This window comes from Glycine max, chromosome 16 (assembly GCF_000004515.6).
Source record: "Glycine max cultivar Williams 82 chromosome 16, Glycine_max_v4.0, whole genome shotgun sequence".
NCBI classification, from domain to species: domain Eukaryota; kingdom Viridiplantae; phylum Streptophyta; class Magnoliopsida; order Fabales; family Fabaceae; genus Glycine; species Glycine max.
Genome location: NC_038252.2, coordinates 5669995 through 5742083, shown reverse-complemented (window position 1 = coordinate 5742083; position 72089 = coordinate 5669995). Strand labels below are relative to the sequence as shown.

General features: G+C 31.2%; 6 protein-coding genes and 1 pseudogene across 10 annotated transcripts; 2 read left to right on the top strand and 5 right to left on the bottom strand.

Moving 5' to 3' along the window:
• The first annotated feature begins 1986 nt into the window (after positions 1–1986).
• On the top strand, positions 1987–8016 carry LOC100819570 (pentatricopeptide repeat-containing protein At4g19440, chloroplastic). The gene is made up of 3 exons (XM_003548481.4): positions 1987–4940; positions 7046–7240; positions 7587–8016. Exon 1 carries the CDS (start codon positions 2205–2207, stop codon positions 4725–4727), a length of 2523 nt encoding a protein of 840 aa, XP_003548529.2. The 5' UTR covers positions 1987–2204; the 3' UTR covers positions 4728–4940; positions 7046–7240; positions 7587–8016.
• Positions 8017–22477: 14461 nt separating this feature from the next.
• LOC100781073 (uncharacterized) lies at positions 22478–26106 on the top strand. The gene is made up of 3 exons (NM_001252790.2): positions 22478–22908; positions 25005–25085; positions 25492–26106. The coding sequence occupies exons 1-3, from the start codon at positions 22671–22673 to the stop codon at positions 25920–25922; spliced, it is 750 nt and encodes a 249-aa protein (NP_001239719.1). The 5' UTR covers positions 22478–22670; the 3' UTR covers positions 25923–26106.
• Positions 26107–30912: 4806 nt separating this feature from the next.
• On the bottom strand, positions 30913–33604 carry LOC100819027 (pentatricopeptide repeat-containing protein At3g04130, mitochondrial). The gene is made up of 2 exons (XM_003548480.5): positions 33358–33604; positions 30913–33189 (listed from the first exon to the last, which is right to left on the bottom strand). The coding sequence occupies exons 1-2, from the start codon at positions 33368–33370 to the stop codon at positions 31787–31789; spliced, it is 1416 nt and encodes a 471-aa protein (XP_003548528.2). The 5' UTR covers positions 33371–33604; the 3' UTR covers positions 30913–31786.
• A 5045-nt stretch (positions 33605–38649) lies between these two features.
• Positions 38650–44162, bottom strand: LOC100780528 (DNA replication complex GINS protein PSF2). Of its 5 annotated transcripts, XM_006598974.4 has the most exons (9): positions 43746–44147; positions 42901–42967; positions 41456–41577; positions 41297–41371; positions 41095–41209; positions 40694–40793; positions 40489–40612; positions 39486–39638; positions 38650–38951 (listed from the first exon to the last, which is right to left on the bottom strand). In XM_006598974.4, the coding sequence occupies exons 3-9, from the start codon at positions 41501–41503 to the stop codon at positions 38934–38936; spliced, it is 633 nt and encodes a 210-aa protein (XP_006599037.1). In that variant the 5' UTR covers positions 41504–41577; positions 42901–42967; positions 43746–44147; the 3' UTR covers positions 38650–38933. The 5 variants fall into 5 exon arrangements, with proteins under 5 accessions (XP_006599037.1, XP_003547654.1, XP_014624501.1 ...); XM_003547606.5 differs by lacking the exon at positions 42901–42967 and having other exon boundaries at positions 43746–44162; XM_014769015.3 differs by lacking the exon at positions 42901–42967 and having other exon boundaries at positions 43757–44161.
• A 1067-nt stretch (positions 44163–45229) lies between these two features.
• LOC100780005 (uridine kinase-like protein 1, chloroplastic) lies at positions 45230–51865 on the bottom strand. Its single transcript, XM_003547605.4, has 14 exons — positions 51455–51865; positions 51268–51359; positions 51110–51179; positions 50908–51026; positions 50730–50826; positions 49446–49525; positions 49047–49241; positions 47349–47432; positions 47202–47262; positions 46953–47013; positions 46627–46720; positions 46457–46529; positions 45839–45921; positions 45230–45735 (listed from the first exon to the last, which is right to left on the bottom strand). The coding sequence occupies exons 1-14, from the start codon at positions 51621–51623 to the stop codon at positions 45589–45591; spliced, it is 1425 nt and encodes a 474-aa protein (XP_003547653.1). The 5' UTR covers positions 51624–51865; the 3' UTR covers positions 45230–45588.
• Positions 51866–60072: 8207 nt separating this feature from the next.
• LOC100817957 (blue copper protein-like) lies at positions 60073–63713 on the bottom strand (annotated as a pseudogene).
• A 15-nt stretch (positions 63714–63728) lies between these two features.
• LOC100779460 (triacylglycerol lipase 2) lies at positions 63729–70495 on the bottom strand. The gene is made up of 9 exons (XM_003547604.5): positions 69906–70495; positions 69531–69647; positions 66619–66759; positions 66071–66181; positions 65571–65714; positions 65176–65216; positions 64966–65045; positions 64435–64530; positions 63729–64324 (listed from the first exon to the last, which is right to left on the bottom strand). The coding sequence occupies exons 1-9, from the start codon at positions 70083–70085 to the stop codon at positions 64002–64004; spliced, it is 1233 nt and encodes a 410-aa protein (XP_003547652.1). The 5' UTR covers positions 70086–70495; the 3' UTR covers positions 63729–64001.
• Positions 70496–72089: the final 1594 nt, after the last annotated feature.

The following is a 72089-nucleotide window of genomic DNA, read 5'->3' as shown; positions in this document are numbered from 1 at the left end:
AAGATCTCAAAATACTTTGTATATCCTAATAGAAAAAACTAAGTGCTTCATTTGAGACATTAAGAACTAGTTAGTGAGTAAACCAACAATAATAAATCTTCTAATTTGTATAGAGCTAATAGTGACTTGGTTGAACAAAAAATACTAGGTGTAATTTAATCTCAGGGATAAGCTTAGTTTGTAAAAGCCAGAAGTGACAATAAACAATACTTGTAACTTAGGTAAAAGTTAGTGGAACTTGATATTTTGTCAAGAACTAGACATAGTCTTAGTGGTAGAGACAAACCAATACAAAAGTCTTTGTGTCTTATATCTTTATATCTATTGATTTAGTTGACCAAGGATTTGAATTTGATTTTGTTTTGAAAAGGTGTTTTTACAAAATTTGTTGATATCGTCTAACCGTACCTCTTTGCAAAAATTAGGTTATCTACTTTCAAAACTATATCGGTCGACAGCTTCAATTTTCAAAAAGGTTTAGGAAAATTTCTAAAATCATAATCCAACCCTCTTTCTTGTGATTTTTTTCTTTTACACTAACACTTTATATGCTAGTTCTCATGTTGGATAATAAGGACTAAAGAAGGATTAGGACAACAAACCACTCATCTTACATTTTACATTGACTCCTTTTTTTTTGTTTTTTTTATCAACCAATAAAAGATTTCATTAAAATAAAACTAGTGGAAGATGTACCCATCTAGCAATAATAAGAGTCAAACAAGCCAACACTATACTTTCTAGCATTGAAGCATCTAAGCAGAAATTAATTATGCACTTTACATATTCAAAACCCAGATGAAACATAAGAAAAACTCCTTACTTGCTTACTTATATTGAGTTCATTCCTAGAAGAATGGTTGTCCCTCACACAGATAACTTACACATACACATAATGGTTGTTTTGCATAAATATACCTCACACAAATAACTTACCCATACACAAAATGGTTTTCCGCATAAATACAAATGAACCTCATTGTTGTAATGGTCACGATAAAAAAAAGATAGTTGAACACCCATGTGAAAACTTTAATAACACAATCTATTCACACAAATATTCATTTTGTAATATACACACAATGAAGAAATAAGGGGTATGCCATGTTTTGCAAAGATTGACACTAGAGAGCCATTTTTTTCTATTATGGGTTTCAACAAGTTTGTTTATTTATTATGCAACCAACCTATTAAAGAGACACGATTTTAGGACGAACATACAAAGGGGTACTAGACTATTTAACGTGCCCAAATTGAAACAGAGCTTTGACAAAACAATGATAATGTTGTTTCTCTTCAATACCATCATACACACTCAAGTTCATAACTTGTTGTTCGCAATTGCGTCTCCTTGGCCATTATCTCTTTTTTGAAGCTTGTCATCGATTTCCACCAAATCATAGAAGCAAGTGAAGGCTAGTAGAAAACAAGGAAATTATCATATTAGAGTTGTAGAAATCTCCATGAAGCATCATTGCGACGATTCCCTCCCCCATTTCTTTCTCTCTCTCACATGGCCATGGGGATTGCTACTCGACATGGATAGAGTTACCCTCTAGCTCTTATAGAAAGACCATTGCTCCCAATTCTTTGATGGATCAAAAGTTTGCAAATTGATCCAAAACATGGATTAAATTACAAAACCTCTTTTTCTATTTATAAGACCTAAATTTGAAATGATGTTTGCTTCTTTTTTATATATAAGATTTCATCTATAATATTTCTTACATTAATTATTTTTAGACTAAAAATACCCCATTAAATAAAGAAAAAAATGTATTGACAAATCATTAGAAGAAAATGAAGTATTAATGACAACGATAATTTTGAAAAAAATTATAAATTTAAGACAAATTTATTATTATAAACTAAATTAACAATTTTTTTTATAAATTAAATAATTGAGAACAAGTAAGAAGTAAACAATCTTGACACTTGAATATATCCAACGATATAAAGATGTGCTTGACTTGCGTACGCAATTCAAACCAACTTCACCTTAGAATCCGTCTCTTCTGGTATTGGGCCGGGTAGGACTACTAGGATAGTACTCTCCTCCTTCGTCTCCATCGCAGCACCTCAATACCAATTCCAAACCCCAGGGAAATTAAAAAATAACCCTCACTTTCTCAATTCTCATCCATGGCTTCCCAAATGCACTAAAATAAAAAACACACCAATCCCATCTCATTCCCCACAAATCCATGCACTCCGCAATGGACTTCGCAAGGCTCAACACTCCCAAACCTCCGCCCATCTTCACGCGCCCCCTCACCTGGGTCACCTCCACCGCCCTCCGCCTCCACCGCCGCCAACTATCTCCACCTCCCCCGCCGCCGCTACCTCCCCCCTCTCCGCCGCCACCTCCTCCTCACCCCTCACTCTCCTCTATACCTTCTATTCTCACCAGTAAAACTCTTGACTCTTCCAAATGTAAATCCATTCTCCCCCACTTAACCCCCCACCACTTCGATCGCTTGTTCCTCTCTCTCCACCGCACCGTCAACCCCAAAACCACGCACGAGTTCTTCCGTTTCGCCACTCGCCACTGCAACTTCCGCTTCACCGTCCGCTCCTACTGCCTCCTCCTCCGTTCCCTCCTCGCCGACAGTTTCGTGCCGCGGGCCAGGTTCCTCCTCGCCCGCCTAATCGACGGCCACGTTCCGACGTGGTCGTCGAAGACGACGACGTCGTTCCACGACCGCCTCCGCGAAATAGCCTCCTCAATGCTGGAGCTAAATCAGGGTTCCGACGAACAACGACTCGGCGAATTGGATTTGCTGCTCCACATTCTCTGCTCTCAGTTCAAGTGCTTAGGTTCTCGTTGCGCTTTTGACATCTTCGTTATGTTCTCCAAGAGAGGTGTTTTCCCGTGTTTGAAGACCTGCAATTTGTTGTTGAGTTCTCTGGTGAAGGCCAATGAGCTCCACAAGAGCTACGAGGTGTTTGATCTCGCCTGCCAAGGCGTGGCGCCCGACGTTTTCACGTTCACCACCGCGATTAACGCGTTCTGCAAGGGAGGGAGGGTTGGGGATGCTGTGGATTTGTTCTGCAAGATGGAGGGGCTCGGGGTTTTTCCGAATGTGGTCACTTACAACAATGTGATTGATGGCTTGTTCAAGAGTGGGAGGTTTGAGGAGGCGTTGAGGTTTAAGGATAGGATGGTTAGGAGCAAGGTGAATCCGAGTGTTGTGACTTATGGTGTGCTGATCAGTGGTTTGATGAAGTTGGAGATGTTTGAGGAGGCGAACGAGGTGTTGGTGGAGATGTATAGCATGGGGTTTGCTCCCAATGAAGTAGTTTTTAACGCGCTGATCGATGGATACTGCAGGAAGGGGGATATGGGTGAGGCGTTGAGGGTTAGGGATGAGATGGCAATGAAGGGAATGAAGCCTAATTTTGTTACTTTTAATACTCTTTTGCAGGGTTTTTGCAGGAGCAATCAAATGGAGCAGGCTGAGCAGGTATTGGTGTATATATTGTCGAGTGGGTTGTCTGTGAACATGGATGTGTGTTCCTATGTGATTCATCGGTTAATGGAGAGGTCTGGGTTTGTTTCAGCTTTAAAAATTGTTACCAAGTTGTTGTCGGGGAACATCAGGGTTAGTGATAGCTTGTTAACCCCATTGGTTGTTGGACTTTGTAAATGTGAAGGACATTCAGAGGCAATTGAGCTTTGGTTTAAGCTGGCTGCAGTTAAAGGGCTTGCAGCCAATACGGTGACCTCAAATGCACTTCTCCATGGACTTTGTGAACGAGGGAACATGGAGGAGGTTTTCGAAGTACTCAAGCAAATGCTTGAGAAAGGTTTATTGCTGGATAGGATCTCTTACAACACACTTATTTTTGGCTGTTGTAAATGGGGTAAAATTGAGGAAGCTTTCAAACTCAAGGAAGAGATGGTTCAGCAAGAATTCCAACCAGATACGTATACCTACAATTTTCTCATGAAAGGATTGGCTGATATGGGTAAAATAGATGATGTTCATAGGCTTTTGCATGAAGCCAAAGAATATGGCTTTGTTCCAAATGTCTATACATATGCACTTTTATTAGAAGGATATTGTAAGGCTGATCGCATTGAAGATGCCGTGAAATTCTTTAAGAATTTAGATTATGAGAAAGTAGAGCTAAGTTCTGTTGTATATAACATACTTATTGCAGCCTACTGTAGAATTGGGAATGTGACGGAAGCCTTCAAACTGCGTGATGCTATGAAAAGTAGGGGCATTCTACCTACCTGTGCTACATATTCTTCTCTAATACATGGAATGTGCTGTATTGGCCGTGTTGATGAAGCAAAGGAAATTTTTGAAGAAATGAGAAATGAAGGCTTGCTTCCAAATGTATTTTGTTATACTGCTCTAATTGGTGGTCACTGTAAGTTAGGTCAGATGGACATAGTGGGGAGTATCTTACTGGAAATGTCTTCAAACGGCATACGACCTAATAAAATTACCTACACTATTATGATTGATGGGTATTGTAAATTGGGAAATATGAAAGAAGCTAGGGAGCTTTTAAATGAGATGATAAGAAATGGAATAGCTCCAGATACCGTCACTTATAATGCATTGCAAAAAGGATATTGCAAGGAAAGGGAGCTAACAGTTACTTTACAAAGTGATCATAAATCTAACATAGGACTACCCTTAGAAGAAGAAATTACTTATAACACATTGATTCACAAGTTGCATCCACATACAGCAATTAGCAATAGAGAATGATGAGGAAACTTCTCAAACTTTGGATGCTTACTTGATACCAGGGTTTATATGGTTGAGCCTGCTATTGTTTAGCTTGATTCCAAAAACCTTGTTATCTGGAAGATGAAGCTTTCATCACAGCTTGATCTCCAGATGTGTGGATGAATAGCATCAACTAAAGCAGCATACTGTTGACTTGGCTTCCTAGTTAAAAATGAGCATTGGTTTTCAGAGGTTAGTCATTACAATATTTTTTTTAGTTTTTTTTCTTTACATTGTATTTGTTGATTTTTTATATTTGGTTTGTTTGATTTTTGAAAAAAAATTTATTGATAATGGCATTATAGGAAAGATGGTTGTTTTATGCATTTGCTCCATTGGCAAATATTTTTATTTGGTGTTTTTGGTGCAGAATGAATAGGATTTGTGTTACTGTAGGGCTGATTATGTTATTTTTTATTGTTTTAGGGTAATTTTGGGGTTAGTATCCTATTTTTATCACATTATTTATTTTAGGAAATTAGTGTTTATTTAGGATTGGACTGGGGTTTTGACAACCCTTGGATTATAAATACTTAATTAGATGCCCAATTTTCTTCATGTTTTCAATGTTGATTAGTTAGAGCAATTAACGTGTGCTTTTCTGTTAAACACTTAAACCCAAGCATTCTTGGTTCCATGTCATCCTCTCTTAATGTTAAAGGTTTTAATTATGTTTGCCATCATGTTCTCTGGATGTTTGATCCGTATAGGAAGCACGAACACCAATACTCCTCGGACATGCGGTGGACACCGTGTTAGACACGTTTTTGCTGTGTCCAATTTTTTTTGGGGCTTGGACATGCCACAGCCACTTCTCCAAACAGGTGGACACACAGTGGACACTTCTCTGAACACACAACAGACACTTCTCTGATAACTTTATTAATCAATTTTTTAAAAATTAGCCTATTTTGATAACCTCTTTCATGTAACATTCTGCCTTCTTTTCTATTCACGTTTGCGGTTTGCCTCTTTTGCACGACATCCATTCACATTCTCGAGTATGCCAGTGTCACTGGTTATTTTCCATTCGTCATTGCCTTGTCAGAGTCCAGTTGTCTTGCTTGGCTGACTTTGCGTTCATGGTCCCTCTGTTTGTCACTTCGTCTTGTTTTTCTTTTCTAGTTCACTGACTTTCTTCTCCTTTCGTGCATTTTCGGTTCACCTTTTGTTCGTGTTGATATAAATCTTAATTATCAATTTACATTTTTGTCATGTTGATTGTGTGTGGTGTCCTATGCTTTAGATTTTAGCTGTGTCCCGGTGTCCGTGTCCCGTGTCCCATGTCCGAGTCCAAGTACGCACTTCCGTATTCCATTTTGCATCCTTTTCTTAATATTAAAGATCTGTTGGTGCATTGATAATTATTTCAGAATCTATCTATTTTGCCAGTACTGTTTTGATTATTTTACATGATTCTGCTTAGTTCTCTGTGAGGCCTGATGGAAGGATTTTGACTTTGGACTCCTGTTGTATTGTGGGTTTATTTTCACATTTTTCTTCCAATTTCAAATTCTAGTTCAGAAAATTTTGGACCCTAGATCTTACATTGTATGTTGACTTCTTTCTTTGGAACAATGTTTGGGAATTTTTGCGTGCAATGGGTGTGTCCTACTTTGGAGTAGAATCTCTTGATTATTAGATATAAAGGCACTAAGGCAGAATGGCCATACATTTAAAGGTGTAGACATCTGCTACTGAATTTGCTATAGGATACGTTGTGTTTATGAGTTGTTTTCCAAGGGGTCAATTTCATGAGCTTTACTGCATTCTTGATCTTTTCTGGTTCAAATTTCTATAGACTATAGGTATCATGCTTTTCAGTTTTGGAGGATATCTTATCCTCCTTCAGGTGTGCTTTCTGGCCTTATTCTGTAATAAAATTTGTTTAACTATCCAAAATAAAATGTTAACATACTGTATATTGATATTACATAATATTTATTCAATTTTACATAATAAGACTTATTTGATATTTGTTGGTGATCTAGTAAAAGCAGGAATGTAGTTGCTGCTTAACCATTGACAAGGTTATTGTTGAGGTTTATCTGGTGATCCACTCAAGCCAGTTACCAACTTATGCAGGTCTGATTGGAACAAGAGGAGTGATATTGTCAAAGCATCAAATTGATATCTTATCCATCTTTTCTGTTTGTTGTTTGTTGTTTGTTGTTTGGTGAAGGTCTCAATCGGATTATTTTCCTAATCTATGCCCAATCTGACTTACATGCATTTGGTGTTCTTTTGTGTGTATATGTTGCATTTCCTAACTTTGAACTTCTGTCATGTGATCTCAGGGCATTGGTTGGATGGCAGACCTTGGGGGTATTGGAGCAGCATTAAAGATTTTTTGAAAAAAGACTACTAGAGGATCTTCGATAGCAAACATGGTACATTTATTAGAGACTCAGCAGAGCAAGGAAGAGGATCACTTTTCAGATATAATGTTATGGCTAAAGCAAAATAAAGCAAAACGTTCAATCTGTGAAACGGTAACTATGCTCTTATTCATTTTAAATTTTAACTGTAATTGATATGCTTTGTTGTTTTTGCCAACCCCATAAATTACAGAAAAGAATAATAATAAGAAATTCAACAAACCGGGGTGCATCTCCACCGGAGGTTTTTATCTCACTATTTAGGGCAGGAGGGGGAACATGATTTAGAAAAGGTTACAGAAATAATGCATAGACTGTTTGAAGTACATACAAGACAAGTGGACGCACCTAGCTTGAATGTGGGCTTTTTCTTTTTTTCCCTTGGAATTTTTTGTTCTATTTCTGCAATTTTGGTGTATTTGATCTTTTTGTATTTATAAATTCATATCAATTTCTTCAGGTATGTGCTGTTGGTAAGATAACTTGGTCGATTTTGAAGCTTCAAGATGCCCCCCCTGCATTTAAGGAACATGTGATTTTGATGATTGGTAGCTAACAAATTTACAGTTGGAAGTGATAATACAGGCCCTGGATAGAGCTATGAAATGTTAAATTTCTAAATTTATCATACGTCTTCGCAAATGACCTTTTGGTTCCCCCATCTGAGGCCTTTCTGAACAAGGCTGGAACAATTCTGGAAGAAGACAGACCAAAAGAACTAACAAAAATATGAAAGGAGGCTGGAATAATTTCTTAGTAGTCATTCTTCTAAATAAAACCCTGGGCGTAATTATACATTACATGTTTGATTTGCAGTTGCAAATGCTACGATGCGTGTTCCAATGTAAATCCAACAGATAAAAGCAAAATGAACGCAAAAATAAGGATCATGATCTGCTGGCAAAATTAATTTTGCCTCAAACGTAATTTTTTAACTGCAACCCAAACATGCTCATAGTTATTGGTTGCGACTCTTCCTTTTTATTTCTTGACTAGGTCAGTAACTTACCCAACCTATTGAGGCTCTTTCATTAATGGAAATCTAATTCAATTAATTAACACTTATTCTTAAATACTCTGCCAATTTGGACTAAACTGTTGGCCAATTTTTCATGGAGCAACCCAAATCTATCTTTTTTTAACTTGAATTATTATCATTGTTTTACCCTGGATATATATATTGCTAACATACTCAATTTCTTAGTTGGAGTATATTAGCACTCTACACTAAAATTTTAGGACAGATATAGCCACAATCTGTTACGTGATGGTAAATTTATATATTAGGGATAGTATAATAATTAAATCATTCGGCCCATTGTGTTTTAACCAGATAAATGGGCCATTATAGGCAATGACTAGGTGATGCTATTTACAGGTCTTTTTTTTACTTTCTGCACTGCCTGTCTATTCTTTGTATTTTTTTTTATATATAAATATCCTTTTACAAACTAATTTTTGCAACGAAGTTATGTTCTAATATATTATGAAAGTAATATCTGTAACATGAAAATTAATGTAATGGGATTGTTTTCTGTAATATTCTATTTTTTATATATTACAAAAACTAATTTCTATAATACTTTTACATTAAGGAAATTAGTTTTTGTAATATAAATTTTTATATTACAATAACTAGTTTTACAGTGTAAAAAAATTACATTATAGAAATTCTGTGATGTACTAGAACATTTTTTTGATGGAAACAAAGTTAACTCATCATTGATAATGAAAGAAGCAATAAAAAAGGGATTAGTATGATAAAATAAAAAAATAAAAAGGACTAGCATGGCGTGTAGCATCCTTAGCACACTAGCAAGAGTATGCTAGGAATGCTGCATTAGCTTATCTTGGCACAAACTCAACTAAAAAGTTTGGAAGATGGAAGATGTAGAAGAGAAGATCTACAAGATTGAATTACAGAACCCAGCTCAGAATTGTCAATGCAAGAGTTCCTGCATTTTTTCATTTCTTCCATGCCAAATGCTCCACATAGTCATTAAGAATAAGGGAAGTTTGGAAGAGTCTATCCTTCTCAATAAAGACAGAATAAAAGAAGAGAAAGACTTGGCTAGCTGCAGCAAAGGATCGATTTGATTCCAGAGATTAACATCCTCCCAGGATTTGATACTATGAGGGCAATTAAAGAAAATATACCATGAGTTTTCTAAGGCCTCATCACAAAGAGGGCAGGAAGCAGAGCAAGTTATACCTCTGGATTGGAGTTGAACACGACTATTGTAAAAACTAGTTTTTGTAAGATATGTGGAAAAGTGGGTGTGTGAAAACTAGAGAGAAGAGAGCATTTTGAGAATATTAAAAAACAAATTAATGGGAGTTCAAAGAGTAAGAGGTGAGGGTGAGATCATTTTGTTTAATCTGGTCCCATTCGGCTCATTATACTTTGCACAAAAAAATGAAACTTTATGGGCTATAAACTTTATAGGCGAGCCAGTTATATCTTGATTTCTATTTGCTGTGTATCTTGTTGAATTAATTTACCTAATCCTCCTTCAAGTAACAGTATAAAATATAGAAACTCTTTCATTTATTTAATACTAATGAAAAGTTACTCTTTCTAATAATTTCTATACATTTTTTTAAAATCTTATGTAATCTTGCTTGAGTCAGTAATGATCACTATGTACGATAAAATTCTCTCTTTAAATATTTAACGCAACTGTATACTCATAACTCAAACTCGAGACCACTAGTGAAGCTGTCACAACTTAGTCGATCCGCATGTTTGATAGTTAATTTTTCAATCTTATAATTAACATTTACTTATGTTTTAAAAAGTCTCATATTCAAGCTTTGTAGATGAAAAAAAACATAATTGGAAGGAGAGACTGTTGTAACAATAGTTTATGGCAAACTGAAAAAATTACTGGCTGAGTCGCGGACAATGTCGCTTTCTTTAAGAAGTTTCGTGACACTACCAAAAATTGTGCAAGCAGATTATCAACCGCGAAGTCCCCAGGATAAAATAGCCCAGATCACTGTATAAGATTCTCACTGCACTAAGGAAACCTTTTCTAGAATTACACCCTCTTGTATGACTTGAAAAGTCACTCTAAAGCCACCCGAAAATATGACTTGAAAAGTCACTCTAACAGTCAACCGAAAAATATGACTTGAAAAGTTACTCTAATAGCCAACCGAAAATATGACTTAAAAAATCACTCTTATAGTCAACCGAAAAATATGACTTAAAAAGTCACTCTTATAGCCAACCGAAAATATGACTTAAAAAGTCACTATTATAGCCAATCGAAATTTTAGAGCGACAGAAAGAGGGATAAGTTTGCCGGAAATGCATCGGCTTAAATATGGGAGGGAGAAAGAAAAGTTAAGAAAATGCTTCTCAGCTGGGACAAGAAAAAATGAAGAAATGAGCTTTCTATGTATAGATAGTGAAACACTATTCAAGTTTTTATCCTGAGCAATGTGGGACTTGGAAGTCTCTTTCCTTTCTTTTTTCCAAACTTTCATCATTTGTTCTAACAGAGACCCACTAAAGTTCTCGGTCAGGTTTTTCAATAAAAAATAATTATCAATAAAATTGATTGATACTTGACACTATTGTCTTGTCACGATGACCCAATTTTTTTCTTCTAAAAAGTATATTATACTCCAAGAGTAACTTTGGTTAAAATTCTTTTATTCAATAATTAATTATATTTTTAAATTTTATTAATCTCACCATCAAATTATAATAACTATCTTAATAGTTATACAAACGGTATTAGTAAATCTCTCTTAAACTCCAAATTTTAACTATAAGATTACATAACTACAAATATTTGATTTATCTAAAGTTGGGTGTGGATGATTGTTAATAATTATAAAAATATTCAAAAGTTAGATTAACAAAATTTTCTATACTAAGAAGCATTTGTTTGATGCATAGTTTTTTTAGTTTCATGAATACATGAGTGGAAAAAATTATCTCATATTTATTATAAAGTAATCAAATAATTAGTATCAGACATATTTTATTTGTGAAAAAAATCATAATATCATGTTCAACCAATATTTAATTTCACCAGATGAGATAGTGAAAATTTATTTTTCACGTTTCACTGATATTTAATCTCAACAGAGAAAATATGTTTTTTAATTATATCTGGACATACAAAATATAATTTTAATAGTTAAGCAAACATATTTTTTTTAATAAAGTACACGAGAATAACTTTCTCATGTTACATTTCCAAAAAAAAAAAAAATTGGGAGTAAAAAATTTATATGTGAAACAAACTGTGTCCTAAAAGTTAACAAAACCAATAATTTTAGTAAGAGTAATTCTTGCACTAACTTGATCTTCCCCTCTCTATATGTACATGTAACAATGATACATATCAAATTTATTTAATGAAGTACTAAATTTAGAGTGACAATTAATATTGCGAAAGAGATACTAAATTGTTTGCACTTATTGTTGCTAAATATTTTTTATTAATTTCATAAAAGATTTTTTCATTCACTATTTTTTTTTTTTACAATGGTGGTAATGAAAAATCTAAAGTAAGTCTTTAAGTATTTACCAATTATTCCAACCTTTCACCACTGGACCAATTGTCACTAATTGTGTATTTGTTTTAATTTATTTTAAATAAATGATATTTTTTTGTTAACTTTCTAAAATTATTTAAGAACTGTTATTTGTTTTTTTTAAAATAATCATGTATTTGTATCATAGGATTTAGGTGGCACGCTCAGATATTTTTAAAGAGAAATCGAATGAATGGATTGATTGAAGACGTGTTTTATCGCAAAGTAACTAAAAAAGTAGTGGCTGATTTGCATGCCGACTATCCTTGTCACTTCAAAATGGTAATCATAATTCATGCATTCATAAATCGACCAATAATGATGTATATTTTTTACTATTTAATGAAATAACTGAATAAAAATTTAAATATATTGGCTGAAAAAATTAAAAATATTTTACATTATTAGCAAAAATATTTAATGTTTATGAATAATAAAAATTATTAAATTTGTTTAAAAGTGTTAAAATTATGGCTACCATATTTCTTTATTATATACATGATATTTATTTTCCATTTAATTGCCATACTTCTATATTATTTTCAACTTAACTTTCACCGTTGATATGTTATAGTAGCAGTATTTTTTAAAATCATAAATTATTGAAGAATAAAAACAAATAAAAAATAATTTCTTATTCATAATGAAAGTTAATATTACATGCAAGAATAAAAGTATGATATTTTTAAATGTGATATTCGTCATTAATTTAATTATTGTACGGTGACTATAAACTAATTTCAATATTATAATAAAAAAATATGCACCCATACTCGCAAATAAAAGTTTAATTCATTTATATAAAATCAAACTATTCTGTACAAAAAACAATTTATTAAATGAGATATAACTGAATGTGTGAATTAACTAACGATAAATTATTTTAATTTAATTATAAGTTGTAAGTTTGAATGTTGGATATAAAATTATATTATATATTTGGTGAAAAGTTTTGGTATCCATAATAATTTTATCAAATTTAAACATAATTGTATCAAATAATTCTATTAAACGAGATTAATTGTATGAATCACACAATATATATAATTCAATTTGGTTTAAAAATCAAATTATTTTGTATAGAAACAAAAATATATTGTAACTTTAAAATGATTGGTCCTAACTAATTTTACCAAGGATGGTTCTAGAGCTTCAAGTTGTCTTTTGCACTGCTGTCAAATCAAACCTGTTAATTTCAATTGGAATAAAACAGAGAACATAATGGAAGAATGGCATCCTATTCTATGACTATTATAAGTTAATAACCAAACACCCCCTTGAGGAGTGGGCCCAGTCTTTTATTTTGCACAAACGAGGCCCATGCTATGTGGAAACTGAAACTACACATCCACATAATCAACAATTATTTAGAGCATAGGATAATTGATCCATCACTGGATGAAGACACATTGGGCATATGTAGGTGACAACACTTAGTTGGTGAGAATCCCTAATGCCATTATAATCTTACTTTTTGTTCTTCATGATTTGGTATAAAGGCACTTGGATTTCATGGTGTTTGATTAATCATAATATAACAACTTATGTCAATCAATTTACATATTCAATGATAAATTTATGTAAAAAAAAAACTTGTTTTTTCTTCTTGCGTTTTCAATCATTCGAAATTATTAAAAACACTTTTGAATTAATTTTCAGGTAAGTCTTAAGAGTGATTATAACTTTGTAAATAAAAATCATAAATATTTATACAACTTCTAATTGATGCAAAATGGCATCTTTTAAAATACAAAAATTTATGATTTTAATTTACAAAATCGTAATTACGACTTATTTCATGAAAATTAAAAAACGTGTTTAATTCCTTAAAAAATTACATTAAGTAACCTGTTTTTCTTAATTTAAAGTGCACAACTATACCTACAGTTCAGTGAATTTTATTTTTGTAGCAGCACGCCAACACCCTTAATTTTTAGAGAACAAATTGGGATTTATTTTAACAACCATAAATGGTGTTTGTAGAACTCAGCATTTTATATTGTTATTGATCAACATAATCAACGAATGCATTCCCACGCAAAAGTTGTTATAAAGAAGAAGAAGAAGAAGAAAAAAACAAAATTTTGTTTAGTGAGTTCCAACTAGTTCATGATGACGTTACTGGGTAGCAAATCTACAAAACTAATCGCCGTCAAAGAAAGTAATATTTGAATGGGGATATTATGAAAACTTTATTCTAAATCAAACTTAATTTATATACATTTTTCTTACTGCTTAATTTGTATATATTATTTTTATAAAATATATTGAATGTGTCTAAGAGTGACATGTTAGGGGTGTTTCCCCAATAGTTTCTCATAGAAATTTACCTTACTACCGTATATCATAGAATCATGTAGTGAAATAATTAAATCTTATCAAACGTCTAAATAATTTTATACCAATATTATATATAAATTAAATTCTTTTAAATTGTGTAATGAATTGGATATAAATTATTATTTATACTATCAAGTACTTGATATAAGTGGTAATAATTTGTATTTTTAATTAAATTATTTAGAATTTAAATCTTAATTGGTATTTGAGTATTAAATAAATTGTATCATAGAGAAAACAGTTATTTATATATGTTCTTAACAAAAATTAAGGTTATTTCATACCAATATCAATATCAGGTTAAACAATAAATTATTATCTATATCATTATACAATAAAAATAACTTTTTTTAGTAACCGTTTTTTATCTTCACTTGTTTAAAGATTATTTTACCCCTGAATAATATATAAGTATAACAACTATTTCTAATTCTTCACTTTTTTCACATCCTTTTTTCCATCAGTTTACAGGTTACAGTAGTTAACTTTCACTCCCACACTTTTTTTGTAAATAATTTTATAAACCACCCACTGTTATATCTTCCTTATCTATCTCTTTCTGATCTCTTTTTGTTTTTAAAAATATAGAGAAACTATGAGGCACAAAGTGCCGCTTTCTTCCCAAGTTAACATGATGGCTTTTATGGGTCAGTGCTAAGTAGTCTCCTCTCATTAATCAAGGTAAATAATATATTATCGAGTTTTTGAGTAAAAAATTACTGAGTTTTATAAAAAAAAACATTCCACTTTTTTAAAGACTATTTTATCCTTGAATAATATATAAGTATAACAACTATTTCTAATTCTTCTCCACTTTTTTCACATCCTTTTTTTTCCAAATACAATAAATTTAAGTTGTCGCTTCTTAAACAAAATAATCCCTATTAATGGTCTTTTTTTTTACAGGCCCTATTAATGATCTTATTTTCACTTATGTAATTTTTTAAATTTTAGTCCACATTTTCTTAACTTTACATCATATAAATTAATATTAATTCTTCATTAATTAATTATTTAATAAAATAAAATGTTTATTTTTTTTATTTTAATTTATATTAAATATAGTGAGATATTCACAATTCTTTATTGAAACAATTTTATCAATTAAATAATTTGATAACTTTTAAAATTTAAAATTTTCAGTATCTTTATTTTATATTTTAGTTTTTTTTTATTGATAATCAAACAATCCTATTAACTTAATTATGTTTCCACTAAATACTATTATATTTTTATATTATAAATATTTGTGTAATATATGAGATTTTCTTTTAAAATTTCCTTACACTAGAGATAAACATACACTACAAGCAAGATTAGTTTCCAGCATGATTAATTAAGGAACACTCATAATTTCTTAAGTATAAAAGAAATATGATATATTTATTCACTATAAAGAAAATTAATTTTATTTTTTATTTTCTAATTTTGAAGAGTTAATTGGAATTAATTGTAGATGATATATATAAAGTCTTTAAATAGCCTATTAACAAAGTTATGAAAATAATATTTGTCAAATCATGGCTAAGGAGAAAAGGAAATAAAGACAATTTCCTATTAATGCTTTTGTTGCTTAATGCGTATTTGGACTAATTGCCGCAAGCAGACATGAGACCGCGACATACTTGCCAACCGCTCATATGTTAAAGTATGGCGCATTATTTTCAATCTATTCTTACACCACTCTATACTCTATAGAGTGAAATTAAAAACTTATTTTGGCATCTTCCACACACCTAAAAAATGATAATATAAGTAACACCATAGGATAAGAAAGAAAAATAATAAAATGTTTAAAGTAATGTGCTAGTGTTTATTACATATTAGTACTCTAAAATGTACTAGTATTTATAACGAGCGGAGTTATAAAATTGACTTATACCAAAGATGAAAAAAGAGAGAAAAAGAGACGATAAGTTTAAATTTCTTCATTAACGAAAATTAACAATTAATTACTAATATTTACCAATGAAAAAACACATGTTTTATAATTAGTAAGACTCAGAGTAAATAATATACAGTGACAATATAAAAAGAATTTATAATATTATTTAATAACAAATTGTTAAATGATAAGTTTATTAAATTTTATAATATTCATTTTAAATTTATATTATTTTTATTTTTAATTAGTTAATTACATAAACTCAAATGATTGATGTAATGATATAAGGATTAGTTACAATTTGAATTTTTGTCACAATTTTTTAATTATTAAAAATCATAATTCTTGTAATGTGTAATGGTATAAGGTCCTCTTAAGTTGACATGGATGGGAACAATGACATGGTATGTTGAGAGACCCTCCTTGTCTCTAACCTAAGATAAAAAAATTAGTTAACTGTAAAAAAATTAATAAATAAAAATTAATCTGAAGATTCAAATCCTTTGAAATAGTATAATATTTGTCATATAAAAAATCGATCGGCAAGTGAATCATACCTATCAATATATATTATATTATTAGTATTATTGATGTTGAAAGAAAAATAAAACCAAGAAAATAAACGATTTAAATCTGAAAATAAAATATTAATACTATTATTATAAAATATTTATGATCTTCCGTTTCATGATCATCCGATAGATCCCGCTATTATGATTTCCACATATCTCCATTATGATTGCCATAAAAGTCAATATATACATTAAAATATCAAAGAATGTACATGAATGATGAATCCATTTTCAGTAGTACCTTTCTTTCTAGCTTTTCGTTCATTTCAATTAAAAAGTATTATATATTGTATTGACGACAAGCGAGTCCTTACTTTTTCATGCACGTATTTGATTTGAATTAATGTATGTACGTTGACTCACCAATAATTGAACTAGATAAGATTATAAGAAGAAGAAAAAAATACGATAATTGAACTAGGCAAAGGGAAAGGGTTTGAGAAAGAAAAATGGAACAAAATGGAAGGAACAGGGAAATAGACAAATACCCAACCTTCTTTAATGAACCTGAATGCAAAAATTAATTGTTATGGAGAAAACTTCGTGATGTGTAGGGCATTGTACACTGATGTTATGGGCAATGACGAATATAAGATGTTGAGTCAATGGGACAATCTATTTAGAAATATAAATTTAACAAAAATTATTATATGTATATAAAGATAAAGATATGAATAAAGATATAAGAAAAGTGAAAAAAATGAAATAATGATTTAAACACATAAAAAATAAAATGTGTAAAATATAAAATTTTAAGATAGATACTCATGATTTTATTAAAGTATGAGAGTGTATTTATTAAATTCAGAGAGTTTAAATATATAAAATTAAAGGATACAAAATATAAAACTTAAAGGCAAATAGGTGTGATTTTATTGAATATACCGAGGGTGTGCATTTGTCCACCCCTCATTTGTGACCAAGTCCACCACTGGTTATGAGTGTGGTTAATGTGAGTCCATCACCTACAAGTAGTTTCAATTCTTCACTTGTCTTTATATTATTGGGTCTTGTTAAATTGTTAAATAATGTCCTTAGTTAAAAAAATAAAAGAGAGAAGATTTTATTAAAAACCATATGAGAGTGCAATTTAAAATCATAAGAGAGCTCATATTTACACATTTTGATAAAAACTTTTCCTCTCAATAATCATATGGCTAACATTTATCTTATTCTAAGCTTTCACATTGTTATAATAAATAACAAAATCTTGCTAACCATGTGTCCTAAGAGTATCGATTAAATAATTAATAGAGAAATATTTTTATTGGAAATCATAAGAGAGCATATTTAAAAATCACAAATAACACATTTGTATGTATCTCAATAAAATATTTTTCTCTTTTATTTCCTTAAATAGTGTCCTAAGAGAACTAGCTAACATTTGCCTAATTAGTACTCCATCCGTTTCATATTATATGACATTTAAAATTTGGGCACATGTATTATAGGAAATGCAATTAATATCTTGAATTTTATTGAAAAATTTCATGCGACTTCCTAATTCAGTACTCCTTTTGTCCCAAAATAAATGTCATTTGGAAAAAAAAAATTGTTCCAAAATAAGTGTGATGTTTAACTTTTCAATGTAATATTAATTACTTTTTTTCACCAATATTCCTAATAAATATATAAATATCACTTTAATTTTTTAATATAATATTAATACTACTCTCTTTCATCTATTTAAAAGTTAGTTTTGTAAAATTATTTTTTTATCTATTTATTAATTTTTCTAAATCAGTGTAAAATAAACTAAGAAGATACTTATTTTAGGACGAATTATTTCTCTAATTAAGTAAAGTATCTAACTACTACTCACACAAACTATTTCATGAATAAAAAATATGTAATACTTTATTGATTTTTAAAATGACAACTAATTCGAAATATTTTTTTTGTAAAAATATCATATAAACTGAAACAAATCGAGTATGTCATATATTGTATGGAAATTTTCTTAATTTTAAAACATAAATAATATATTTTAAATTATATGCGTAATATTTAATTATTTGAAATAAATAGGTAAAAAAATAAAATATTTAAATTGAAAAGAAACATGTAAAATTTATAAAACTTGGGAAAAAAATAAGTTGAGTATTCACATGTACAAAAAAACAAAAAAGTTGTTGTTAACCGTTAGGGCGTAGTACCTGAACATTTTTTTGGTCGAATCATTAAATATAAACGGTATTTAGTTGGTGTACTTCACTAAATAAATAATTATTTTATGTAAGTAAAATTTATAAATATATAAATTATAATTAAGCTTAAAATAAATATTTTTTTTAAATATTTAATTATAATTTAGATTTATAATGAACAATGAAATTTTTAAGAAAAAACTTATTGAGATTCCGTTTAAAGATAAAAGAAAGGGTAGGAATGACTAGCTAGTTGAAACATGCAATTGTCAAAGTTGACAAGAATATTAATTAGCTGAAATTATATATTAATTGACGAGTATAAAAATGTAACGATTCGAATATTAAAAGGAATATTTTCATAATGGGGAATATAATTTTTTGAAAGGGGGCATATAAATTTTAACACTTTTTTTCATATATAAAATTTTATACTGTCTGTAAAAAACAACTGACCGTGCATGTAAATTCAACTCTTAAAATTAAATTTTTAAGGTTTATATGTTTAGTTATGTTATCTACATCTTTGAATGTATGGTAGCTAAATCATAACATTATGATAAAACATGTTTAATTTAACTTAAAGTTTATGAAATAATCTTTTTTTAAAATAAAAAAACAACCATTTTAAAAGTTAAACATACACTAAATCTTATCTTCCTACACCAACTTGGTCAATAATGTTAGTTAATATTGTTAGTTAATTCCATCATTTTCAGCTTTAACCTAAATCAACTCAAACTTATTTAAGAAAAAAAGTATCTTCTCTCTGTCTCTTATTGCTGATTTGAAAACTTACACATCAAATAGGAAAGTTGATATGATTACGATGGCAATAGAAACAAAAAGAGAAAAGTTGATATAAAAAACCACGCCTTTATTTATTCGAATTCAATTGCTTACTTTATTAATTTTCCCCTTCCACAATGCATCCAGGTTTCTCGAATAGTCTGTACTCCTGTTTGTGAGGTATAAATAAAAAAAATATTAATAAATTTTATTCATTACAAAAGTGAAAATCACTTAAATTTTATTTATAACAAGATTTCAAAAAATATTTTATACATCTTAATGTTAAAATAAATATCAAATATTCATTCTTTTAAAAAAAATATCAAACATTCATTCTAAAGTAATAGTCAATTATAATTTTTTTTATTAATTATTACAATTCTTGTAATTTATCTTAATTATTTAAAGCTATCGTTCTTATAGGACCAGGTTCCTCTAAAGTACACCCTACACCTTAGAGGATAAAATGAAAAGATCTTAACCTTCTATATCAACGAATGATCCATATTATGACACCTCATTAATATTATCATTTGTTTTTCTAAATAAAAACATGTCATTATGTTATATGTGTTGTATTTTTATATAAACACATAAATGATAAATCATATTAGTTTTTAAAAATTTATAATTATTAAGGGGGTCTAACTTAGTTGATTGAGTAAGATATATGATGTTGGAGATAAATATGTATACCTAAGATTCAATTCATCATGTTATCAATTTTAGTAAAGAATTGTTTTTTATTTTATTGTTAAAATTAGAAGCATGTTATCATGATAAAGATTATGATAATAAAAAATAAGTTTTTTATAATTTTAGTCTAAATTATTCGTAGTATTATTGTGAATAGGATACTAATAATTCGAATAGATCTAATGTAGATCTGCCTCTTTTAATAGGTGTATACCAATTTTAATTGAGAGTTCTACAATGAATAAAAAACAGATCTAATCCAATTGATGACAGGGAAATACACACATTATTACATAAAGGAACTTAAAGCCAATAAGTAGAGAAAGAACCTTAAAATAAACATTTAGTAAAAGAAAAAAACTTAAATTAAGCAAAGAGAATGATGAAATTATTTTTCAGTTTAGGAAAGAAAATTACAATTTTGATCATGTACTAATAATTGATGTTTAATTCTGTCATATAAAAGGATAGAAAGAGAATTATTGATGTTTAATTGGTTGCCATGATAGTTTACACCCAATTTAAATTTAATAATTATTAATATGAACAATTCTTAGTAATGATTTTAGCTACATTACCAAATTATTGTTTCATAAATTATTTCAAATAGTGTAATATATATATATATATAACATTTTTAAATTGTAAATTAATTTAAGATTATCAAAATTAAAAAATTAATTCAAATACATATTTTAATAATAAGCCTTTGTTGGCTTAAATTTTTATTGAAAATTTTAGTGATGAATTAAATTTTAAACAGAAAGAAAATAAAAATCATAACTAAATAGTAGTTAAAAAAATTTAACATTATAAGATATTATATACATATGAAATAGTAGTGATAATTTCAAATGTTATTTTATTTATCCATAAACTTTTGTCACTTTTACTAACAGATACCCTAAAGTTTAATTTTAATTTTATCCAATTAATCATTAATTTTTTTTCTCTTTTGTAAATAGATACTATCAACTGTAATTGCATTTCAATTACATCCCAAATACTTCTTAAAATTTACTCATTTCATAAATAGTCTTTTATATTAAATTTGGATCAAATCTATACTCTATACTCTATTTCTACTTATATACATACAAAAATATTTTTAAAAGGAAATTTACACATGCCATTTTCAGGATATTTAGAAATTAAATTCATTTTTAATAACCATGAAAACCTACGTGTAGCATTAATTGATTTGATTGAAATACTTTTTAAATCGTAATACATGTTATTATTATATAAATCAATTGACATAAAACAAAAATTAAACAACATGGATTTGAATATCAAATCAAACTACAATAAAAGAAATACAATCTATAATATAATCATCATTAACATTAATATATTTTAAAAAATAATAAATCAATCTAAACCAAAAATTTATATACAAAATACTATTTTTAGAAATAAGTAATATAATTTTCATTCATATCTAAATATCCTGATTTTGACACGTAATATATAACAATTATAAATCATCGGATATCTTTTTTATGTAAATATAACAAAGGAAAACAAAAAACAATGTAACTTGAAACTGTTAGAAGAGACTAAGATGTTATAATGATAAAAGGTTAAAAAATCCAAAATGAAAGTTTAATATATTTGATAAGAAACAAACTTATATTCTAAAAAATATGAGTTCAATTTCTATTATTAATGTTTTATTGATATGTGTAACCTCTGATAGAACTCATCTAAACTTTTTATTATAAAAAAATTAATATTATAATCAAAATCTACTATTTTAGATAACTTCTGATAAAATCAATTATTTTTGTAATTTTTTTTACTTGTGTAAACAAACATAAATTAGTATTATTTCTTAAAATATTTTAAAAAATTTATTTTGTACTTTCATACTTAACAATTATTCTAAATTCATAGATTAATGCTTAAGATGAACACACTACATAGCTTATATATATATATATATATATATATATATATATATATATATAATATGCTTAAGATGAACACACTACATAGCTTATATATATATATATATATATTATTTTTTTATTCATAAAAATAAAAAACAAGTATCAATAGGTTTACAAAACATATAAATTCTATTAGAATATCGATTGAGTTAAATCTCTTTAGTACATATACGATTTCTTTACAAAGGAGTAAATTTATTATTTTTATTTTGAGAATTGATTAAATTGTGAAGGGGCCAATTTGTAGTTTATTTATGAGAGTAATATTAATGCATATGTGTGATGCAACCCCCCTTTCCTTTGAAGGCCAATCACCTCTTCCTTTCACCCCATCTTTTCTTCTTCTCCCTTCCATTGGGCGTTTTACTTTTCTTTTCTTACCAACGCATCTTTCTTCTTCTCTTTCCCCACCCTTTGCCATAACATAACGCCAAAACTCCTTCATTTCATTCTCTTCTTCCTCTCTTTCCACCCCCACTTTGCTCATTCTTCACCTCTCTTCTCTCTCTCACTTCCACTCCACTCTTCTCTCTCTCACATCATGAACTCTTCTTATATGCTGCAAGCTGGTGCTTCTTCTTCTTCTTCTTCCTCTTGAACAGTGAAATGGGTTTGTGTTCTTCTGTCCACCGAAACGAGCAAACCAACATGAAGCATCATCTAACACTCTCTTTTGAGTCCAAAACTGAAAGCCTTCTGATTCCTTCATCACCCTTCGAAGACAAAGAGAAACCCAAAAACGGAAACTTTGTGGTTGTTGCTGATGATGATGCGTTTAAGCCTCAGCAGTGGTCACCCTCCAGGTCCACCACCACCTTCTCAGTCAAAGACTGTGGGGATAACGGTAGGGTCTCTCTATTGGGTTCTTCCTTTCTTCAAAACTTTCTATTTTCATCAATCATCATCATCATAAAAAGTTGTTTTTTTTTATATTTTATTTTCATGTATCATCATCATATAAAGATTTTTTTTAAAGATGCTGTTTTGTTGATATAAATTGTCAGAACTGAAACTTTTTTTTTTATCTGGGGTTTTTTTTATATTAAGATTGGATTTTTATTGTAATTACCGTAGTCAGAGGTTTTGCCTTGTAACTTTGAGGTATTCTTACAAATTTCAGCTATGGAATTAATTATCATATTAAAACATGGTATTTTGATTATTCTTTTTTTCATAGTTACAGTATTTTTTTTTAATTCTCTGAATTACAATTGTTTATAATGATTACCTTGGTGTTTGCTCGATCTGATATGATTTATATATTAAATATCTGTTGTACTTTCGTATGATCATTGCTTTTTGTGATAAACAAATTGTTGGTAGAAAAACTATTCTGATTTTTCATAGCACAGTGTATTTCTCCTGTTTTTAAATTTTAACAGAACCTATTTCTGCAAATATGCTGTGTTTGCCTCTTCAGTTCCATGATGCTTTTTTGTTGCATATGCTTGTGATGACTACGATGGATTTTAGTCCTGGGTATGCAGTCTATGGAATCTTTTTACCTTTATTTGGTCTCTGTGGGGGTAGGATATTTTTCTGAATAAAAGGCTATTGGCATCAGCAATTTTTTAAGCCTTAACGATGATTACTTTGCTAAATAGTATTATTTTGTTGTTTAGTTGTTTGTTTTATTTTATTAGGAATAGGAAATTCTTCCTCCTTACTTCGATATTTTTTTCTTCACAAATGATTTTATGGTAATTTTTTTGTAAATGAATTTGCTGCTAGAGTTATTTTTAAGCAAGGATTCCATTAACAATTATACTAATTATTTGCTTTAAAATATGGCAAAAAGCCACCAGTGTCCTTGAGGATCCTGTTTTACTAAAATTGAGGACTTTCTCTCTTTGTGCTACTTGTTTTTGGTTGCATGAAAGTTTAGATAGACAGAGTATAATAGGCCATTTCATTGGCAAAGTGTTGGTTCCATTCATGATATGATTTGATTGCTACTTATGATTTTAGGTTCATGTGATGGAGGCTATTATGACAGTATTGTATAATTTGTATTAACTGTTATTTATGATATTATGGTAATGCTTATAAGTGATCATGGTCCCTCCTTTTGGAGCTTTTATCCTATTGGGGACCAGTAGTTTAGCACCACTCTGATGGCAGTAACTCTATCTGTGAATAAGTATTCTCTCTAAATATTATGCATTTTTGCAGTCAATTTCAAGTTATGGACCACAACATGCTGGTCATTTGAAGGTTACTATTGAGGAAGAATTGTAGAACTAGTAATTATCTTGAAATTGGATGAAGGAAAAATTGCTATTTAATGACAAAGATAAGATAATATTGGAAAATGTAACTCTAATTATCATAAAATGTACGAAATGTCCGAACAATGTAATCTGCCTTTCTGACCTGTTCTAACAATTATGCTATGGCTCTTGGACTACTATATGTTGTTTTATGTTGAGTAGGGTCTTCTTAACATACTGGAACAGAAAGTAGACTCAACTGCTTTTGCAATAAATGAGTCCCATATGCAGACTTGAATTGGCTCATGTGCTTGTTTACAGAGTCTGTGTTGTGATTGAGATTTCAGATTAACTGACATGGAAAGTTCTATCAACTTTAACATGTTAGTTACCTAATTACAAGTAGTTGAATTCATGCTGTCTTATACCCCCCTTTCCAACAAAGGAACTTAAATGACTACATTGGCCCTATGAAATACTTGTCAATAGATGAAGTGGTAAGGACTAAGATTTTGTCTCTAGTAAAATTCCAGAATCAAGAAGCCAACTTATCATTTTACTGGTCGCTTTGAATTTTTTTTATTACTTTATTAGTTCATTTAATGAAATCCAAGTTAGCCCTTCATATGTCATACACATTTTTTTATTATCATTATTTTTTGGTAATATTCATTGGTCAGTGTAATATTCATATAACAATTTTTTGAACTTGGATTTTTATACTGTACAGATGGCAAAGAGGAATCATTTTTTGATTCAAAGGCCTGGTTAGACTCAGACTGTGACGATGATTTCTATAGTGTAAAGGGTGGTAAGGATACCCTGCAATGCCTTTTCCTTTAGCAGTTTTTTTACTAGAGCATCTTAATCTGTTTACTTGGCATGATTATCATATTATGTGCTTAACAATGAATAGGAGATGAAACATTGCACAGTTAATATTTTATGGAGGAAAAAATTGGAAGGAAACACAAAATTGTCAGTCATGAAAGGTTCATGATTTAGAATATGACAGTTAAATTGTCATGTAAATAATAACTTAATCAGCAGCATTAGCATTTATATGAATTATCAAACCACTTTTTTGAAGAATGCAGAACTTCTATAGAGCCTGTGGATATTTTTTCCTTTTGCTATAGTTTCTCTCTTCTCAACGTTTTACCATGACCCACCCTTCTCCCTCCAATTGACTTGTTTATTCCTCTGTTTTCATCTAGAGTTTACCCCATCTCGTGGCAGCACTCCAGTGCACCACATTTTTCTCAACAAAACCACTCCTTCTGAGCCTTGTTCTGTTCCGGAACCATCTCCAACAACACAAAAGAAAAAGCTGTTGGATCTTTTTCGCGAAAGTGTCAGAGAAAACCAAAGTGATGATGCTGAGAACACTTTCGGCAACGAAAAGAAAGAAGTGAAACCAACAATGGTACATGATCTTATTCCTAAATCTGCACACAGTACTCCTTATGTCTCGGGAGGAAATTCTGCATGTAGCAGTGAAAGAACAATGAATGATGATCATGCACCGATTAGAGAGAAACCAGTTAAATCTGTTCAGTGCTGCCTTCCAAGCTTGGCTTCTTGTCGTAGCTTCAGCGAGAGGAAGAGGAAGACAAGTCCTGCAATAGCAGCTAATGGAACAGCATGACTCAGATGAGCAATGTACCTTCTTAGACATAATCATGATGGAAGTTAAAGATCTATGAATTGAATATGATAATGTACATCTTTAAAGTTATCCCTGTAAAGAGCCAAGTAGTAATATGAATTTGAAAGCATGTACACAAACGGAAGAGACGTTTTATGTCAATAAGCAATGAGTTTTTGGTTTCATAATCATTCTCAAGGGGATAACATCATCTAAATTGGCTCTATACTTAGGTTAGGTACTGTTATTGTATGTGAGATACATAAACATGATCCAACTAAGTAAGGTTAGTTATCATAACATTTTTTTTGGATGTACTAAGTTTATGCAAGGTTTTCAAACATATAGTCAAATTCTCATTTTGTCGACCGGAATCATTATTTTAAGTTAAAATATTTTAATGTGTTAATAAGTTGTTGGTTTAAGTGATATTAGATTCGATTTTTTTAAGTATAATTTTAGATTCGAGTCTTATGAATATAAAAAACGTGGTTAATAGAAAAGAATCATACTAAAGTTGATTAGTCAAATTTTTTGATATTCATCTGGACAACCTAATACCAATAATATGATATTCAAAAAGTAAAAAAAATATTTATATTAATAAGACATCAAGTTAAAAATTTGACTTAATTGTATTTTTTATCTCTAATTTTTTAATTTTTGGCAAATTTTACTTCTAACTTTTAAGAAAGGGGTGAATTTTATCCTCCATTAATTTATTCTTTAACTTAATTGCATTTTTACTCCAATTTTTTTTTTTGACAAATTTTATACTCAACTTTTTTTTTTTTTACTTTTTGGTGAATTTTATCATTAAAAAGTGCAATTAATCATTAAAGTTTAAACTCATGTTTAAATGAAAAATTTCTTCGTATATAAATATGTTTTCAACGCCTCACCGGTAACTTTATTCATGGGTGTTAGTTTAAATGAAAATTTTCTTCATATATAAATAATTTTTCAATACCTCACTGGTAACTTTATTCATGAGTGTTTTAAAATGGCAGTGCTGAGTTTTTTTTTTTTTTTCCTCTAAAAATGCAGAGATTATTTGTTATTTTTATTTCTCCAAATGTTTCAAATCTCAAATACTTGATCTAATAAAGTTTTAGCATAGAGTTGATAGGAGTGAAATCGAGTCAAATTTGGCTGAACTTATTTCAATATAATTCATTCAATAAAAATTGATACATTTCAAAATTCGACTTGAATTTGCCATATTTGTTAGTTCAATTCTAGTTCCTGACAAGTTTAATTTATTCGCTCAAATCCTATGAATTAATTATCAAAATAATTTGGATTCGAAAACTTCAAATTCATCATCTTATGAATGCATTTGATTCATGCACGAGTTAAACTTCAAATTCAAAATAATTAAGCCGAGTTACTAATGCAATGCATTTTAATGTATGCCAAACTTAATTGGATTACAAATTTGGTTTATAAACCAAATTCAATGAATTCTTAATTTTGAGTGGTTTGATTAGTTGTCAATCCTAATAGTTGGTGGGCAAATTGTGGGGCTATTTGAAGAAGAAAAGACTTTGGGAGAGCTGTTGTAGTTTGGCTGAAGAAGATATCAAATTATAGTAGTAGGTGGAAAAACCTCTTTAGGGGAAATTAAGCACGAGGAAATCAAATTCCTTAAAGTCTTTTCTCGACATTAAGTAGGCATCGATTTCTCTTTTGTACAGAACCAACAGAGACATATTATTTGACTTGAAACTTATTATCAATGCTTCTATATGTTATAATTTCTAATTGAAGTAATCATTTTACTTAGATACAACTAAGTATCCGGCATCACTTGCATACAACATTGCCAGCACTCATCAAAGGGCAACGAACTCAACCTCGGAAAGCATGTTATAGGCTTTCAAGTTTCTAACGGTAGTGCCATCAGATAGTTTCATATTATATATAGAGAGAGAGAGGGGACGTGATGCAGATGAACACAATAATGGTTACAAAGGTTACTTTGGTAGTGACGGTGGTCATCATGACGGTGATGATGATAAGGAAATGTCATGATTACGGTGCTGATTATGACAGATCATAATAATTTTTGAGATATTTTTAAGAGTGATAAATTAGATCCTTTTAGATATTTGATTTTCATGAGTATTTTAGAGATTTTGTAGTTAAATGAAATTTTAATTTGAATTTAAAATATTTTTTTATCTAACAGTTCTATGACCCTCTCAATCGTTAGATTAAAATTGAAGGTTTATATTAAAAATATTTTAAATTCAAAATAAACATCATTTAACCATAAAATTTATAAAAGATTCACTAAATAGAAAATCAAATATGCAAAACATCTAATTTATCATGCCCTAAAATATCTAAAAGTTATCATTACTATCACCACAATCATGATGTCATTGTCACCACTAGTCATTGTCGTCATTATTGTTGACATTACCATTGTTTTTGATGGTGGTGGCAGTCATGAAAGTGGTAATGATGATGATTATAACAGTAGTAGTAATAGTCATGATGATAACGATGAGTTTAAATTGTTTTAAGACGTAACAAATTAGATTTTTTGGATATTTGATTTTCTGTTTAGTAAATCTTTTATAAATTTTAAGATTTATTATGAGATTTTGGTTTAACGGTTGGAATTGATCATTTTTATCCTCATATATAACATATCAAGGAACATTATTATTCTAATTATCAGAGGACTCTTCCTGATATGTAAAAGTACTACTAAGTACTACTCCAACGAGGAGATGTTGAAGCACAATTAGGGCCACAGTAAGGCTGACTTTTTCTCCATCTCAATACAGTGATATTTGTAACACCTACAAGTTGTTTTGGTGCTTCTTACTACACTTTTATAGGTGTCAAGTGTTATATTTTTTGTTTTTAATTATAAGATTATTTTTATAACTTTATTTATCCTTTTTTATAAGATTTTTTAAAAAAATTTCTTGATGTATTAATTTTTTTATGTATCTTAATTATTTTCTCTCCAAATATTAATGAGAATCAATTAAGTGAATAGAAATAAAAAAATGATAATTTTAGAATAATAATACAAATAATTAATATGATTAAGTAAATTAACTATTTTTCTTACGGGACTTAAATTATTTCAAAAAAATTTATAATTGGGGCGCATCATTATAATTGCTGACTTTTGGATTTGAATACTCTTAAGCATGTTCAATAAGTTTTGCATATGACCAATTGAGGCACTATTGTTGTAGTTTGATATCTGTTGTTACTTGTTATACATTGTGATACTAGTATATATAACTCCGTAATAGACTAATAGGTGAACAAAAGAAAGTTTAAGACATGCTGCTCCGGTATTGTCCTCCTTGTATTGCTTTACATATTAATAATGAATTGTATTGAGTTTTCCCGGTAACAAAAAAAACACAAATGCTGATCCAAAGAATTTATTTCAGAAAATAAAAAAAGTTTGAAGTTCACAAATTTCATATTAATATATTAAAGTTAAGATTTCTTTGAAAGAACAACTTAAAAAATGGCACAAAGTGAATCCCCGAAATACAAAAAAAAAAAAAAAAAAACAGTAAATTCGCAGCATTTGGATCCTAACTAAAATCACCACCACATGCAAACTCGAAAATGAAAACTTTAAAGACCTCACACCAACACAAAATAACTAACAAAAAACTTGGACAAAAGTTTTTTTTATCTTATATTATCTGAAAAACATCAATTTAGTTATAAAAATTAACACCACTGCTGAATTTGATCCATGTATTACAAAAATAAATAATAAATTTAAGCCCAAGTATCTGACTTGTCTTCTAAGATTCTTCCTTTTCACTTAACCTTTGAGTTATGATTTTAATTTGCGATTGCGGTCACATTCTAATGAATTAGAAAACCTTTACATTACAGGTAATTACGAAAAAATGTGACTGATACAATCGTGTTACAATTGCGTAATGTCAAAATACCATGCCATACCTGATTACCCTTTGACTATGTTAAGTTTGTTTGTTTGTTTTTTAATAATTAACGCATCTATATACTTATAGCTTCTAAGCATGGTCATTTTTAGCCCACTTATTATATGAGAAGTAACCAAAATTTTCTGATTAACTTCCCAAGAGGCTAGACATAACCTTTTTCGGCCATATGAAATAAAAACACCAGACATACAGAGTACAACTCTTGCCAAGAATTTATGCAATGTCCTGTAACAATCACAAGTTCAACTCATGCAGCGTGTGGCCTTCAATTTCAAACTTTACAATGAGAACAAATGTTGACAACAATAAATAAACTATAAATACAGTTTTGGCACCAAAAGCAACTCTAATCATTCTTGCACCACCTTCAGAAACATGTTGTCAGCTTTAAAGGTTAAATGAAATGAAAGAAATTGGCATGAAAATGATTAAGAACATTTTATATCTCTAATTGTTTATGTTATATTTGGGGTCTCGAGATGTGGTAAGTAATAGACACTACCTGTATCCCACATTCAACTTGTTAAGCTTCTATGGCTTACTCATGCCCCTCAGTAGTCCAAATACTTGGTTATTTGAACATAAGAGGGCAGCAGAGTAGAGCCCCTTCAAATTTGTTTATCTTTTTTTTTTCAGATGAAATTTAACATTATTATTCAACAAATCCCCAATCATCAACTTCATATTCTACAATAACGACATATCATGAGATAGAACTGAACTCTTTATAGACAACCCTATAGAATTTCCTGTTCCAAAACAACTAGACACTACCATCATAATAAAAAACAAACACTTCCATTAATAAGTGTAACATGAAATTTCACAGCTCAAAGTGACTAAGGAGTAAGAACCATTCATTTCTAACAAAACTTAGCTAAAAAGGGATCCCAACCACTTCAACTAAAATAAAATATCCACCAAAAAGTCAAAAACCATGAAAGTTAAGCAACAATCAAAGGACAACACAATTTGAAATGATAAAAAAAAAAGTTCTAACGAGATGAACACCAAGACAAAACACAAAGTATAAATAGTAGGTAAACCATTTAACAAAGAATAAAAAAACAAGAAATGCAACTCAAAACAGATGAAAAATAGAACTCCTTCATTCTTCATTTTGCTCTTTTACTATACCATCTCCCTGCTCCTATCCTTCATCTTCTAAAATCCTTCAAAATGATAGCAATTAGCAAATTCTTCATCTGTAAAGTGTAAAGGGATTGGATACTATGCCAGAGTTATCTATGTTCATCTTTGCTCCCATAAACATAGACTGCACTTCTCAAAAACACTTTAAAAATCATGTTCTGTCCTTTGTAATTGTTTCTTGGTTCTTCAATGCAAATTTTGAGCCAAAATTTGCATGATTTGCTTTGTAATGCAGCAAAGGTGATTCACTGAACATAGGTGAAGATATTCTTTTATCTCCTTAGGCAGTTATTACTGGAGCCTAAATTCAGAATTATGTGGACAAGACTCTAATTCAGTCTCAGCCTGGCAACTCTAAAACCAAACATGCCTGCAAAGAAGAAAATTATTGAGCAATCCGAGGATAGTATGGCCAAAGTAAAGAGAAACCAAAGGGTTTTAGGGAAGAACAAAGGAACAATTATCAAGGGATAGCACATGACTTTTAAAGTGTTTTGAGAAGCGGAGGAGGCTATGTTACATAATATGGGAGCAAAGATGAACATGGATCTCAAAAATTTATACTATTAATCAAAGGGTAGAAACTAAAAGGCTTAGAAAATAAGAAATGTCTTAGCACTTGAGCTATGATATACTTTCTAAAATATTCCATGCCATTCTCTTCTATTGTTGTCATGGTTTTGTCTCAAATGGTTAAAATAATGTGCAACAAGGCAGTGTTGTGGGCACACAAATAAGAGACTCATGCATTTACAATTTTTTCATAAGATCCTCAATTTTCTCAGCAGCTTGGTACATATTTTTCTGCTTGACTTCATCCAATAGCAAACGGCAAGTTCTGTATCTAGGTATTATATCTTGATCAATCATCTCCTCAAATAGAGAGAATGCCCAATTGCATCTATCTTCTCTACAAAGCCCGTGAATTAGCAGTGTATAGGTTGAAAGATCAAGACTGAGATGCTGTTTATTAATCATGTCATTTAATATCTCACTCAACACACCATCTATTTTTCCACTTCTAAAGCAAGACTTGATCAATGGGTGGTAAGTCTGAGCATCAGGCTTACAACCACCTGAATTTTCCATCTCCTTCAATATTTCTAAAGCTCTCTTTTCTTGTGCATGATAACAAAACATAGAAATCATTGAATTATAGGTGGATGTATTTGGGGAAACACCAGCCTTAGGCATTTCCACCTTGAATACATCGGCAGCATCATCTAATCTACCTGCTCTCCCCAATGTATGTATCAACGAATTGAAGAAAAGAGTATCAGGCCTACATCCAGAAGACCTCATTCTCTCAGGTACTTTCAAAGCTTCCTCGAACTTTTTAGCCTTTCCTAGTGCACACATGATAGAAGTATAAGTTATCACATTTGCAGAGCACCCTTGAGCCTGCATTTCATCAAGAAGCTCATACACCCTGCTGAAATTCCCTTCTTGACAGTAACACTGAATGAGGGTGGAATAACTTATAACACAGGGGTGAAAACCATATCCTTTCATCTCTTGAATCGTCCAATGTGCCTCGTCCACACGGCAGATTTTGCACCATCCATGAATGAAGATGTTAAACGTGTGAGCATTGGGAGCAATGTGCTGCTTCAGTTCCAAGAAAATTTCACGAGCTTGCTGCACGAATTTCTCTTTGCACAGGGTATCGAGCAACAAGTTCATGGATTCCGTGTTCTTCTCCAATCCAAGAGCTTGCAAGTCATCAAATATCCTCACAGCATCTACCCACTGCCCTGCTCCAACAAACCGTCTCATGGCCTTCGCCACAGTATTCATATTGACAAGACCACCCTCGCGCATTTCTTCTAACAAATCCCTCAACTTTTCCATAACCTTCATCCTACCCAATATGTCTACCATCATATCATACGACTCCGACGAATGTCTAAAGCTCGGTCGCGAACTGGCCCATCTGAATACCCCCAATGCAGACTTCCAATCATCCTTGTATCGCCAGAGCAACCGGTGAACAAGGTCTCGGGAGAGGGGTATGAAATCACAAGCTTGATCATTGAAAAGGGTGTGAAGGGTTTCTTCCTCACTGCTTCCTTTGCCAAGTTTCGCAGTGAGAATGTCCACATACCTGGTGAGGTCTTCTTCACATTGTTCTTTATGGGAAAAGTGTCTATTTCCTAGAGAAGATGCATAGCATATGCAACGGGAATCAGCAATAACAACAGCACGATATAGTATTGATTGCATGAGGGTGGTTTCAGAAAACATGAAACAAACACTCAGGAACAGAAATTAGGGTTTGAGTAAATGCGAATGAGAAGCGTTTATGTCAACAAAAGCATTACCCAGAGGAAGCATAGTAGAAGCAGCAATTCCAAGGAGAGAAACTTGCCTCTGCTTTTAACGTGCGGTGTGTGGAGAAAGGGTCGAGGAAGAGATGGGTGGCGCTGGTTCGGCGCTCAAGGCGGAACCAGCGGCAACGGGTGGACTTGGAGTGGCGGCGGGAGAAGATTTCATCGGAAAGGCAGGTTTTGGGAAATGCGGTGCTGTTTTTAGATATTGGATCGGACTAATTTCACCATTAAGTTGAATATTTTCAGCACCAATATTCCGTTTCAATATGTAATTATCTAATTCATTAAAATTAAGAAGACTTGTTAATTTAGTGGATAAAAATAAATTTATATTAATTTTATAATTTTTTTAAAATTATCTTTCTCATTATTTTTTTAATGATTTATTAATATATTATCTTTTTTATTTTAATAAATAATATTTTTAATATAAAATAATTAATTTAAGAAATTAAACATAATTTTAAACTTGAATTTTATAAATAAAAATGAGATAATAAAGTTTAGTACACATGACCTAATATAATAATAAAATAATCAAACATAATTGTTACACTTTTTTTAGAGGGAAGGGCTGGAAAGAGTGAGTAATTAGGGGATACTGCTTCTTAAGTTCACAGTGAACACATTCCATCAAGTAGTAGTTGCTACTTAGGGTGTGAAATGCAAAGAGACTAGTTGAAAAAAATATTTGGGTAAAGTATGAAAAAAAAATTTAAAAAAATACTTAGAAGAGCCTATAGCGGCTTAGAGATTAGTAAATGGAATTTGTAGAGACTTAAAATACTAGTTTAAGTGTTTCTTGTAGAGGTTCATAATATTGGGTACGGGAACTTATGGAGTATTTAAAAAAAAGAATATCACAACTATGTGTTTGGTCTTAATGGAGAAAGCCTACAAGTGTAGGTACTAAATGTTGTTCATGTTGGATTCAAATAATTTAAATTCCTTTATGTGTTGTATCCTTCTATAGTACTTATTTACTTTTTGTTAGTTGCATGATTATTTTTAGTTTTGTAGAAACCTTGTTTACAAAAGTTTTACTATGATATTTTATCAAAAGATTTTTACAAAGCAGTTTTATTATTAAAAAGCAACATCTACCTTGCATTCGAAAAGTGAAAAACCAAAATTTGTGTGAAAAAAAATGTGATTTTATAAGATAGCTTCTAAAGTAGTAACATTAAGTTTTTTACTCGAAAACTCATCATTTTATCCAAGTACTTAAGAAGAAAAAACCTTACTCCTAAATATCTTCTAATTTTCAAGCAAGAAGATTAAGAAGAAAAACCAAAAGCAAACATGTCTTTTGAAAAAAAGAAAAAACCTAATTAGTTCATATGTTATTATTCAATCTCCCTTCTAGTGATTGCACACACACACTCATGGTATCAATCAAGAGTGGACTTTTTCGACCATACACATTCAGGTGAAATTTATGTTGGTTAATCTTTTAGTTATTTGTATTTTATTTTACTTGTCCATGGGAATTGATATGGTAACATTATTCAAATGAAGAGGTCGTTTGTAGTTCTTAGCATATTTCATTCATGTTATAAATTACAATCATTCCACTTTAAATTATTTTTGTTTTATTTTTTATTCATGTATGGGTAAGCAGATTTCAATGAGTGGATTATATCATTCAAAATTGTTCACCACATGGCCTTCATGTTGCAACTATGTATACTCCACCTACTTGGTTGTTATATGGAATTCATGCTATGATGATGCATTGATATACTAGTATCATTTAATAGACCAAATATATCTTTTTCATATGACATCCATGTCGCAACTATGCACAGAGTGACATGTCATTTAATGAATTATTTAAATATTCAGTCATATGTCATTTACTTTGTTGGTATATTGATTTATCTTTCATTATTTTTTTTGGTATTCATGTGAATCGATATGATAATATTATTCAAATGAAGAGATCATTTATAGTTTTTACCATATGTCATTTAAGGTGTATATTATGTTTGTCCCACTTAAATGATTTTTGTTTTATATTTTTTTATCAGTGTAGGTAAGTCTAATTTCAGCAAGTGAATTATATGGTACAAATTTATTTGGCACATGACATTCATACCAAAATTATGTGTATTGTTATATGGAATTCATGCTACCACTATATATAGTAGTACCATTGAATATACACCCTTGGCTAGTACAATTAAATAATACTGATGGTTCTTCCTGGGGGGGTCCCCTGGTCATGCTAGATCATGAGGCATTTTTAGAGATCACAGTGGTGGCATAGTGGGTTGCTTCTCTTCCTATATAGGAATCAAATCAGCTTTGTCTGCTGAAGTTCTTGCTGCCCTTTTAGCTCTTGAAATTGCCAAAGAAAAAGGCTGGACAAACATTTGGTTGGAGTGACTCAACTCTGGTTATCTAGGCTTTTAAGAGTCCTAGTTTGGTGCCTGCCTAGGCTTTGGGATTTTTTTTTTTTTTTGTAAAGACATAGTTTGTCTTTTCACACATTTATTGGGAGAGCAATTATTGTGCTGACTAGTTAGCCAATTTTAGAGCCTTGTCTCAGCTGACTTCACCTGGTGGGATTCAGTCCCATTTTTTGTTAGGGATGAATTCCTTAGAAATAGAATCAATCTACCCCATTATGGGTTTCTATAAATTTTGTATGGGTTTTGGTCTAATCCTCCCATTTTGTTTATCTTTTCTCTTTCTTATTAATGATATTTGACTGGTGGTGCTGAGGTGGGATTTTGAGGGATGCTAACCTAGTTATGATTCCTTCTCTTGCCTCATTCTTCCCTGTCAATTTATATAAAAAAAAAATCTAAATTATTTATTTATTTTTCTTTGATTTTCATGTAAAAAAAAACCTAATTATGTATTTTTGTCCCTGAAGTTACACAATATCATAATTTTTTTTTCCTGATAATGAGTTTTTTCACGAACTTTATCCCTCAATATAAACTGCCACAATTAAGACAATTTTGTAGTGGATTTTACTTTAAACCACCACAATTAATTAAAACAATTTGTGGTATTTTGAAGATTAGCAGGAAAAATTTGGAATAAATAAATAAATGAGTGAGCGAAAGCACCATTTTTTTTAATAACCTGAGTATAGAGAAAAGCCAATTAGATGACGAAGATTGAGACAATGAGTTGGAAATTAAGTCCACTCAAGATGACGACTTTAGTGCATAAATCTCTTTGCTTGTTTCTCATTGTGGTGATCTCTTAGTGCATAACCAGTATATGTGAGAAATATCACAAGTTATTATTTGGTCATTATTTTATCATTTTCTTACAAATATTGTGAACTTAATATTTTGTATATTACTATGCACTTTGAAATATTAAGTGGATCACATATATGTTAAACAACACTTTTGGAGTCAACTCTATATTATAGTTATAACTTGGATCACCTTAATCATGAGGAGGATTTTCCAAGGATGAATGTGTGATTCTTGTGAGTAGGAAATGTTTTACTTAATATGTTGATTTATGGCTTGATAGTCAGTTTGCATGGTTGTAAAGCATTAATAGATGAAAAAGCATCATAATTTGTTTATCGTTGATTCCTTCGTAGAATTTGCAGACTTTCCACTCTAATTTATTAAAAATTTAACCTCATTAATCGATACCAGAAAATGGAAATTGAATCAAATCCCATGATTGTAAATATAACAGCGGAAACTTATAGCTCAATTCATGACAGTTTCATAATAAGATTTCAATTTATTCAGCAAAGTTGTAGGCCTAGTTCTAAGCTTTGCATAATTATAATTAATGGTCTAACCCAAGATTTTAAAAATCGGATGGGACCGACTAGTTCAATCAGTTCTCTTGGAAATTGGTCTAGTGATCGATTCGTTTGCTCCTAAAAATTAGACTATTTTAGAATCAGTGTGAACCAATCAATAACCGTTCCAAAATCTATCAAGAACCAATAAGAGACTTGATTTGAATCAGTATTTAAAAAATAATAATAAACACTTACTGTATTTAATAAGAACTACAAATAGGTATAAATTGTTTTTGTCAATTACTAGGGGATGTCTCTTTATATATTTTAAATAAAAATAAAATAAAAGGAAGAAGAAAGGTTTAGAAGTAAAAAAAAAAGTAAGGAAAGGAAGTAATTAACTAAAAAGTAGTGGGGCAATTGTTAAAAAAAGAATAAACCGACGAACGATAAAACTGTTGTAAATTATTATTATTTTTCTTATAAAACATATAATCTACTCATTTATATTAATTTACAAATTTTTATATCTTAATTTTCATAATTTTATATTATATTAATATGTCATTTTTTGTTTTATTCTAGATGTAAATTTGTTATTATTGAATATTGTTGTATATTTTATTAAAAAAATAAATATAAGTATTATGATATATTTTATTTGAACTTTTATTTGTACTTTGAATGTTAAAAGTTAAAATCCTATAAAATGTGATTTTATTTTAGTTTTTAGAGCTATAAATTATGATATTATGTTTTATTAAATATTATTTTATGCATTATTATTATTTTATTATATCGATTTGATCACTATTGAACCAATAAACCTTAAGCCATTGCTCTTAACCGATGTAATGACTGATCCAATTTTAAGAAAATTGATTTGACCTATAAGTTGAGTTGAAAAATAAACTGATTTGAAAGGTTAGAGAAAGTACCAAATTGAGTTCATAACAGAGCATCTTCCATTATACATTCCTTTCTATGGATATTCGGTTACAATCTCATTGAATATACTTTATACTAATTTGTTTTGTTGCAACTTAGGAAGCACAAACACTTTTGATGAATGTCGTGTCCACATGTGTGACACCGACACTCTTCAAACACACGACAGACAGTGTTAAGCATGTTTTTGTTATATCCGATGACGTCACTGGTTATTTTTCTTCGTCATTGTGTCATCAACGTTTGCAGCCTTGTTTTTCTTTTCTAGTTCGCTAACTTCCTCTTATTTGGTGTGTTTCAAGTACACCCTTTGTAAGTCTTGATTTTATATATATATATATATATATATATATATATATATCGTGTCCCATGTCCTACACCATGTGTCTCCGTATCCGTGTCCGTGCTTCTTACAACCCATGTCCTACACCATGTGTCCATGTGTCTCTGTATCCGTGTCCGTGCTTCTTACAACATACTATAATACAATCGCGTGCCACATAACATTTTCTTTTATGTTACAAAAGTAAATAAAAAATATGACCGATACTCCCTGCATTCGTATTTAATCCTCAATCACTATAATAGCAAGCAAAAGATAGACATTAAATACTTAACACTACTAATAGAATTAACAACATAAAGTATATGGGGGCATGGCCATGTTAATCCCATGAAGTGCTTTGCTTTTTCAGACTCTTGACAAATAATTATGAGAATATTTTGAGAGAACATTACTTTCTGAAGATTCGACCATGTCTCAAGCCATTCATTTACACTGAAGTCAGCAGCAAAGAAAGTTGTGAAGTATTTCTCATGAAAGATGCCCCTTTGAAGCGGGCCAAATGCTTATGATTCTAGAAGAGATGTTACCAATAGGTGACAATGACTATCTTCGTAGTTGTCTCTGCAAAAGCAAATATCAGTTGCATGAAAACCATTTCCTAAGATGAAGATAATGCATGTGATCTACCAATTTTTTTCCCACAATCAATTTATACTTTAGTCATATTGATTTGTATCAATGATGTAGGAAATGAATAGGACTATAAAAGGGGATCTATAGTTTCACAGAAATTTCCTCATCATCTGAAGCATTAAAAAAATGACTTAAATATACTTTTAATCCTTCAAATTTGAGAGGTCTGTCTTTTTTAGTCCTTCAAATTAAAATTTGCATTTTTTAATCCCTCAAATTTGCAAAAAGTTGTTTTAGTCCCTCTTGCAGTCAACAACTGCCACAATTTATGCATTCAAACTGCCAAAAATTTGTCAGGAGAAATTAAAAAATGCATTTAAGGAATTTGAGGGACTCAAATGCAAATTTTAATTTGGAAGACTAAAAAATACTGACTCCTAAATTTGAAGGACTTAAACATAATTAAGCTAACAAAAATTATACAGTGAATGCAAAAAATATTTCCATGGAAATCAAACATACTCTTGGAGCATTGTTGATAACTTGGGGGCGCCTATCAGAAACTCTCTCTGGGTCTGGTATCAGCTCTGGACTATCATGCTTATAAAATGCCTGTAAAGCTCTTCCAATAAATGGACGAACAATATTCACTTCCATTGCAGATAAATTTTTAATCTGCAATATACAAAGAAGTATGAGATGCATTTGTCAGCAGAGAAATAAAAAGACATGTGATGAGACTAATGGCCTTGTTCTCCAGCCAGCTTTTGTCTCCCATACCAAAACACTAGAAGCTACAGAAAGGCTGAACAAAGGTGAATGCATTCAATTCTCAAAGCAGTTATTAAAAATGCAGTGTGAGAGACGAACATCCCAATCTTCTCCACTTCCAATTTGAAATTAATTTTATGATTATGGAGACAATTATGAGCCTAGAATGCAGTATTTGACATCATCTATATCATGTAGTGGCTTTCTATGGGCGGGGGAGAAATTGTCTTGTTTCCTGGCTTGCATTCAGTTTACAAAGGTACTAATATGAAAGAGACATGCAGCACAAAACAAACTTAAGATTCAAATTTATAATCTATCCAGGGTTCAGAAGATTTTGGTTGTTGTGATCTGCTACTGCTAATGAAGAATTTGTTATGTTCACATCTTTCTTCAAAATTTTGTTTTCTTAAATTTAGTGACATGGAAAATTTCTTGAACATTGGTAGCAGAAGCACAAATGAGATGAGAAAATGGTTATATACCTACCTTTCAACAAGGACCACAAACAAGTTTAAATTTATGAGATGAAGAATTCATATATGATTGTTTGTTAGATAAATCCTAGTAGTAAACAGAAAAGAAACAGATACACAGGAGGAACTGACTACACCACATGGTATGATGGTTGTCTAAAATTGTTTCAGTAGATCTTAATTAACCTTACTAAAAGCATGCATTTAGAATCAGAGATGAATCCAGACTACTACAAATAAATACCCCCCACCACAAAAAAAAAAAGTAGAAATACTACCTTAACAGCAATTGTACGACCATTAAATGCTTCCAAATCAGTTTCAACTTTATGAAACCGAACATTTCTGATGTCCTCAATTAGAGACCTCACCATATATACATCAGGAATGTTGTCACGTGCACTAAAGATTAAAAAAAAAGGAAGTTAACGTAGTAAAATGACAGTATCTAACAGAATAAGATATTAGTGCCTCTAAACTTACTGATCAAAAAGAAGTCTTGAGATTTCCACATAATGAAATGGCAATTGATCTGACATCTCTTGAGAGTCTCGCTCTGCCTCCAAAACTTGACTCAACTTCTCTAACCACACAAATGTATTGGAGTAATATTAGGTCTTTATTTCCTGCTACTTTTACGGTTTTACCTTAACACAGCCATAATATTCCCATGAATCTTAAACCAGCAAATGATCAAAAGGCAGCACTACTCTCATATCTTACCTTGACATTATAAACCAGCTGACAACTTGTCATGAGCAAAATCAAGCAATATAAAATACAAACAGTTGATTAACAGGACCCAAAATAGCATATAACAATGGGGGCTAAAAAACTGGCATGAAGTTGTTGAAACAAAAATATAAGAAAGAAAGGAAGCTCACCAACAGACATCCATTGGGGAGGGCAAATGGAGCACTTGCCTCTCTTCTTGAGAGCAGTGGCCAACCACAGTGGTACTTGGGTAACAATCTGGGGCGTAAATGGGCCAAAATCTCCCTACCATTGTTAATAAATAAGAAAAGGTTATGTACTTATGTTATCAGCAAAAAGAACCAGGGTCGGGGTGTTCAAATTATTGCTTACAGAAATGAAATTGAGAGCACTCATTTTGAGATTGGGTACAATGTCCACGATCTCATCTTCAGCAATGAACTCAAGCTGAGTGAAAGGCAAAACAATAATATATTAATATAATTATTAAAAATGACAATTTGAGAAAGTTATGGAATACAAATAACATACCTCCTCAGCTGAAAACAATGAAAGGTCATGGTTTGATTGCCCGGCCATCTTGTCTCTTTCAATTTGAACTCAACCGAATGGCTACAATATACTGTTTTACTTCTACTGTATGGAGATAAAATCTGGAGGATAAAATATACCAGTTAACAAATGCAGCCCACTGCAAATTCAACAAGTTCAGTAGTATATCATTATCTATTGCAAAATTGAGTAGAAAAAAGAAACAAACGAACAAAAAAGCCATTGACAACAACTGAATATAGTACAAGAGAGGGAGAAGAGGCACCAAAACAAAGAAGCAAAGGTTATTCTTGAAAAACAAAAAGCCAAAGAAACAAAGCTAACTACTGGCATTTTAGTATTTTACCAACCCAACCTATATGTGTGTGTGTGTGATTATTTATTTTATTTATTTTTTATTAAAGCCCAATTTTTGTATTCTAAAAACAAAAAACATCATGATTTTAGTTCTCAGAAAATTTAGAATCCATTTAGTCCCATGTCCTCAAATTGGTCCTAGAAGAAATGTAGTGGAGCTCATATTTAGGGACTAATTAGATGACATTTTTGCATGAGTTAGGCACTAAAATGATGATACTTTGCATTATTGAGAGAGAAAAAATTGAAGACCAACATGTCGATAAACACTTGTATATTTTTTTCCAAACTTTAAAATCCATAGGCATACTACTTGTCCAACTAAAGTCAAGACACGAGATTGATAAGTGGAACGAGACATCATAAAATTAATTTCCAATGCATCTAAATTGTAACAAACAGCATAAAAACTTTGAAAATAAAACGTGATCAAATGAAATTACTATTAAACACTAAACAGCAAAGCAGAAAGCTAATTCTTGGATCATAAATTGTATCATCATAAGATTGCCATTATTGAGAAGCAAAGGCAATTACTTCATTGAATATTCATTCAATTTTGGCAGTGTGCCATCATACTGCTCTGGCACCATTACATAAACATAATAATATGATGGGCAAATTGGTATATTCTTGGGGGCTTGTGGCTTTGGAGAATATAAAAGTTTACTTAAGTCATTGCCCTTAATCCAATATCTCATATTCTCATTACCCAGCCTCAGATTCACTTTACTGTTTGCTTCCTCCATACAAATCGTGCATTAAAAATAATTTAACTTCTATTATTAATGTAATAAATCAAGATTTTTTGCAAAATTGAACAAAAAAATCCCTGTGAATGGGCCTATAAGGTGTCAATGGCACACTAATTGTCACAGCTCTTTTATGATCATGTGCAATCTTCACTGGCCAAGACTTCTGTCACTTTGTCTTCTTAAGACATGAGCCACACCTATATGCTCAAAGAATGACCCTCCAGTTAAGTTTCTTTTGTTCCTCTTTTCCTTATTAAAACCGAAAGTGAAATTTGCTGTGAAGTGAATGAATAATAAAGCAATTTACTGTACCAGAAAGGACGGATTTGTGAGAAACCACCCTTCACACCCACTGATCATGTTTATGCTAGGCAACATTCTGTACACATGAATAAAAACAAAAGAAAAAAGTATGATCTCATGCTCCTCCTGCACGAATTTCTGAGTTTAAGGTTCTAAAATCTATTGCAGGCCCCAAAATAGAAATATATTGCATAGGAAAACGTTCACTAAAATCAGACAGACAATTGTAGAAAATTCATTTTCATTAGATCATGTCAATCTCTCACACAAGGGAAAGATGAGAATGTGGAGCCACTGCTAGCGTCTTCATCTTATGACCAGGATGATTCGTCTGAGGTGGCTGTGCTTCTTAATTCGAGTGAGGGAGCGGTGAATCAGAAGAGAAGGCATAAATGCTGGGAAGGTTTTATGTTCATTGAGGCTATAGTAAAGGCTGATTTCTTTGTTGGTGTTGGCATGGGGTTCCTGTTCTCAATAATAGGTATTGCCCAAGGTGAGAAAGACACCACCATCTTGCCATCAATTTTTTCAGTGTTTGCAATTTTGTGGGGCAGCTTGGTGGAGGAGTTGTTTCAGAACATTTTGCCAGACATGTTACATTTATTTATGCTGGGTAAATTTAGGTATAGTCTTAAGATAAAATTAATTAACTAAGCAAAATCTATGAACAAGAAAAAAAAAAAAAAAAACTCTCTCAGAAAGCCATCACAAAAGCTTGATGTTTACACAAAACGCAATGATGATTTAAACATTTCTAGTTGTTCAGTAAATCAAATTTTGAAACAAAACAGAATGTAATTTGTAAATTGTAAACACTAGATTGAGATTTCAGAACGAGAGTGAGTGGCGGTTACCTGGTTCTTACTTCTTAGGGTTGTTTCAGCGCCTTCGTGTTTGTTTCAACCTTTGAGCTTGACACGAACGAGTAAACCTCCCGTTGATCTTGATCAGATGGGCCGCCGCGGCGTCGGAGTGCGCGGCGCAGACGGCGGGCTTGGGGTCGGTGGCGGCGTCGTAAAGATAGTGAAAATTATTAGCAAATGATATAACTGAGCAGAGTATACACCTTTATGTGCGGACAGTGGATCTGCGGAAACGCAGACTTGGGGCTGCAAGGTTGGGTGGTGGCGCGGTGGCACGGTGTCGCTCTATCAAGACCACACGGCTGCCGGCAAGTATGGAAGGAAAACTTTGTAACCCTAGAATAAAAGAACAGAAGAGGAGGAAAGGAAGCCACCTGTTATTGGCTTGACGAGGTGGTTTTAACTTTCAACTTACTAAAAATATTTTTATTAAAAGCACTAAAAAATAATGCAGTAACACACTTTTCCTGATTTTTAAATTATTTTTTATAAAACATATATTTTTATATTTTATAAAACATATATATAATAAAAACATATATATATTTTAAGTAAGAATTGGATCTATAAATTTAAAGATGTGTACATTTTGATCGATTTGATTCGCGGATTCGCAAGTTATTAAATCTTGAAAAATCACAATCAACAAAATTTATTTAATTTTCTTTTAAAATTATTATATAAGTTTCCTTAAATCTTAGGACGGAATTGAATGAGTACAAAGAGTTCAATTTTGTTTCTTTTTTGAAGTTATTATATAAGTTTTCTTAAAATCAATTTTTTTATCGTTACTTGTTAAATAATCCAATAAGAATAAGGTGACATTTTTATTGAAAATATTTTTTTTAACTTGATGAAATTAGATTCCTGCCTCCCAGTATAATTTTGTCAAAACACCCAACTAAAAAACATTTTCAAACATTTCCTAAAATAGATTCGCACCAGACCCCCCAAGTCATGCTATAATTAATAAGATCTTCAAATATAAGAATGTTATATATTTGTGGCCTTAAAATATAAGGATACTGTTGCATATTATTTAAAAAATATAAGATATTTTGATAATAAAGAAATTTTATTTCATCAATTTTTGTTATTATACAGTCAGTTATTTCTAGGCTCTAATTAAATCATAAAATCAATGTAATAAAAAAATATCTTAAAAAAATAATTATTTCAAATAACTTATTTTTATTCGTTCATAATTAGTAATTAATTTTAAATATAACTTATTATATAACTAATTTATTCATAATCAGTTATATATCCATATTTTAAAAATAATAACTAATTAATCGTTATAACAAGTTATAATTATAATACTCACTTATAATCTAATTATTTATTAATTATGATTATAGTTATGTAAATACTCAAACCACAACCACTCCTAATAGTAATCATGTCTCTTTTTAAAAACATAAACTTCACAGCTTATTTGCTTCAGATTATCAGATACTATGTATGAAATACAATAACACTATTAACACAGTTTGCATATATTGACGATTGATCTGGTTAGTTATAGATTGCATTGATAACTAGGAAATATTTTCCACATAACAAACTTTGGAGAACAAGATTGGTAGAATTGTGAATTGTGTGTGGTATCATCATCTTGCTAAGAATGATCTCTACATTCGATATGACAATCATTCATGCAAATCAACGTTGGAGTAGGTTTGCATTGATTATTGCAATCTGCCTGGCCTCAAATCACAATCATGCTGATTTTTGCTGAATCTTTAGTATCTCAATACAATGTAGCCAGCTGCTTCTCATATTCTTAATCAAGGCAGCTGCTACCTAAGAGGTGTATCCACTTTAAGACACACTAATCATCGGTGCCGAAGTATCGATCACCAAATTCCCCCAATCCAGGGATAACACGATACTCTTCATTTATTTCAATGTCAATCTCAGATGTGACAATCTTCAATGATGGAAACCTTTTGCACACGCAATGGATTCCCTCAGGAGCCTGAATTCAAAAGATCCACAAGATCCGTGTATGTAAACAGTGCAAAAAGATAGTCAAATAACAATGATAATATCAGGAAAAGAAAGAATCAGAATTAACTTACAGAAATGAGATTCAGGAATATAATGTGACTTTCTGGTACTCCTTTCTGAATGAGTAATTCAATGGCTTGGTTGGCAGAGTTACCTAAAATGGAAGTTATTGATGTTAATTTTTTTTATAAGCAGTGAACAGAGAATGAATCAAGATTAGTAAACCATCAGATGAGAAGGATTCTAAGAAATCAACAGTAGACTTCAAGGCTAGTACAATTGAGCCATCTCAAAATAGTAGTTAGGAAACAATTTAGTGGGTCAGTACTTTCAGCTTTCACTGGTTTATGCAGTATCTAGCAATACAATTGCATCCATGTTATATCAAATTCAATTATATTTTTATATCACCCATTACCACATCCTAGACTCCCTAGAAAATAGTAGTTCTATATTCACAGAAATCATTCATACCAGTAACACAATATGCTACGTAGCTATTTTGTACATATTAACATGGTTTCTTTCCCATGAATTCAAAGAATGCAAAAAAATAAAAATAAAAATACAAAAATGAGAGCACTAACTGCGTCCATAAAGGGTTTCAAGAAGAAAAAAATGCCTATTGAAATATGACAAGGTAAAGGTAGATAAAGTAAAATAAATTGGATGACATTTAAAATCTTCACCTGTGGCCAGGACAGGGTCAAGAAGCAAGACATGCCGTTCTGAAATATCCTTGGGGAGCTTCTCATATATAAGCTGCTCAGAGAAGCAAAGGGTTTATCATTGAACACCAACCACGTCAGTAGAGACTATACATCTAAGTCAACTTCATGGGTTTCAATAATTCATTTACCTGTTTTCCATTGTCTCCATCCCGGTGAATCAGAATTTTACCAATTTTAATGCCTTTGCAACATGCACGAAGTGCATTTTCCATGCTCTCACCACTATAATCCAAAAATAATGAAAAACAATAAGCCCAAGGGAAATAGCCTAGACAGAGTGTGGAAGTGAATAAATGCAGTTTTAGTACAGGGATTCAAAATGTTCACTGAACGGTAGACACTCCCATCATTAAGCTTATCAAACAAGGGAAGTGTTAGCTGCATCATTGCATTTCTATTAGTACCCTATCATTAACCTGCACCTTCCAAAATTAATACCGGGTTGAATGCTCACCTTCGAACAATTGAAACACCACACAATTTTTTGCAGAAATCAACTCCAGTATAAACAGATCCTGCAATATAAACCTCATTTCAGTTAATTAGCGCTGTCAACATAAACCTCATTTGTGAACTACTGTCGATCTGTCACTTCTGTACCAGATATGTTGCAGTTCACAAAGCATAAATCTTGTTGCCCAAATAATAGGAGTTATAAAGAACATAAAAATTGCAAGGACCGAGGACAAGGACAGATGATTACCTGTGGGAGTAACCACTTGCTTTTCGGTGAAAGGCAGATGACCTAGACCATGCTCAACAACCTGATAACGAAAATCATCTCTCATGTACTAAGCACTGAAAACTCGTGAAGGAAATAAATTCAGCAGAGTTATGGAGCATACAGTACCAGGCGTATAAGTCGATCTGAATAAAATACAAAATCATGCTTTGATATGTCTCGGTCACGAATCAACGTATGCATTCCCCTGATCTGAAATGTATAAGCATAGCCAACAAAGGACCAGGTATGATATTGAACTTTCTATTTTAAGGACTTTATCATGTTAAAAGAAACACATAATCAATGAAATGCCTCATATTGTTAAATAAAAGATATGAATAAAAGCAAATCTGGTCAAATAAAACATTGTCCTCATGACTTACATCAACTATCTCAAAACCAATTAGACATATGGTTCAACAACATTATCAAGTGTTGGTACTCACTACTCAGCATATCTTCACATCTCTTCTATCGAGGATCTCTCAAATGAGTTGGAAGCGCCTAAGTATATGAATGAGACCAAAAAAAAAATCACTAGCCCTTTCACCTTGACTAGTAATTATGGCTTCAGTCATCACTGCCATTCTGTTAGTCTCTCTTTGGCGAGTCTAACCACTGTTGGAGCCATATAAATCATTTACATTCATGGGAGGAACTCAGTCTGGTGGTTTTGACCAAACTGCTCAAAACCTAAGCCTGCCTCCTTTCATATTTGTTCAACCATCACCCCACCCACAGGCCCCAAGGACAAATTACCTCTGTCTTCTCTCCCACATTTTTGCTGGGATGAATCTGCATTTATTTCTCCATCAAACAACTAAGAAGATGGTCTCCCTCCACGAAAATGGGCTCCTTTCCAGACCTAGAAGTATCCAATAATTCCTCTAACTAGGTTCCTTTTCTTAATCCATTGGAATAGTTCAGGTCTAGTTACTTATCTAAATAGGAGACTGGATACTCCCTCTAGGTTTCCCCATTCTTGGTTGTCTCTGGTTCCAAGACTTGTGGCAGCAACCATTCTTGTTTCTTTCCAATGCCCAGACCACTTGATCTAGGCAGTACTCTGGTTGGAAATGTTTGATCACAACCTTCACAAAGGTCCACCATGTCGTATTCAGATTGTGCCATTTCCACCTAAGCCACCATCTGAAAATACAACCTCTTAGTGTCTTCACAGAATGCGATGGCTTCTCAACCAACCTCTACTGTTTTCAGAGCAGTTAAGTGCTACTCAATGCTGATCAACCACCCATACACCTCTACTCCTTTAAATTTCAAAATCATCTTGAAGATTCAATACCCACAACTACAAAACCTGAGCTCTGATATCAGTTGGAAGAAGTGAGTTGGATTATAGAAAGAAAAAATAATGTTCACTGGCAAAGAATGAATACAAGTGTTCTCTTAGGATTTTGACAGCCAGGGATCTCTCCCTCAAAATCCACTCTCATCTTTACTAAAATCCAATCCTGTAGTTTTCTCTCCCTATCTGTTAATATCTTATCTCTTTCAATCTGTTAGAATCCTAACTAACCATCACTAACTAACTCTATCTCACTCGTGAACAGAAGCTAGCCCATTGGACTTACCTAACGTTATACCAACTTGTAGCTTGTGAACAAAAATGAGAGCAGCAAGAATTACCAAAGTACAATACAACCTACAATCCTTTCTATCTAAAAGGATACTCCACCCCCTATACTGTAGCCTATGCGTTGGTATCAAAAGCCTTATATGTCACTGGATCTTCCCCAAATATTAAATAATTAAAAGTGGAAAATTAAAAATAAAATAAAATTGGCGAACTATGTTTAAAGATACCTGGAATGTAGACTGAATAACATAGACATTTGGATATATTTTGCATAGATCATGTTGGCCGAGCTTTGTACGGATATGTTGCACAATCAAATCAATGGCAACATGATTATCACCTCCACGAGGAATGATCACATCAGCATACTTTTTTGATGGTAGAACAAAATCATCAAATGCAGGCTTAACAAATTTTGCATACTACAAACCAACATTACAAGCAGTTAGGGACAAATATGCAATGTGATTGATCACGTGTCATTAGGAATTTAGGATAATGAAATTCTCTCTCTATGAGAGCATCAAACTTTCTCAAAAAAGAAAACAAAAATCATATGAAAGGAGCTATCATTATTAGTCTAGCTGCCATAACGCCATGCTTACTAATTAAATTGTTGGATTTACCTGTTCAAGAACAGAGTTTATATCCCTGCCCCTCTCCACTGTGTCACGCCTAATTCTACGAGCAAGTCTCACATCAGCATCTGTAAGCAATTAATAACCAAAGACGAAATTAAACAGAGAGGGCAGAGCTTCAACATTTACAAATTTATTCTAGGGAATGTGAACTTGGCAATGTAATATCCTATTCATAGGTATTGTTCATGCCCAAAAAAGTAGTAAAACCTTGTTTTACTTAATTTTTATTCCCATGTTGAGGGTTGGGAAAGTTATACTTCCATAGGCATAAGTAAAGTTAGTTTCTAACCCAATTATAACTTCCATTTCTATTCTTACTTTTTTTTATAATCATTTAAATTTTGAAAAATATTTCTAGGAATATTCAAATCTAACCAAACTTATTTTTTAGTTTACTTGGGAATAACATCATTCTTGGTCATAGTATTCTTGTGAATGTCATTCCTAGAAATGTAATATTATAACTTGAAACAAACGTCACCTAAGAATTTACTACAAAACCAACAGAATGGAAAGGCAATAAACATAGGGATCATATGGACAAACAGATTTCCTAAACCCTTATATCATATAACTGAGCATATACCAGATACATTGCAGTTCGCAAAGTATAATCATTCATGAGACAAAAAATACAGATCTAAACAATATATCAAAGGGAAGCAAGAAGCCTAATTGGTTAGAAAATTTAAACCACTATTTGTTCAAAAAGAATGCCTTTCCATTCATTTATTACAAAAAATAATACAATGCAGTCTAACTCTTCTATTTCTACATATTTTCTAGGAATCCATCTATTAATATAAGCCATCTAATTCAAAAATCATCATGCTTTGCTATAGTAATCAAACAATAAACCCCATGGCTTGACCATCTCTTCAGTCACACAACAATTATGTTGTATATCAGTTGTTTCTAGAAGTTTATTTCACCAAGCATTCACAGAAACACAAAACAAAACATTTCAATAGGAGACAAGAAATAAAGGCCCCAAATAATTAGCAACTATAGCTCAGCATTGTATTTATAAACAATTCGTAAAATTCCACATGACCAAGGTTTTAAAAAATGATCAACGACCGCAATTTCGGCTGGCAACATCAAGGTTTTACAACTTCCAACAACCACATCACTCCCACAATTGCGGCTGCATTTGTCCACAATTTCCCACAACATACAGGATTGCAACAAATTTGCAAACCACAATTTAAAACCTAAAATGTGACACATCATTGTTGAAGACTTGAAGGGTTAATTGAGATATCAAACCTGCGTCAACAAAGATCTTCATGTTCATCAGATCCCGCACGCGCTGATCATGGAACACAAGAATCCCCTCCAATATAATCACATCAGAGGCATTCACCTAAGCCAAAAGCACCACATTAACATCCTAGCAAGTAGTAACAAACCAATAACAATAAAACGACGTCGTTCAATTGAAAACCTGGCGAAAACTATCGGAAGAGCGTTGGTGCTTCTTGAAGTCATAAATGGGAACATGCACTCCCTGGCCACTGATGAGCTTCCTCGTGCACTCTAACAACTGCTCCGTGTCAAAAGCATCTACAAAGAAACGAAACTGTAATCATCCTAAACTCAACCACACACACACACACACACACAGAGTGAGTTCAATTGAAAATTACCAGGGTGGTCGAAATTGTACTCGTGAACACGTTCCAACTCTTCAGGATTCAACCCGCGATAAAACGAGTCCTATAATTATAAAATATAAATTCAAACAAAAAGTACTATAAATTAATTAATTAATTTAAATTGAAAGAAGAAGAAAAAAAAAAGATACCTGATTTACGAGGACAACGCGGTGATCGTGGAGTTGCTGAATGATCATATCGCAGACGGTGGTTTTGCCCGAGGCAGTACCTCCAGAAACTCCTACATACACGTGTGAATCGCATTTCCGTTTTAATTTTGGAATTGGAACATTGAAGGAAAGAAAAGTGTGAAGAAAAAAAAAAAAGAGCAGTGACCTATGACGAAGGGTTGATTGGGAAGGGAATCGAGGGTTAGGGTTGAATCGGGAGTGGAGGACGCGGCGGTGGCGGAGGACGGGACCCGGCCGTCGAGTCTCAGGCCGGAGAAGTGGGGCCCAGATGCAGCCTCCATCACGTAGTCGATCGACGTCGTTTCTTCCGGCATCGTCGCTCTCTGGGTAATGTCGTTTTTCTGTTTTGGTCACTGTCGTTTCGTTTGAGTGCTGCAGACTCTGCTTTTTTGTGTGTAACAACCAAGAAATGGGAGACTGGTAGTAGTAGATGGAAGAAATTTGGAATGCGTCGAATATGCCTTGTGTTATGACTCCTTTGTTTCTTTTCCCACGCCACTAATGACAAAGGAAACAAACTTTTTTTTTTTCTGACTAAAAAATTTAGGTGGACAGAATCTCAAATTTTTTTAGCACACTCAATAAATATTTATAGAAAGATCTCAAAATTCTTTAGCAGCAAGAGTATAAGACTCAATGAATACTTAACATTTATAGGTGTCAATAAGGTTTTTATGTCAATCCTAGAAATCAAATTCAAGTTTTTGTATGATTTCTTACCAATTGAATCAAGTTGGGTTGATTTTTTTTTTCTAGTGATAATGATAAGGTTAAATTAGTTTTTTATTTTAATTTATTTTTCAGATTTAATTTGATCCTTTATTTTTTAAAAAAAAAAATTAATTTAATTTTTTAATTTTTAAATCAATTTAATTTAGTATTAAGAAAATGAATTTTGTGACTATTTAAAAATGTCACTAATTGGTTTGAAATCATCATACAATATATATTTTGTAATATTAATTCAATTTAGATGATAAGATCAAATTAAAAAAAATGATAAACTATATCAAACTTAAATAATAAAGCAGAAGAAGAAAATTTAATTTAACCAGATGATAATCATAAATGACTGGATAGCCAGCGTGGGTTTATATTTATATTTATTCTCATGTGGCTTTTTTAAGCAATGGGAATCTTTTATGAATAGTTTGATAATAGTAGTATGTATTATTATTATTATTGATTATTGATGTATTATTCATGTGGACAAAGGAACTATTAGAAGGATGGCTGATTGAGAAAGGGAGGAATCGTGTCATTTTTTACCAACTGCAACATTCAAACTGATTATATTGATCAAAAGGTTCTTTAATCATAATCATCCTCATGTTAAATTAGTTTTTTTAGTTCTCTATTTTTTTTTAAAAATTAATTTAACTTTTCAATTTTTTTTCAAATTTAATTTAATTATCTAATTTTTAAATCAAGTTAATTTAATCTTTCAAATTAAATTATAAGAAATTATATTTTATAATGGTTCAAAATCATTACTAAGTAATTTTAAAATATTACAAAATTTACATTTTTAAAAAAAAATGTATCCGCTTTAAAAATTAGAGGATTAAATTTTAAAAAAACAAAAAATTAAATTAAATTGATTTTAAAAATTAAATAATCAAATTAAATTTAAAAGAAATAAAAGATCAGATTAAACTTAGATAGCAAATTAAAAGATAAAAAACTAATTTAACGTAAATAGGGAGGATTTATGATTAAAGAACCTTTTAAGGAATATAATCAGTTTGAAGGTTGCAATTGGTCAAAAATGACACGAGTGGTCCCTTTTTCAATCAGCCATCCTTCAATACTTCCTTTGTCCACGTGAATAATGCATTAATAATCAATAATAATAAAAAATACATACAGAAAGAAGAGAGCATGTGTGATTTATTTTTGTAGGTGTATGTATTATGTGTATATGTTATTGGTTTTTATGTGTTCATAATTAATAATTTTTAAGTTTATTTATTGTAAAAATTAAAACTTATTTTAAATTTTTTGAAATAGTGTAATATTATAAATTATTATAGTTATTTATTACCATAAAATATTATTTTAATCATGTAGGAGATATTAATTATAATTAAGTGTCATTGAATGCTTCTCATTAGCGCAAAGTGAGTTTTCTATTATTATTATTATTGATTGTTTGTTTACTTACTTCACTTGAAGTTGTTTGCTTCCGATTGAAATATCAACTTTAAATAAATGATTGATTTGATTTTGTTACTTGAAATATTGAGAGTTATCGAATCAAAATTTTAACTTTAATGGTTGTTTATTTTATCTTTTTCTTCCTTTCAATATTTTTAGTCGTCACATCAAAAACATTTTAAGCGGTTTAAAATCAAGAGAAAATTAATAAGATAAGTGGTAATGTAATATTAACTTTAAAATATTTTTTTTAAAAAAAATATTTTTGATAATTATTAATTCTATAATTATTTAGTATATTACATTTAATAAATGTATTAGAATATTCAGTTTTAATAATTATTTTTTTACAATTATTTAGTATATTAATAATTTGTGCACATATATATTATTAATACTAAAATAATATATAAGATAACATTAAATCATATCAATGGTTGGTGTGAAATTAAAGTTTTAACATGATGGTTTAAAAATGTTAAAGTGAATATTAAATAATTGAATAAAATTAACTATTGTTGTCAAGTTAAAGTTTCGATTCAATTGCTCTAAACACTCCAAGTGAAAATTATGTAGAATTTTCGATTATTTACTTTACTTGAAATTGTTAGAATCGTCGGGTCAAACATCAACTTCAATATAGTTTTTGATGGATTTTGCTACATGAAACATTGAGAATTGTGGAATCAAAAGTTGAATTTTACAATAGTTGTTTATTTGATTTTGTCTTTCTTTCAACATTTTGAGCGTCATATAAAAACATGATTGTCACATCATTGTCATTGACACTAATAATGCAAAAAATGAAAAAGAAAAACCACAATGTTTATCTTTTAATGATAACAAGAAATACTAAATGGTGAGTTAAAGTGGTAAAAAAATAACTTCACTCAACTTACATATGTGACATGAATTTTCTATATCATCAACATTAATAAATATGACACATACTTAACTGTTGAACTAATTTATTGCAACATTTATACATTTTGTGAACTAACTTGATCATTTAAAAAATATAATTACTAAATAAACAACCGATATATACTTTAAGAACTAAATAGTAAATAAGCTATTTACCTTAAACTTTAACCAATAATAAAAAAACAAATTAAAAGATGTGTTAAAGAGAATATTTCTTTCAATTTATGATACCCCTATCATAAAAGGGACAATCAGACAGGTAAATTATTCAATTAATAATCATGGTGATTGGTAGGGTACCAATATGATTAATTAATTTTAAAGTTAACAAGAACATATTCAAGTTCACGTTGTCTGATTTGCAAAAGAGTAGTGCAGATCTGGGAATCGTGTTAAATATTATTGTAAATGTTATTTTCGTCTTCCTTGAAATAAGATAACGATGAATTATTATTATAAACCTGAAAGTGGTTTGCGTACGTGTGTGGTTTGTTATTGAAATCTTTCATCGGTAACGAACATGGAATACGAAATAGTATAATTACATACACGAATAGAATGTTTCTACTTCTACTAATAGGAAAAGGCCAAGTTGCTTCCATTCTGTTCTTTCATTCGCTTTGCTCGTGTTAAGTTTATAAGTAATTTCATAATTCTGTGTTACTTAATATTGACGTAATGTTTTTTTTGAAAACGAAAAAAAATGTTGAAGAGCTTTAGTCTTTGAGTATGTTTGGATACAAATTATAAGTATTTTTTAAAAATTTTCTACTGGAAATATAAAACTTTTTTTAAGTAGAGAAACCCTCCAAAACACTTCTAACTTTATATCTACACAGACTCTTTTAGCCATTACTTTACAAAGTACAGAGCTTAAGTCAGGACTTAAATTGGGACATATTTTGTTTAGAGTTGTGTGAATGCCAAGATTGGTTACCTCGTGCATGATAGGAATGGTTGAGAGAATGGAATGTTGTCAAAACTTTTAGACCAAATGCTTAATTAGATAGTGCTTATTCCATCCGAATTTTTTTTCACTTGACCGGTTATCATTCCTGGATTGGATTAGCAGTAGGGAAACAAGCTTATGGTCAAAGTCCCATTGTGTCCCACCCAATAGTTATAACAATGGGGTCTTTTGTTCTAGCCTCATAGGTGATTTCCTTCTTTTCAACTAAATGATTCTATTATTGTCATTTTGTCACCATAACTTTATTATACATGTCGAATTAAAAAATGAGCATTTGTTTTACGGATTCTTTTTCCATTTTGGAAAATGTTATTCTCAGAAATATAACATGAAAAAATTATTTCTGGTGTATTTTAAAAAATGTTTGTTATATTTTAATATTCTTGGAAATATTTTTTAAAATTTAAAATAATTTAAATAAAAAATAGAAATTACATGTATATTAGACAATAAATTTTTTATATTCTCATAGAAATATCACTTATTCATTCCTATTCATGGGAATAGAAATGAAGAAAAACATGTTGAATAAAAAAATTCTAATATCCACAATCATCAATAATACATGTGAATACTTTTTAACAACTAGTAATAAATATGAGAATATTACATTCCTATATGAATACACTTTTAATCCATGAAATAAGCACACTCTTAGTTATCAAATAGGAAGATGTAATTGGAAGGTTGAATTGAATTGACTCTCATAAGTAAATCAATTGGAGCAAATTTGAGTTAGTTGGAATAGTTTTATGTGAAATTGCTGAACAACCGGTGAGAATTGAAGGAAAAACACATAAGTTCGTTGTATTTTTTCTTCTTGAGATAGTGTGATGAAACAAATTTTGTGATTAGAATCAAAGGTTGCCCCTTAGTAGAAGATGCTTTGGATGGATCACTTCATTGACATAATTCATTTTTGAGAAAAGCCTTATTTTAGTTTCTTTCATTGTAAGTGATTTTTTTAGAAGATGCTTGGGATGGTTCATAGATTTTTTATTTTTAGAAAAGTCTTGTAAGTGATTTCTGAAATTTTAAGTGTTGGCCATTATAAAATTTATGAACTAAAAAAATCCTCTTATATATCATTTCTATCCCTTCACAACAAGTATGTTGAGTATAGACACTCTTTTTTGAAGAGAGAGAGAAATAATATATAAGAGGAATTTTATTCTTTATCATGTGAAAATTTATATCTCTCACACTTTACTTGAATTCAAAATTTTTTGTTCTATTTCTCTCATATAAACCAAATATTTCCTTAAGTAAATTAGTTCAAAAAATAAAATAAGATATAACATGCTCTTTCTAAGATTTTACTTCCTGCACCTTTTTGCTTCATGCACCCTCAAAAAACTTCAATGGACAAAAGTACCCTTTATCAAACACTCTTAATTTGGAATGACTTTTCTGAAGGAGTATCTTATTTTAGAATAACTATTTCAAAATGTGATTTTTTGTATTCCGAAATAGATTTTTGGATTACTTATCCTATTCTGGAATATGAAAATCATATTCCAAAATAGCTATTATGAAATAAGATAAGTAATTTGAAAACCTATTCTACAATATGAAAAATCATATTCTGAAGTAACTATTCTGGAATAAGATACTCTTTTAGATATCCATTTTGAAATAGAGCGAGAGAGTGTTGGGCAACCTTCCTATAAACCTCCCCTTCATTCTTCACTAACTTTTTTTTTTCTTCCCCTCTCACGATAACACCACACATAGAAAACCTCTGCTTGAGATGTTGCAACTCCCTATGCCATTCTCTTCTTTCCATTCCTGTATTCTTCTTTTCTCTCTCTCTAAACAACACCTAGAGAGAAAATCTTGCCAAAAATGAATCTTGGCAATTGCTTTTTTTCCCTCTCTTCTCATTCAATCACTCCTCCTTCTTAGCCTCAACATTGACTACAACCACAACCCTATTTCTCTTAAAGGTAAAGAATCATCCATGCTGACACCATTGTTGTCCGCCATGGTTGCACGTGGTATTTGAATGGGAGAAGATTGTTTGAGATTGTTAATTGGAGTTGGAGTTGTAGTGCATTGGTGTTGACGACTATGGTTGTGCAGGGGGAAGGGGGTGTTGACTAAAACTGAATTTGTCCTTTCATGATTATTGTGAGTGCAAGAAGCAAAAAAGGGGTGTAGGAAATAATCCCCTAGGTTATAGCCCATAAAGTTTCATTTTAAAAAACAATGGGCTCAACTGGAGCGGATTGAACAAAAATGCTCTCTTCTCTAGTTTTTTTTTTTACTCTATGCACCTCTATTCTTTATTTTTTTTTAATATTATCAAAATGCTCTCTTCTCTCCGGCTTTCACACACCCACTTTTCCACATATCTTACAAAAGCTAGTTTTCGCAATAGTCAGTTCTAATACATTACAAAATCTCTATAATGTATTTTTTTATACGCTACAAAAACTAGTTTTTGTAATATAGAATTTTATATTACAAAAACTAATTTCCTTCATGTAAAAGTATTATAAAAATTAGTTTTTGTAATATATAAAAAATAGAATGTTACAGAAAATAATCTTGTTATATTAAGTTTTATGTTACAGAAATTATTTTTTATAATATTAGAACATAACTTCTTTGCAAAAATTAGTTTGTATAAAAGGATATTTATATAAAAAGAATACAATAAATAGACAGGCAGTGCAGAAAGCAAATCATGACTGTAAATAGCATCTCGTAGTCATAGCCTATAAAGACCCATTATTAAGATAAACTGTTTGCTATATGCAACTTGAGTGCAAGAGATGACAGAAAAAGGACAAATGATATTGGAGAAGGCTTGTTTTATCAATTTGAAGCATAAAACACTCGCAATTGTAGAAGAAAAAAAATGGTGCTTGATAAACATTAAATTAACCTACGGCCTAAAAAAAATACTACTGTTAAACATTTTTTTCTCCTACGGTCACTGACTTTCTATTGCCTGAAATGTAGCATACTAAGGGTTTGTTTGATTTAAGGGGGTGAATCTAGAACTGGAATTGATTTGGGCTAAATTGGGACGAATGCTATAGATTGAGTTGTTTGGTAGGGGTTAATTTAAGTGAAAGTTTTGAAAATAACGTGGGTCTCGTTACCTTAAACTTTAACCTCAAAATAAGATGAAATGCAGTAAAAATGTTGGCAGAAGTATAATAAAAACTGATTTGCTAATATTGATCCTGGAGATTCTTGTGCACCTTGCTTTATTTATTTTTGGTTTAATTACTCATTTAGTCTTTATAGTTTCTAAACTTATTCATTTTAGTCCCTATAGTTAATAAGCGGCTTTTTTAGTCCTTGTAGTTTACCATTTAATTTCCGATAGATCCCTACCGTTAAAATTATTTAACACCGTTAAATTATTGTTGCCGACCATCCTTGGAGCTCCTTCTCTTCCGAGAGGCCCCTGCCTTGCAACGGATACTGCACTTTCACCCCACCCTCACTGTTGGCGCCGACTGCAAAATCGGCATCGCCGTTGACCTCTCCGACACATGCAAAGGAGAGAAATGGAGAGGAAGGTTTTGACAGTACAGTGTACGGCGGAGTTTTCCATTTGAGACATAACACTCAACGATGATGAATCTAAACCCGTAGTTGTTGCCGTCAACTATGAATATGAACCCGAGGTTGTTGTTGTCGTTGGAATCAAATAAGGACTCGAGGTTTATACGTGGTTGAAGAGTGGTTGCAACCATTGTTGACGGCGTTGGAAGAATAGATCTATGGTGAAAATGAGATGGAGGGGAGCGACGACGGGGATGAAAAGAAACAAAACATTTGTCATCATCATTGAGTGCTATGTCTCAAACGAAAAACTCCGCAGTACACCGTCAAAACCTTCCTCTCCGTTTCTCACCTTTGCATGCATGTGTCGGAGAGGTTGACGGCGATGCCGATTTTGCAGCGGGCACCGACGCTGAGAGTGGGGGTGGAAGTGTAGTATCCGTTGCCGGGGTCTCTCGAAAGAGAGGGAGCTTCGGGAAGGATGATCGACAATAATAATTTAACGGTGTTAAACAATTTTAACGGTAGGAACTTGTCGGGAATTAAATGGTAAACTAAGGGACTAAAAAAATCACTTATTAACTAGAGACTAAAATAGATAAGTTTAAAAACTATAAAAATAAAATGAGTAATTAAACCTTTATTTTTTTTCATCTCTTTTTTATTGTCTACGAATTGATTATGCTATTAATATAACGGTTATGTAACAACTGCTAGTTACTCAATAGTTTAGGTTGACAACATAATCAATAATCAATTATATTTCTGGTAATATGAACATTTGCCCAACACCGGAAGATGTTGCCGAACATTATCAGTTTAAAATACTATCAAGATCTTTTCTTCAAGATTTTGCCGACATACCCACACACACAAATGGCTGCTAAATATTATAGAACTATTAACTACGTTTCTCACAAATGCAAATGTTTGCATTGTGGTGAATTAAGCGGATTAAAGTTAAGCACAACACACAAACTATTAATACAAATAAAATCATTTGTATGAGAAAACTGTATATCTCACATATTTCTATCAAAGAATTTCTTAACTTTTCTCCAACAAAAGCAAAATAACAAGATGACCAAAAGTCCAACCCTATTGACATTCTATGTATATAACAATTCCAAATTGATTGAAATATCCATGGCCACTGTTACTCAACTATTATTTCAACATAGAAATGAAATTCATGGCCAATTAAACTTCATAGAATGTAGGTGAAGTCCAACCAAGAAGATAGTCATAGACCAAAACTGGTTAAGCATAGAGGCAATCAACAATGCAGCAATGAACACAAGAGATGATGATGATGCTGATGCTGATGCTGCTGATGATAACGATGGTGATGATGGGGAAGAGGTCCCAGAGCTAGACACTGTTGTGATCTTCACCTTCATGCCTTGATCGCAATGACCCATTGTACCACATGCAAAGTAACGTGTGGTAGGCTTGTTCAATTTCACAAACATCATTGCCACTGCTCATTGAGTTCACAGCATTGCCAATATTACAATTCTTGTACTCACTCTCACTGCCTAGTTCAACCACACTATGCAAAGAAGAGTACTTGAAAACTGCCACAAGAAAAAAAGAAGAATAAACATATAATCTTATTAATCAAAGCAAATACAATTTTTGAAAGGGAGAAAATATTCAAATTCATTTAAGTTTTTTAAATTAGAGTTTAATTTTTATGAATTGAATGTAAAAATTAGAAATCATTGTAAATGTGACTTGTAAAGTGACTATTATAAAAGTGAACAATCTGATAATTTATAATTGAAAGCAATTTTATAGTTTGTGCATTTGAATTAAATCCTTTAAAATTATTGGTAAGAAATACCACGTTGATCGCCAACCATAAATGTTCGGCCTGAAACCCAAGAATTGAAGTCTGTGGATTCATCCCAACCTTGGCTTCCACCAACTACATGTTGTTCTGCCATGGCCTCCTGTGTGATCAAAGCAACAACCAGTGCCAAGAAAATTGTGTTCTTGTGCCCCCATCTCTCTCTTTTGGGTCTCTATACTTTTTTGGGTTATCTTGGTTATGTTTTTTTTTTTTTTTTATGTGTAGGAATTGAACACCTAAAAACTTTACAACACTCACACACTGCTCAACCAACTTTCGTTATCTTATGTATGTGTAAATAATATTAAATATAATAAGTTGTTGTACAATAATGTTATAACATATAAAGAATGCTTCCTTCTATTTGGCTCAACATACTTGCCCATATTTTGGTCTCCGGGGCAAAACAAAGAATGCACTTTTGTGTAGTATCTTCGTTTTTTAAGTGTTTGCATTAGTTAGAAGCCAAGTAAATTAACTCTGGCGGGTAAAAGTTGTGAAAGCTTTACGTTCAAAGAAAGTTAACATGAATCATCTTAAGGGGGAACTGGAAGCTCAAATTTTAATTCATATGACAGACAGCGGCACAACGAGAAAGGATTGTAACAGTTTTTCAATCAATAAAGATAATTTCTGTCTACAAATCTGAACCAGTTTCTATCATTCTATTTGTTACAAGTTGTTAATTAGTTTTTTGGTTACTAGTTCAATAAGCTTTATAAATAGAACATGCACCTCACTGGCTGGTATCTTTATCATTTAAATCAATTCAATGACTAATTTCTATAAGTCTTCTCATGTTTTTTGAGCTTTATGATTTTTTTTTTTATCTCAAACAAGTTGGGATCACATAAACCTCCTCTCAAAATTTTGATATCTTCAAGTCATAGGGATAAAATTGAAAAAAGGTCAAGAAATAAACTGAAATCTTTATGGCCTTAAAAACCAACCAGTAAAAGAAATGGCTGAGATAAATATTATTTTCTTCAAATTATCAGGTAAAAATTAAGCTGATTTTTTTTTTCTTTTTTACAAGTTGTTAGTTGTGGTTATTGAGATTAGTTAGTCGGTTAGTTGTTATTTACTCGTTGAATATACAACTCTATAAATAGAACATGAATCACACTCATGTCTCATTAATATCTTTTATATGAATCATCCAAATCAATACAACAAGTTACTTCGATGAAAGTTTTCTTGTGTACTTTGAGCTCTATGATTATTTATCACAACAAGTTGGTGTCATGCACACGTATCTCCTCTCAAAACTCTAGTATCTTCAAGTAGCAGGGATAAAAATGGAAAAGGTGAAGAAATAAAGTAACTGAAGTCTTGATAGGCGATAGCCTTAAGAATGTGGAAAATTGTTAAGAATCAAACAGGTAAAAAAAAGTGGCTAATAATTATTATCTTAAATCTATCTTACTCAACAAGTTCCAGAAATATACCATATTTTTCATGTGCTTTCTCTGATGCAATCATTTTCTTTTAAAGTGATACTTATTAACTATGTAAGATGTATTGTTTATTTGTTCATCTTTTGATTTAGTACTTTGGGGGACAAAATAAGGATATGTTTGAGTAAGTTTCTCTAGAAGTATTTCTAGGAGAAGAATATATGAGAAAAAAAGGAAATAAATTTCTTTACAAGGTAAAATAAACTCTCCATTAACTAATTTTTAGATATTCTCTCATCTTTTAGAAAAGTTATATGAAAAAACTATTACAAATTAGTTAATGGTTAACTAATGAAAAATTTATTTTCTTTTTCTCTTCTTATTTTTTCTCTTAGAAGTGCTTTTAGAAAAATGCATTCAAACAGACCTTAAAGGAACTAAAGCTCAGGGAAGCTTGTAATCCTCTGTAGAGTAGGAGACAAACAGTAAGACATTAAAAGGCAAAAATACATATCCTCAAATTGAAGAGCTAAAGTGGGCACTTCTTCCAATTTGCATTTCACAAGAAGGGTATCCAAATTATGTTATGTTAGTGTAGTCAAAATAGGGGCCTAGCTTGGCAAAGAATTGAATTATTATTGGCCATAATCAGTATTAGGATTTTGAACATAGATATTAAAGAGACAAGGTGAGTTGTGGATCTTCAAAGAGTCCTTATCTTGCAGGCTCAGAATTATGTGTCTCCAAGAAGATCAATTAGATTAAGAAAATCTTGGTAAATATGAATATGAAATAGCTCATAATGATTAACTGATATTTGGCATGCACTTATGAGTTTCAATTACAAAAACTTTAAGCATTTACTTCCTTGGGTCTCAAATATAAGAAAGAAAAGAAAACATGACACATCAAAACCAAGAATTTTTTTTTTATACATATATTTAAAGGTACCGATCAAGTTAAAGGGAAAGTTTTATCGGACTGCGGTAAGACCGACGATTTTGTACGGAACAGAATGTTGGGCGGTCAAGAGCCAACATGAGACTAAAGTAGGTGTAACGGAGATGAGGATGTTGCGGTGGATGTGTGGTAAGACTCGACAGGATAAAATTAGAAACAAAGCTATTAGAGAGAGGGTTGGAGTAGCGCCTATTGTAGAGAAGATGGTGGAAAATAGACTTAGGTGGTTTGGGCATGTAGAGAGAAGACCGGTAGACTCTGTAGTGAGGAGAGTAGATCAGATGGAGAGAAGGCAAACAATTCGAGGCAGAGGAAGACCCAAAAAGACTATAAGAGAGGTTATCAAGAAGGATCTCGAACTTAATGATTTGGATAAAAGTATGGTACTTGATAGAACATTATGATGGAAGTTGATCCATGTAGCCGACCCCACCTAGTGGGATAAGGCGTTGTTGTTGTTGTTGTATATTTGAGACCAGAAAGATTATATTTCACATGAAATATTTTAATGATGTGAGCTTACCATCGCCAATATGCATATATTTTTGGAAACCTTCCTACGTATAATGTAAACAGTGGTGAGCACTTTGCACACATACATATACATATGCTTCATCATGGTTTGGAAACATAGTTTTTATAATTCTTTTGATAAATGATCTCATCCACGTTTTTCATCTTAGATAACTGAAGCCAAAAGCCACTTTCCTCTGCATTACAATGCAACACAATAGATAGATGCAATAGCCATTTGCAACACCAAAGCAAATCACTAGTGATAATACTTCATTACTTTTGTAATTAGCCGTTACTTAATCTCCACTAGATAACTTAGATTGATCTCAATGATAGCTACCTAATACATGAAGGCACTCTTTTCATACAACTTGATTCATTCTATCCAGTGTTAAACTTGATGATTGAAAAATGAAAGAACAGCATTATACACCAAGTCCTTGGCATTGAACCCCATAATGTAGTCAGCATGAGCATATTCCTGGATGAACTGAACGCTGCGCTTGTTCTCATCATGGAACTTGAGTTTATCAAGCAAATTCTCAACATCACGGACATCTGAAAGTGCATCTCTTCCACCATAGCTAATGAAGAGAGGGAGATCGTGGGGGATGTTGGAAAGGTTATAGATTGGAGGAAATATTTCTCCATAGTGCATAATGTTATAGTCTGGTCTCACATAATTGAATTTTGTCAACGCCCCAAGTCTAACAGCTGCAAAGTGCATGGTCATAACATTATATTAAATATAAGCTTTCTTGGTTATTGATAAAAGAAATTGAATTCACTACACCAAGTTATGTAGCTAGATGAGAAAATCTTACTCTGAGCCAAGTGCACCATGTTCTTTGTTGATGTTGACTGAGGCTCATTCATCAAGAATAGATCAACAGTTGAAGAATTGAGGCAGCAATTTTTACCTGAATAGGACATCACATTTCAATCACACATATGGTCAGTAAACTTTGATATTTTAATTTGTAGTTTTAGTTTGTGTAATAGAATGAAATTTTTATTTTAATTTTCTTTAATTTTTTCTAATTGATCTCTATTATTAGTGACGACATAACATGTATTAAAATGTGATGTTAGAAACTATTTTGAAATGACATGTAATATATCATGTTTAGATGTATGTCACATCATCAATAAATAACAATAAAGATCATTTTTAGAAGTTTTAAAATTGATGAGAACTATTATAACCAACAAAAGTAAATCAAATGAGTAAAACTAAAATTTGTATTAACAAACATGTTAATCCTTAATCTATTTCTTACAAAATGTCCAATATATAATGCTTAATTAAAAATCAAATTGTTATCAAGTCAATACAGTTTGGGCAAAGACTTAACCAGTTAGTGCAGTCAACAAGTCATAGCAGTCTATCCCAGGGTGAGCACAGAGAGACTTGAGAAAGGCATCAACAGCTAACCTGTACAATATATGCAGTTGTTGAGAGAGCATTAAATTGTTTATATTATTATTATATAGAATAGAATCATAGTAGGGATTCAGAAATATAAGGAGACGACTTCTTTTTATGTTGAGTTCTATGTCCTTACCCTTTTGGATTAAATTCTGCTAGACCGAAGAGGGTAGTGATCTGTTTGGCAAAAGAAAAAGCATTTCCATGAATAAGCAAATGTGTCTACTTGTGTGTATGCATGAAGTGTACACATGATATTTTTTTGAAAATATTATTTTATTAATGACCACAGATTAATTACGGTTGAATCATTAAATCTTGGTTTTAATCCTCTGACTCATTAGAAAAAAAAGACCTTGATTAATTGGAAATTCAATTGAAAAATAAATAAAGTCTAACAAAAAGTCAAAGATCAAATTCAAATGATAATTGAACAATTAATTTAACTTCAACACAAGAATTATTTATGCTTGATTAGTTGATATGATTTCATAGTAAAAAGAGGTAGTGTGATTATGATGTAACGCGTACCTCACCAACAAAGGACTTGGCTGCAACAACACCAAGTGCTGTATTCATGTGGCTTAAATAGGCTATAGGGCTCAACAAGGCTGCTGATTTCAGCTGGTTAACCAATTTTCCTTCCGAGAAGGATGCCAAAGCTACCAAAGTTCCCTGCCAAACATGGTCTTCCACTTTCAGAACTCAATTCTACTATTTTTATCTTTAGCTGATAACTTCCAATTAAATAAAATAAACCATTTAATTATGATACATTGTTAACATAAAAAACATTTTAAGAAAATAATATGTGCATGTCACATGTCATTGCATATGAATTATATTCAGATTTTTACATTATGAATTGATAAAAAAAATATAAATAATAGTGGAAAAATTAATAACTTTAAACTTTATCATTATATAAGATGTTATTATAAGAAAAAAACTTAAGCTATTAGTATGTTATAATTAAACTCTAAACTAAAAGGATGTATTAAGGCAGTAGTATCATGGAATGAATTAAGTACCAATGAATGGCCAACGTAATTGATCTTCTGCCCCGTTTGGCTGAACACATAATTAAACACCGCAGGGAAATCATAGGAGACAAGTTCATCCCAAGACCAATTCCAATAGGCCTGTCACATTTACATAGAAGTGTTAATTCGGTATGTTAAAAATCACCAAGACATTATTAATATTAGAGCAAGAACAAAATAAAACAATTAAAGGAGAACATATGCACCCAAGTGCATGTTTGATAATTGGGTGAAAAATTATGCTAGAAACAAAAATACTTTTATAAAAGGATCAAAACTCTTGTATTTTCATTTCATTTTTATCGTGGGATTATATTGAAACGTGCACTATATTAAAAGATAAAATAATTATAAATTTATTTACATTTAATTGTGAGTGTAAAAAAAATATAAAATATAAAAGAATGATAAAATTTAAATTATTTAATAAATTATCTTTAACTTAAATTTAAATATATTGAATTAATTAATCTATAGTATAATATTATAAGGTACACAAAAGCAATCTAAACATGAACAAGAAAGATAAACCTAACCTGGCTAGAGGGGTCCAATGAGATGTGTCGGCGACTATATCTGGTTCCTCTTGTGTTTGCAATCCACACGTCAAATCCATTATCAGCTAAAATCAACGGCAGATCTTGCTCTGGTGGGTTTAGAAGCCATGTCATACCATCCTGCACCCACCATCATCATATAGATATAATAATGTTCACTAAAAATGTTCAAAAACACTTAATTAATTGACACTACACAAAACAGAACCATGATCAATTTAAACAATTATAAAATACAACAGACTATAATATAATATATAAATGTTTTAAGTTGCAAGAAAAAAAATGTATTTAAAAATGAGTAAAAATTATTATAGACATACTGAAATATTAAATTTATTTAATTGTTGTGGTATTTTAATCAATATTAATATAAAAATATAACTATAAATATTTACTGTATTATCACTTTTATAAATGTAGCGGCAAATATATTAAACTTTTTATGGAAATTAAAACTGAATTTTAAGATATTTTGAGAAATAAAAAAACATGTTTGACCTTTAAACTTAAGTGAAATGCTAACCAGTTAACAAACATAAAATAACATGTTTTTATTAAAAGATGAAAAATTATGTTGTTTTTATCCATTAGTTAGTTCCAAAGAACATTGATTAAAAAAATTTTAAAGTAAAAATCCTTTTTATACTCTCAAAATAATTTACCCAATAAATATTTTTTCCTTTAAATTTTTAATTAATACTCTAAAATTATTGGTCAGTAAGATCCTAAACTTAAATATAAATTTTTAAAATTCATATCCTCTGAATCTTTTGAAGTGCACACTCACTTACTCTAGTGGGAACCATGTTCCTATGCTGTATTGGCAAGGAAGAAACAAAAGTTGCTAACCCTTGTGGCAGAGCTGCATTATTCAAAGTCTGTGTATGACACTAGCAGTGGGGGTTCCAATCAGTGCTTGAGACGGTGCATAGATTTTCGGGTTTGTTAAATTTTACAAACTTGCCTATGTGTCACACGATCAAGGAAATTAAATTGCACTTCGTAAATGGGTCCTCCATTACACTAATTATTAACCTAGAAATTACTAAACAACACACTTTTTTTTCTGGTCATGGCAGATTGGATTCAACATTTTACACTTTCGATGAGCACTTAGCTAGGCAGCATCATTAATCAACGTGCTGTAAACCACTAACACATTTAGCATGCCTCTTAAATGTGTCTTCTTTTTTATATTTCATAATATGAAAAGAACAACTTTAAGATTGGGATATTCTCGCAATCAAGTAGAGAGGTTATTGATATTCTTTTTTATCGTTAATTTGAAGCCACGCACGATGATTGTGATAGTATACCCAAAAGGAAAAAAGAAAAGAAACATGAAAGTTGTTTATGGAAGTCATAATGAAACATGAATTACGTAGGAAACAAACATTACTTTGAAATATATTTGAAAGAGATCGTTTTTATAGCATATAGTGGGGACCTTTTTTTTTTATGCGTATATAGTGGGGACTAACTGTTAAACCACACTTACTAACAAGATTGACGCTGATTTAATTAGATCAACATAATGTTGGTCTGCATGATTTAATATATATCATGAAGCTTATTGATTCATTCAGTTGACCTTAACTATTAACATAAGACTTGGGGAAGATTGATACAAAACACCCTTTTCCTAAATTATCTCATGTGATGATTGTTTTTCAAGCACCTTTCGGTAGATTTAATCATAACGTCATTTACTTAACAAAATGTAACTTATAATGCGTTAAGCAACGAAACATATGATCGTCACTTAATTTGTCACCTTAGTCTAAAATAGCAAATTACAGATAAAGCCATTCTTATGTCATAATGCGACAGACGCGGAATTCTACCTTTTTTGTTCACATTGTCATGTACCGATCGAGTCGCATTCACACCTCAATCATGAATAGAGTTACAATAGTTAACATTATTTTATTTTATTTATCTTTAGGTGTCTAATTTTTTTTTTCCTGTATAATAGTATTATGGATGTTCATTTATCTTTTTCCTCGTGAATATTGAGGCATCTATACTTTATGCACTTTTTTTTTTATTTATTGCTTAATTACTTTTGGAAGAAAACAGTGATCTAGAGCAGTGAAACTAGTTTTTCGTTGATGACAAAAATTACGTTTCTCCTCAAACAAATAAGCTGATATATCTATCTAGGTGGAAGATATTTGTGGTAACGTTTGTTTGAAGCATAACAAACCGTGTGAAATGAATGAATGGAAGGCAGAGAGGAATAAAAAACATATCAAGTGATGTAATAAAAGAAAGCATAATTATAAAAGAGACATAAAATAAATGTATATAAAGATAAAAAGAACGTCAAAAAAAAATATCGAAACATATAATTTCTCAAATTTTCTTCTTGAAAAAACAATCTCGAATTTTCAATGCGGAAATCTATCACAGCATTGTGAGAAACCGTTTATCCAAACAATTTTAAATATTAGTAACAAAAAAACATGTGAATCAGTTACAATATATTTACGACATACTATTGCATTGAAGCTCTTTGATCGTTTCATATAGATAATGTATAAGCTTTAAATAAATTAAATTTAGCTTTTTCTTAAAAGGATGATACCCACACATACAATCACGAGAATAATTCGTGATTTATTGTAAAATCTGATATTAAATTCTATTTCCACGAATAAAAAATAATAATTACTCAATTTCAAAAGCTCAATATGTGTTTAGATTCCCGTTGAAACACTTTGTCCATACAAAACTGAAATCCAAAACAGTCTTGTAGCTGTTGGATAAAACCATATTATATATATATAGTTTTATCTTATATATATGTTTTGGGCAAGAAAAGGGTATTTGAATTTGAAACTGGGAATTAATGGGTGCATGCATTATATATAGAGTTGCCAACTTACTACAAGAACTCCATGTTGTATAACCACTGGTTGCTTCCTTGTCCCACTCCCACTGCTTTTACCTCGACCTTCTGGGATCCTTTGCAGGCTCAGAATGTAACCATCATCAGTTGTAACCTGAAAAACATTTCAACACAACGTGCCACTCTAAATCTTTAACACCATTTCAACCATATTTGTGTGTGTGTTTTTTTAGGTGAACTCAAGCTATCTCTAACCAAAAGTCAAAGATTAATCCCTCAAGCTATTCAAGTCCATTTTAGAGATTTTGATTTTTCTCAACAAATATTCTTTCATATATACAAACTTGATATTGAACTTGTGACTACTTACTTAAAAAATAAGGTTATCTGCCCACTATGATACTGTATTTACCTCGTGTTCTTGACACTTGTATCCATGCACAATGACAGAAGAGGCACATATGCCATACACTGAAGGGTTGATGTTTCTGCCTAAGTTGCCACGGCTTGAAGCGTGTGCTTGACGAGGCACAGTTGTTAGGACCAAGAAAAGGGTCAAGGCAGCAAAACTCATTAAGCCTAGAAGAGCCATGTTGGTGATGAATGAATGCTCTATCTATCTATTGAAAGCGTGGGATTGAAGTGTTAATGTATTTTTGTGTGTGTATATTTAAAGGATAGGATAAGATTGGAACAATAAAGGTAAAGAAAAAGTGTATGAAACGGAAAAAGAGAGACACAAAAGGATGGGAAAACGAGTTGAATATTTGATTCCTTATTTTCCTCTCTTTATTTGCATAACGGGCTAATGTAGAATAAGCAAAATTAATTATAGAAGATTTCTTGGCATCAAGGTATGAGGCTTTTTTCACATTGTGGGGGTCCACTATCTTCTTTCTTGCGGGCAAGCAAAATGGGAAATGGAAAAAGGGTTTTCAATCAATTCAACAAATTGATGCCATGATTTCTGATACACATCGCTGTTGGGTTGATAATTAATTGGTGTTGTCTTGGGGTGCCAAGTCTGTGCTGATGAGATAACTTTGGCAGTGTGAAATTTTGGAGGGCACTCTATTCTCTCTCTGCTTTGGCTGAAGCCTGTGGGGGTTAGAAATGTGCCAAAAAGGGATTGTGGGGCCCACTTTGCATTTGGGTTGTTCTCTTTACGTTATGGGAGGAGACTTCTATCTGATTTCTAATGCCATGACTTATAGGTTGACGCCTAATGTTTTGTTGTGTTTAAGTGAGAGAATGATTTAATTAAAAAGAATTTATGTTTGATTTTTTTCTTGAACCAATAATATTTATGTATCAAACATAATTAATCTCTGATCTTGTGGCTTAGAAAACACTTGTGCCTGACCAAAAAAAAAAAAAACACTCAGATGGATGATAAAAAAAAGGAAAAGGAAGATTGAGTGAAATTTGAGAAAAAGAGGCAAGTGGTCAGTGGGTACTAAGAACATTGATGTTTTCACTCTTTTGAGGCTTTCTGCTTTTAGGTGTGGACAGGAGAGAAGATTTATTTTGGTGCTGAATCTGAAAAGAAAAAAGTGTTTGAATTAAAATTACTTCATAAGAGTAGTTCCTGAGGTAAAATGTTTCAGTTGATGTAGTGCATTCATAGAAGTGGGTAAGAGGACATTTAATTAAAGCATTCAATTAATACAAGGATTTTTCTTTTCTTTTCCTCTTATTTTTTGGTAATCAATCGGTGTTATTAATTCCTTTTCTCATTATTAGATTGAGTTGAATTTGCATTTGAAAGGACTTACTTTGTCTGATGAAAAACCATGAAAACTGTAATGGTCTACTGGTACACTTGGTTTTCGAGGCCCAAGTATCCTCCAGAATGCATAACGAGAAAGATGAGAAACAGTGTATTTTCATTGCCTTCCAATGAGTTATTACAATGTATTTATATGGCTCAACGGTCTAACAGAATATTATTCTTACAGCAAATAACAGAATCGAGAATATTCTAAAAGGTATAACAGAATGACATGCTTTTCACGCTACAGCAACTTGCATGACTAATTATCCACTTCGTACGTAGTCTTCCAAATAGGTGGGTATCGCCTTCTTTCTCTTGGGCCTGATTTCACTTATTCCCTACTACTCCTTTGCTAATGGCACACCCTTAGTGTTCTTCGTAACACTCCCGTGCCCATCAAACAACACCTTGTCCTCAAGGTGGTGGAGCGCTTTGAACTCTGACCACTCCTCCCACGAAGTTTCTTCCAGGCCCAGACCTTTCCATTGCACCAACACCATATGCTTTGGGCCTGTTTTAGAAGGGATCATTTTGGATGCTACGATGGCTAGGGGAGTAATGACAGGATGATTGTCAAGAGCCATTGGTGAAAGGTCAGTGATATCCCTTGGAACTGCAGACGCCACATAGGGTTTAAGGAGAGAAGAGTGAAAAACGGGATGAATGCGCGAATGGTTGGGTAGGTGCAACTTGTATGCCACCTTGCCCATACGCGCCGTGACTTGGAAGGGCCCATAATATCGTTTAACCAATTTAGAATAGGCTAAACCAGAAGCTAATGTCTGTCGGTGTGGTCTGAGTTTCACTAAAACCCAATCCCCT

Bases quoted from the DNA above. Each gene is read 5' to 3' on its own strand.
- LOC100819570 (XM_003548481.4), top strand. From the start codon at position 2,205: ATGCACTCCGCAATGGACTTCGCAAGGCTCAACACTCCCAAACCTCCG.
- LOC100781073 (NM_001252790.2), top strand. From the start codon at position 22,671: ATGGGTTTGTGTTCTTCTGTCCACCGAAACGAGCAAACCAACATGAAG. The intron at 22,909-25,004 runs GTAGGGTCTCTC...TATACTGTACAG, and splicing joins CAAAGACTGTGGGGATAACG to ATGGCAAAGAGGAATCATTT. The intron at 25,086-25,491 runs GTAAGGATACCC...GTTTTCATCTAG, and splicing joins TTTCTATAGTGTAAAGGGTG to AGTTTACCCCATCTCGTGGC.
- LOC100780528 (XM_003547606.5), bottom strand. From the start codon at position 41,503: ATGGCCGGGCAATCAAACCATGACCTTTCATTGTTTTCAGCTGAGGAG. The intron at 40,794-41,094 runs GTGAGCTTCCTT...TTGTGTGGTTAG, and splicing joins TCCCCAATGGATGTCTGTTG to AGAAGTTGAGTCAAGTTTTG. The intron at 39,639-40,488 runs GTAGTATTTCTA...TGTATATTGCAG, and splicing joins GTCGTACAATTGCTGTTAAG to ATTAAAAATTTATCTGCAAT.
- LOC100780005 (XM_003547605.4), bottom strand. From the start codon at position 51,623: ATGCCGGAAGAAACGACGTCGATCGACTACGTGATGGAGGCTGCATCT. The intron at 46,721-46,952 runs GTGAGCATTCAA...TTTGGATTATAG, and splicing joins GGTGTTTCAATTGTTCGAAG to TGGTGAGAGCATGGAAAATG. The intron at 46,530-46,626 runs GTAAATGAATTA...TTCTCTGAGCAG, and splicing joins ATGGAGACAATGGAAAACAG to CTTATATATGAGAAGCTCCC.
- LOC100779460 (XM_003547604.5), bottom strand. From the start codon at position 70,085: ATGGCTCTTCTAGGCTTAATGAGTTTTGCTGCCTTGACCCTTTTCTTG. The intron at 69,648-69,905 runs GTAAATACAGTA...AATGTTTTTCAG, and splicing joins ACAAGTGTCAAGAACACGAG to GTTACAACTGATGATGGTTA. The intron at 64,325-64,434 runs GTAAGATTTTCT...TGCACTTTGCAG, and splicing joins CATGGTGCACTTGGCTCAGA to CTGTTAGACTTGGGGCGTTG.